Raw genomic sequence first — 72,089 nt, forward strand, 5'->3', positions numbered from 1 at the left:
ATATTAATTACTGACAGGATGTACACATATTAAAAGGAAAAAAGAATACTTTATACCATAACTTACGATGCACCGAACTAGCGGGACTTAAAAAGAATTGGCCCTGGCCTAATAGCTCAGTTGGTTAGAGTGTCTAACTGATATGCCAAGACAGTAAATTCAATCTCTGGTCACAGCACAGACAAGAATCAACAAATGAATGCCTAAGTAAGGGGCACAGCAAATCGATGCTTCTCTGTCCATGCCTGCCTCTCTCACTGGCTCTTGCTCCCCATCCCTCCTGTATCTCCCTCTAAAAAAAAAAAACCTCACACAATAAGTAAAAGAAATTGTATAGCTTTAATATCTTAATTAGTAAAGCATAATGATGAAAAATAATTTTTGTCTTAAGAAATTAGAAAGAAAATTTTAAAAAACAAGAGAAATTAGCCATAGAAAATTAATAAAACAAACCTGATGCAAACTGACATATAAAAGAAAAGTTATTTTTAAAACTAAATAAATCTGAAGTGTAGCACTTTGTAAGGCGCATAAGACAGATGAACCCTATGCAAGCCTTATGAAGGCAGGAAGAGTGAGTATAAATGGCAATATCAGGACTGAAATAGGAATCAGAAGGGTGGGAAGAGAATTACAGGCAAATAGTAGGTGAACTCTGTCATAGTACATTTGAAATTGTAGAAAAACATCAGGATTTCTTTGCAAAACCCGAGTTACCATTGTAAAATTTTTAATAGAAAATGAAGAAGCCACTTACCACTGACAAAATTTGAAAAGTTTTAGCACTTTGCCATCGACAAGGACCTAGGAACAAATGACAGTACTAAAGAGTTTTTCCCTATCTTTTAAAGAGCAGTTAATTCCAACATTGTTGGCCGTATTTTAGGCCATGTATAAAACTAAAAACTCCTCATTTAATTTATGAATATAACATACCCCACGCCTGGCAAAGGTAACACCTAAAACTAGTCTGACTCCAGAGTAGATACACAGATATCACAAATAAATATTACCAAAAAGACCCAAGAAAATATAAAAATGCATTATGCAGTGTCTGGATCAAGTCTGCAAAATGTGTTCCGTGCCAGAAACTGTTTAGCACATTCATCACAGTGACACAGTAAAGAAGAAAACCCATGTGATTGTACCAGCAGATGCTGAAAGGTACTTGATAAATACATTTCTTCTGTGACTATTAATAAAACTCTGCAGAACGGGAAACACTTCCTTGGGAAATTAATAGAATTCTCACAACATTTTGTTGCTACAGGGACTTGCATTTCATTAGATAAAATAACTGTTGCTCCTGCAACTAAAGGCACTTGATTACAAAAGACCCCGAGAGCTTTTAACTCTATTTCAATGTCACTTTAAAGTATTAAAGATGGAGCATCAAATTTATCAAACAGAGAAAGGCGAAGATTTAAATATTAAGTGCGCAGACAACCAGCAGCCGTACTGAAAGGAGAGTGAGGATGGGCATCTCGGGGTTGCCTGGGGGGAGTGTCATCCGCACGCTAAGGTTTATTTCAAGACAGTATTGTCCCCACGTAGCCAGTTACTGCTGTCCATTCTGAAAAAAAAAATACTGCAAGAAGCAAAATATTTTTAATGAAAATGTGTTTTATAACACTAATATATTGTAATACTAAATCTAGGGTGGAACAAATGCCATGGTGAGCTTTTACTATGCAAGCATGTGCCCCTGAATGGGACTAGATACACTGTGACTATAAACCAAGAAATTAAAACACACACACACACACGGGAGAAACTTGGTCCCAATTTGTTATAGTATATTCTGCTAATGAAGGAGAATAATGTCTTCCTTCATTTGTGTTTTTGTCCCTTCAAATCTAAAAAACAGAGCGGGACTATTAGTCGGTTATGCCAGTTTAAGATTTTTTTAAGCCTCCGTAGGCATTGTCAGTGGAATGTAATGGTGCTCTAATCACTAACTGTGCCCGACTCTAACTGAGGATAATTGCACACCCACTCGCTGCTGCAACATAAGTGTGTAGAGCTCTATTTATAATCACAGCATATTGGGGAATTAAGAAACTAAAAAGTGAACTCATCTGCTCTCTCATGAGACAAAAGAAAACATTGACTAAGGTATTCAGAAGATATTACAACTAACAGTATTCTGACCAATTCAAAAGGAAGTATCACCCTTTCCTATTCAAAGGAAATGCATGCTTTCTAAAAAAACTTGGTTTGTAAGGTGTAAGCTTCCAAATTCTATATGAACTGTTAGCATTATCCACCTCGGCAGGAAACCATTGACTGCTCCTAAAAATAATTGCCCAATGGCACTAATAATATATCCACGGTGTCAATGAATTTACACATGAAATTGTAAAAGCATTTTAACTTACAACTTAACTCAAAAGAACATATATAGGGAATCTTCAGTTTCTCTAATCTTCATTTCGCAATGATTCCTGGGAGGGTTTGTGCTCAGCCCAAAGAATAAGTAATAGAAACACTGTCCCTTCCCCAAAGAAATGTACTGTCTAAAGTAGGAAACAAACAAAATAATCAAAATTATATCAAGACAGGCTGAGCAGACTAAGGTTTTCAGCACTCATCTGTTAGAACTAATAAGCAATTTCAATAAAGTTGCAGGATGCAAAGTCCACATATAAAACAAAAGTTGACTTCTAGACACTAACAACAAACTATCCAAAAAAATAAATTAAGAAAGCAATCTCATTTATAACAGCATAAAAAATAACTTGGAATAAAGTTAACCAAGGACATAAAAGATCAGTGTGCTAAAAACTACTAAACACTGAGGCAAGAAAGTGAAGACAATGAAAATAAGTGGAAAAATATCCTGTTCATGGATTAGAAGAATTAATATTTTTAAGATGTCCATACCACCCACAGCAATCTACAGATTCAGTGCAATTCCATAAAAATCCAATGGCGTTTGTAATACAAATGCAAAAAAATCCTAAAATTAATGCAGAACCATAGGAAACCATAAAAAGCCAAAGCAATCTTTTTCAAGAACAACAAAGCTGGAAGCACCAGAGGCTATGGTTTCAAAACATATTGTAAAGCTATAGTAAATCAAACAATATGGTAGTAGCATAAAAACAGAACCATAGACCAATGAAATGGAATAGAGAACCCAGAAACAAACTCACACATTTATAGTCAACTCATACTATATTAGGATATGCTTACACTATAAGGTGGTTTGAGGCAAATTGTTCAATTCCTGTGAGTCAATTTTAGTTTTTGAAAAATGGAAATAATGGTGTCAGTGGTCTTAATGTTATCAAAATGAGATTATAGTGATATCAGCCTTTGTGATCATCTGTGGCTTAAAGATAGTACATATAGTACCTAATCCCCTAGCCTGGTGTTTAAGTGTTTGTTTGTAAAATGACATGCTTTACATATATTCTTAGTAGTTAGGACACAGCTTTCATTACTGTAACAGATACTCTGAGAGCATGTTACATGAAACTGCAGAAATCACATCATCTCACAAGCGCAATTTAGTAGCCTGGCCACAAGGAAGTACAAAGGAGCCTGGGAAATGTAGTCTGTACTCTGAGCTCTCAGGAACCCGACCACACATGGGAGATCATCGTAATAGAAAAAGTGGGGACCAAATATCTGGGAACAACAAACATCTCTGCTTTGTGGCACTACTTCTCACTGAATGTGGAAAATAAAGGGAGACAACAGGCTGGCACGGAGATTGAGAACTGAGCAGATGAATGGCTTCTAAAATTAAGTTTTCATGAAGATTCAATTCCCTCCTCCATTTGTTAATCAAATCTTAATGAATCTCAAACGTCTTATTAAGGACTTGGAAGAGTATAACAGAGTAGAATGTAGTGTTCCTTGGGGAGGACTTTATAGTCCAGGAGGAAGACACAAGAAACAACAAGAAAATACTTTTTACTGACAGGGGAACAAGCATCGATGTATCGCCCAGTGTATGATTAGAGTTTGGCCTGTTTCAACACCAGGTACCACCGTGCTCTGACAGGTGGATTTTAAATGAGTGGAGGTTGACACCTGCCCCGGGCCACCTGGAAAAACCCAGTCCTGCGAACAGGTGCTCTTGTTGTATTAGGGCAGGCTCCTGAGACCTGCTACCATTCCAAGGGTAACACGCACAATAGGTTCCACCTATTTTATCAGCAGAGGGGCAGGACTTTCTATAACACAATTATTCTCTCCTATTACTGGAAAAATTTAAGAGCAAAAATTAAAACATTTATGACTAAATTTCCAAATATTTTTACCGCAGGCAAACTAAATTGAATTGTTCAAGATTATATATATATATATATATATATATAGGTATATATATATTATAGATATANTTGTGTTAATTTAGCTCCTAAGACACTTTGTCAAATAGGGATGTGGGAAAAGATTACTATTTATCCAGGGATGAATGGCTCATTTAATTTGGAATGAACCTGAAATATCTAAGATCATCCAAAATAAAGAATGGCCTTTTAAAAATAAAACATGATTACACAGAGAGAAAAAACTGTAAGGTTCACAAATGCCCTACAGGACAGTGTTCTATATACTGAATATATGTAATAAATAAATTGGTGGTCCTGAGTTGAATGGAATATATCCAAATCAAAACTAACTTGACATTTAACAGGGACACTCTCCTTAAGGCAACCAACCACCAGCCACTGAGACAATTTTCTGAATTTCAGAGCAAGATGTTTCTATTGCCCAAACTTTAAAGTACAGCTACTGCAGTTCAGAACATCTTATTCATTAAGAAAAAGAAACATCTGGTTGGGGAAGCTCAAATAGTCAAAACTTTGCAAACTACCTTCTCCAGGCAGTTACCTGCTCGGTTTCCAGGGAGAGGGCTGAGGACTCGGCAGTCACACACAGCACAGGGAAAGAGTGCTCGTGTGTCAGGAAGAAGGAAAACACCTGGCATCCCATTAAATGAACGTGTACTGCCAATCGACTGTAGACCGGAAAGGTTCCCTTGTAAACACAGGAACCTTTCTAACGTGCGTTGGTTTCCGGAGACCCCCCTAAACGCACACTTTCATTGCCCTCTCTTTTTTTTTACCTACTAAAAATCATTGTGTATTGCACTAGATCATAAATATACATGCCCAGGTTTTTAAAGGTATATATTAAACATTTATTTAAAAACACCAGAAAAATATGGAATTATTATGCACAAAAGAAATACTTAATGTTCCAAATACTATATTACATTCCCAAGGTTAAAAAATAATCTTAGTATCCTTCTCCTTTATATTATTGCTCTATTTACATGAATAAATGCTATTTTTGTGCATAAATCTTTATATCCTCCTGTGAAATATCCAATTTCCATGTGTCCTTTTATTTTAGACAAAATCTTAAAAGTGTACAGTGATTTACATAAAGACAATTCTGCAACCCTCCTTGTTTCTCAGCCCTGACAGAGAATCATTCCACTTAGTGGCCACAGCTAATAACTGAGCAGTAGTAATCTTAGAGAGATGAAAAGCTCCCAGCAGGGCCGGAGGCTGGTGAGAACATCTACAGACCGGTGCGCAGAATTGCCTTCTGATGATAAACCTACAGAAGTGATTCTCGCATCATACAACCTTTATCTACAAAACTCTCTCTATCAGAACACTCACGTCATTGTAAGATGTAATTGAAGGTTTTGTGGTGTGCCTTCTTAATGATGATAAGTGGGCACAGGAGTAGTTAGAGGGGAGGGGAGGGGAGGGGAGGGGAGGGGGAAAAGAAGAACTCATGAACATGGACAACAGTGTGCTGATTGTAGAGCAAGAAGGTGGGTGAAGATGGAAGAGGGTATAAGGAGGATCAATGCTCATGAAAAAATGCAATACAAATAAATTTAAAAGAAAAGAATTTATCTAAATGAATTCCCCTCGTATTTTAGGGGATATATTGTAAAGACAAAATTGGTCATCTAAGCATTTATATCATCTATAACATTTCCCATATCTAGTCACTTTCAAAGCTGCCTTTAACAACAGTCCTTCATGAGGAGCTGGGGATCATGAGCAGTTTCTTCTTGTACTCCAGGTGTTTGTTCAACCGCTCTCTATTGAGGGTTTTTTGGGGAACATATAGAGCACATAAAAGCTCTTGCCCTCTCACCACTACCGTTCCAGTGGAACATATAAAGGAAGAATTGCATACTACCATCCAAATCCGTAACTTTTGACCCCAATTACACAGACGACTGGAAGGCAGCACGTTGTACTGAGCAGAGAATGAACTTCTGAGTTACACGCACCCGACTCAGACCTCAGCGCTGTGTGAGATTGGAGACGCCAATTCTCCACGTGGGAAAGGAAGCCATTCCTACTTCCATCTTAGGTTTCATGAGATGATTAAATAATGTGACAGGCATTAAGTTTTCTTACACAAAGTGGCTCCTCATTAAATGCACACTGGATAAATGAATGCATCTTTAGGTCTGTGTAGTTTATAGGAAAGTAAGTGTATTGTTGCTCCCCCCAAAACTAAAGAAGATAAACACAAAAATATGAGCAGATAAAAATGATCTGACAAACAAATCTTTAAAAAGCTCATACTGTTATTTATTTAGTACTTACCATGTACCTGGAACTGGGGAGAGGAATTCAATTTTATCAGCTGGCATACCTCTCAAAACCAATCAATGAATACCCTAATTTTACAAATATCAAATTAAGGCTTAGAAAGGCAATCGGGTGAGTAAGTATGAGATCTGTTTGTGTACGCTTTACTGTCCAGAACACTGACCGTGAAGTACCAAGAGATTTTTAAACATACGTGCAAGAATTTTCACAAACCCACCAGAATAAACTGCACCAAGGTTGTAACTCTGAATTATTACATTTTTGTATTCTGTATGTCCAGCTGACTTGTTGGTACACAGAGAGAGCTCAGTAAGTATTTAATAACTAAAGAAGTAAAGTTCTGTATATAAATAAATGTCCAATTCAAAGTAGTCCTTCATAGTCTTAGGAAAGTCACTTGTGTGTTTCAAGTATTAGAATACTGTTTATTTTTCAGCCTTTTTCTCTACAGTTTGTGTATATATATGTATGTATTTGCATTTGTAAAATTGGGGCATTCTCATCTTCTGACAGTGGATGTGATTTCAGAATCATTTTCTGAACCATCTGAAGATGGTCAAAACTCATTCCACACCAAAGCTGGACACTGAAGTGTGGGATGGGGCTGAGCACCGTTGTCCTGTTACTATGAAGTCACACAACAGATTCTCACTTTTGGGGAAATTCAGGTAAAAGATTTATAGCAAACACGGCTTTGCGGTTGTGCACATGGTCTCTCCTTGCACTCACCTGGATGATAGATTTGATCAATGCAAAAACACGCCGCATAAAGAGTGCAATTTCCCTCCATTTCTATTTTCACCCCATTTGCAGAAACGCATAATCAGCACATGGAGACCCACTAGCGGAATCCATCTCAATGTACCACTTTCATCCGTCATTGTGAGTTAGAACACTCTGCATTTGCAGAGTGATTTATTGTGTTAACATAGTCTACCATTAGCTAACATCACAGGAAGGTATACTGGTTATTTTCAGCCCTTTTTTTCCTCCTAAGCATTTCAAGGACACTCATATACTGTTTCTGCCACGGCATCCTAATCTTACAAAGTAAGTAATTTTATTTATGGGTTTTTGCAATTTTTTTGTAAATTGTACTCAATGTATATCATCTTTGTATTGTTTTCAGCTTCATTTTAAATTTTAAATATCATATCATCCATGTTCAGAAAAGCTACTCTGCATGGAAGTCAACACATCACACCACCCCCATACCAGAAGCAAGGAAAAAGAAAAGATGGACTAATATAGTCACATAATTCAAAAGCAAAAATTATTCACATCTCAGTGAACATCACAGGCAAAGCCCGAAGAGAGAAGACAATTAGGAAAACTGTTTGGAAATTTTCTGAGACATTGTGGGGTACAAGAGCTGCACCGGTTCAGTGATTTATGGCTTTAATGCAACAGCACAGTTACACGATAGTAACTCAAACCCGTACCTTTTGCCCCAACTAAAGGGAGGACTTGGGAAGACAAGAGGTTGGGCCAAGTAGAGTGTGGTCTTTAGAGTCAGATACACCTTGCTCAAGTCTCAGCATGTGTGTGATAGGATGAGCCAATGAGCTTCTCCGAGGTTCAGTTTCTTCCCTTGTAAAATGAAATTGGTCCTATCTATTTTGTAGATTTTAATACAATGTAAGTGATGTCATTAATACATGTAATCTCAAAAGAATATTGAAAGACTCAAACTCACAGAAGTGGAGAGTAGAAAAGGGGCCAGCAGAAACGGGGGGTGGGGGACACTGGGAAAAATAGGGATAGTTGGTAAAAAGGTAACACTTTTGCTTCTAAAATGAAAACTAAGGTCTGAGGATATAATGTATAACATGGTGCCAATACTTAATAACGCCACATTGTATAATTACAACTGGCTAAGAGAGGAGAAGTGTCATCACCAAAATTAACACTGTAAGTGTGGGGGGCAATGGATGTGATAATGAACTTGACAGAGGATCCTGGCACAATGTTTATGTACATCAAATCATCGGGTTGTACGTGTGAAATACCTTACACTTTTGTTAATGAAACCGTAGTAAAACTGGAACCACACACAGGTAAACAAATAAATAGATTCAAGTATCAGAAAGAATAATGATGGCAGGGATTAAAAAATACCCAAGATATTACAGGGAGGGATGAACTTATTATCACTAGGAACAACAGTGAATAAACTTAGTTGCCAGGATCCCATATCACGGCTGATGATTGAAAAGAGCATCCAGTTTCCTTTGGCCACCTTTATGTGGCTAATTGACAGACTTTACTCATATTATATTCCTTTCCATGAGAGAAAAGTGGGGGCCCATGGTAAAACCCCCTTAGTGCTTTCTCTTGTGTCACTAGAAATACAAAGCACAAAGCACATCTCATTAGAGAGGTACAAACCCAACCCGGGATCAGGTTGATTCCTAAACAAAGGGGTTTTAAACAGCAGTGGGCAGACTGTATTCCGTCTCAGAGCCTACACGCAACTGTGTTTGCAGAACATGCGTAAAGAAGACACCAACGTGTCTAAGAGCAATGGGTATCTAGCGGTGCTGTGCTTCACCAGGAAGGAAGAACGATTCTGGGATGGTGTCAGAAGTTTTACGTCCTATTCAGAGGTTACGCCCAAGTTCCCTGCAATGATAGCCCAGCTGGAAATGCATAGGTTGACACCCTAACCCCCGGCACCTTGCAACGAGGTAGTGTTTGGAGACAGGGTCCTTGCTGAGGCAATTCAGTGAAGATGAGCCCACCAGGGTGGGCTCTGACCCAGTGTGACTGGTGTCCTTGTAAGCAGAGGGAGATTTGGAGAACTCTATGGACAGGAGGACAGGAGGACGAGGTGCAGACATAGGGAAAACCCGGCTGCCTCCAAGACTGGGAGAAAAAAATTCCTGTTGTTGAGAGCCCTCAGGCCGTGTTGCTTTCTCACCATGGCCTTTGCAGACTAACACAATGGCTGAGCCACCTCTTAGTCCAAATGGCCATTTCTCAACAGCCACGAGGAAGGTCTGGAGCCTTAGTGGGGAACATCCCCCCATGAAAGACACGACAGGTCTTCCCTGGGGGTTAAGGGTGTGGGGAGATCTCGCAATTGTAAAAGGGAGATAGATGTAAATGTGGAAGTGCATAGAGAAACCATTTAATGACAAAACTGTGTTATGGACCTTCTTCTGTCCCTGGAGATGTGTTTTTCCTGGAAACCTCTGGAGTCTTTTGCTGTCTCCCTATTAGAAAACAGAAAGTCAGTTAACTGCATGCAGCAGCAGACTGGAGCTCATGCTCCTTCTCAACAGAAAGCTCCACACATTGTCACCGAAATTAAATGGCATGAATATATATGAGTATTTACATCTGTAATTGCCCTCCCATGCATTATTCATTGCACAAGTTTTGAGATCGGAGTGAGTCATCTGAAATATTTAATGGACTGGACCAGAACTGTGTGCCTTTGCCTTTCCCCAGCAGAACATGTATTAGGAAAAAGTGATTGTTTGATGATGTGTGCGACGTAAGCAGATCTATCTGTATTCTGCCCTTTGAAAATAGTCCTTGTGTATACATATTTTTATGTCGTATCGCTCAAGGGCTGGTGATTACCTCTTTAAAGGAACTGCTAACCATTTCAGAAAATTGTTGAATATCTGAAAGTGATTTCAGAGCGTGGAAATATTTTATACACTTTGCAAATAAAATGCATTCAGCTGGAAGGGGCCAACTTACGTTACCAGCTCTATTTTGCATGTGTTTAATACTGTAACATTTACATGGTTTAATCTTTGGCTCCTTTGGTGCAGGTACAATCACATCGATACAGCTCAGTAAGTGTCCTTCCTTAGTTCGGTGGGAGCGTTCAAGTCCGCCTCACGACATGGCATTTTCTGCCAGTGGGGAAACAGTAAGAAAATTAATGGGTCTTTTCCAATAGGTTTTCCCCTGCTTCCAGTCACACCAAGAGTTAATGAGTATAAAAAGTTCATGCGGAATCGATCCAGAAAGAAAAAAGAAAAAGGAAATGGTAAAATTGCAAGCGACGATTGCTAACAAACATAGGCTTGAAGCCAGTTTTACAGTAATACCCTAATTAGTTCATTTTGCTGACAAAGGAAAACCAGTCTAAGGGAAAACAGACGGACATGCACAGCTCACACTTCCGTGGGCTAGCACGGAAACTCGGTGGGCCACATCACACTCCTGTGAGATACGGCCTGGGGTCTAGACCACACTCATCTATCGCTTACGTTGTTTAAAAGCACACAGTTCCCGGGGTGTTTAGGAGATCCCGGTACCTTAATCTCATTTTGCTGTGGATCTAAAATTGTCAAAAAACATTGTCTTAACTAACAACAACAACAATGCAGTTCTACTTTACAAGAGACACTGTTAAGAAATAAAAAAGACAGACCACAGACTGGGAGGAAACACTTGCAAAACACACAGGTCATAAAGGGCTGGCAGCCAAACTGCACACAAAATTTTAAAACTCAACATTAAGAAAACAAGCAACCCAATTTAAAACTGGACAGGCACCTCACCAAAGAAGACAGACAGATGGCAAACAAGCCTATGAAAAGATGCTCAGTACCACATGTCATTAGAAAATCTTCCAATGAGGCAACACTGAGGCGTGGCCCCAGGCCCATTAGAATGGCCGAACTCCAGAGCACCCCCACGGCCAAGTGCGGGCGAGGCTGCGGAGCGGCAGAAACTCCCTCTCACTGCAGGTCGGGGAGCAGCATGGTGCCGCCGCTTGGGAAGACTGTTCGGCCGCGCATTTCGTTTTCGGTTCCGTTTGGAGATTGGGGCTAATGCCGGCATCACGTAACAGACCGTGAAAACTTCTACCTTTTTCTGTCATCTGGGAGACTTAACAACCTGGAGATTGACTTTCATGGAAAGTTAGGTAGAAATTTCCCTCCAAGTAAACTAAGTTGATTTCCAAAAGTACACATCGAACTGCAACACTTCTGAAATACCTTCTACGACTTTTGGCTCTGTAAGCTTCACCTATTTTATTCTACTTTTTGATCCTTTTTCTCAGAAATTATTCATTTGATCTAAAAATATGAAATTAGAACTATATTGGTATATCAAGATAAGTTTCTCTAATCTTTAAAAAGAATTACCGTATATTTGAATGAATATCCTTGTGTTTCCAAGGTCCTTAGAGGGCTCGCTGTAACAATTGAACAAAAGGCTGAAGTGAAAGAAAAAATATTAAAGGAGAAAATGTCACAAAGAATACCAAGTAAACATCCATAAGACTAATGATGATCATCACTATTCTAATAATTATAAAACCATCAAATGATCATATCAACTAACATGAATTATCAAACGGGGTTCAAATATTGGATAGCATTGGCTTTATAAGTGATACAGCAAGTTGGAAGGATATAATACACAGAAGTATAAAGATATCCTGACTTTTAACTACAAATTCGTGTGTACTAGCAGAGATTGACTTTTAGGGGACACAAAGACAGAATCACTTACTAGTCCGATTAGAGAATAAACACGCTGTCACGAGGTGGGGCACCAGGAGCGGCGGGTGAAGGAGGCCAACCTAGTACTGTGGTTGGTCACCCCCTGTTGTGCACTGACTCTCCAGGACTTATGTCTCTACTAGTTGAAGGGTTTGCACCCTCGACACCATCTCCCCCATTCTCCTCCCTCCCAGCCCCTAGTGAACATCATCTACTCTGTTTTCATAAGGTCAGGTTTTTCGTATTCCACAAGTAAGTGAGATCCAGAGTTGTCTTTCTTAAGGGGTTGTTATGCTTCCTTTAGGTTCTCACAACGCCCTGAGCTGGCTTGGGAGCTGGGCAGAACGAATAGTTGGAAGGCCACCTCGGGTTTGCCTGCGCCGGGTGAATTCAAAGTCTCCAACAGAGCTTCCTACCCATGGCTCAGCGCACTTTGGGTTAATCTCATTCCATGGACCCTGCCTACTCTTTCAAGAGGATCTGAGCAGAGCTCCCATTTTAGTTAAGAAATATTGCTCAGTGTGGCTTGGAGATAATAAACTTCACCAAGGAGCCAAGGGGTTTGATTTGTCCCTGGAAACTTGCTCTTTCAGGGTTTTGCTGCATTTTATTGGAGAGTCACTGAGTTGGTACATTTTCCCTCCAGATAAAATCTTTTTCTAAATAACCGCCCAATAATGTGCGGTTAGAGATGAGTGACAGGAGGTAATGAAAACGTTTGTGTGTTCAACCATGAGATTTTTTTTTCCTAAGGAAGAAATAAAAAACTAAATAATTCATGTAACATTACTGACTCCCACACTATTGATTAGAATTGCCACTGTCAACTGGCTGCCCCTCGGGCCACCCCAACAGGTTATTACTTACAGATTGGGGTGTTCCTTGCTTTCAGAATTCCATTTTTAAAAATAAGCATAAACAACAGGAGGAAATTTTTAGCACACCAGAGAGCTCCTTTCTTCTTGGAAATAACCATGTCTGGTTTTAATTAATCAGATGCCAAGAGCTGATCCTGAAACTTCAAATAGGATCAAAATGACTGGCAAATAATAAGACCAAAATAATTGCATAGCTCAAGAAAAAAAGTTATTAGAATGAATTTCTTCAGGATTTAAGACCAATGCCAGAGTAATTAAATATTGATCACTTTCATTGATAAAAGACTAAAATTAAATGATATATTTATTAATTGGACTATAAGAGAAGGATCTATTTTATTGTAACACCAGGCTCTGGGATAGAGAGAGAAAAAATTGAACTATGGCAAGCTATAAAAATTATTGGCCATGTAGTAACAATTAGGAGATGTTTAGTTGAATATTAAGGAATTATCTTGAACAGTTTTCTCTTCCTCTTCAGCAGGTTGAGAAAACCTGTGTCAGTGGCCAAGTCACTAATCAGCTATGCTGCCTGTCAGTGCACAACTCTGCGGTCTTACTGGGAAAAAACACTGTTTCGTCCTTCAGCACAGAAGGTCCCTGTGCCGGATACCGACAGTAGGGGGAGCCCCTTCTACTTGCCGTAACAGGCTTAGTTTTGAGAAGTTGCTTCAGTCGTGCAAGGAACCAGAACATCAACGATGTATAATTCCAGGTTTTGGGAGCTGGGTCAATGGTTGGTCAGTGTAACCTTCCCACAAGTTATTCTAAGACTGGTGACAAGCATTTTCTTACCTTCAACATTACCCCCCTAAAGGCAGGATTTCAGCAATCGGAACTGCAGGTGGATGGGAAAGAAGGCTCCAAGTCCCCCACCAACAACCACCCCAAAGGCATTATTCGACTCCAGGCCATTTAGCCTGAGGGTGGGCGCAGGGGTGGGCGGGGTGGTGGTCCGGGTTTCTTACAGTCTTCTAGAATTTCCCATACAGAGCTCCCGGCTCAAGACCGAGAGGGACCCCAGTGTCTAAATCTTTTCTCTGTGTTCTTGTTACCAGACATAGCATTTGGTGTAGAATGGGTGATGAATGCCGAGTAGTTCATTCAATTCAACTACCCACTTTATTCACAATACGGTTTTCAAATAAAGTCACTGGGACTGTGTCTTTCTTCTCATGTCCTGTCACAGGTGAAGCCAGAAGCAGACACACACACACAGCCCACACACCTGCTCTCGGTCACACCCTAATTCACTTCGAATTTACTACTGATACTATTCTGTTCTCAAAGAACAAAACGCTTTCTCAGCTGCCTCACAAATACCAGCCACCCACCTGGCCGGCTCTGCCCCACCACTCAGCAGGCCCGCTGCACGGCGGATTTGCCAAGTGCCATACAAGTTCCGTTCTCTTGGCCGCCACACTTCTGACGAGTAACCATATTGCAAGGGTACTTCTGGTTGTGTCTGCGTCTATACATCACTCAGAGGGAGAAATGAAGGACCAGGGGGGGTGTCCTTGCACAATATTAGTTTGACCGTTTTATTCAGAGTATTCGTATTTCAACCAAGTGGAAAGCTTTGGAATAAATAGTGCAATGTGAATTAAATCACTGTTCTTCACAATTTATACTCGTTATTACTCGTGTAGAACTGCCAAGCCTGGTCCAGGGGGCTCAACTTTCTGAAGCCGACTTCCTGCTGGATCAGAACTGTCAGTAACTCACTGACCCGCTGAGGACTGTTCGGATTCTGTGACATCTTCTTTCTTCTTGTGTATCACATCATGGACTCTGGGTCCCTGGGGATAGTCATGTTTCATCTTCAGCGAGAGACAAAATAAAGACCTGGGTGTGCAGAGTGCACCATGTTTGGGGGAGTTTTCAGTAAGTGCGCTTTCGGAAATAGAACAGTTATGAATCTTGTCGCCTTTAGCATCTTTAAGCATCTTTTGCATATATATACCTAGATTATAAATCAACTGATCTCAGGTGTTCAGAAGCAGTAAATGACACGATATTACACATGGTATTGACTGTTGTTCGTATAATGCAGTATAATTCACCCTTCCTCTCCTCACAAATGCCTCCCTGTGAACACTAACTCACTTAGTACCAGCAGCGCTGATTCATCACCTGCCTTAATTCTGTCCTATGACCCTGATCCGGGATGTCTTCCCCTGTTTCCAATGCTCCTTTACATTTCAACAATCATTTCAGAGCCAGTGCTCACTCCCAGAGCCCACCCGACCAATATCGCCCACCCGACCAATATCGCCCACCCAGGGGTCTGCAGGGCTGAAACAGCAGTGAGAAGACCTGGGTGTGGGTCTGCTGGGGTTGTTCCCTGCGCCCGTGACACATGACACACGTGCTATTTCACAAGGCTACACTCATTCGCAAAACAATTACATTTATTTCTCAAGCATATGATTATCCTAAAACAATTAAAAAAGGTCCCCGGCACAGGGACCTTCTGTGCTGAAGGACATAACTGCTTTTTTTCCCAGTAAGACCGCAGAGTTGTGCACTGACAGGCTGCACAGCTGATTATTAACGTGGCCACTGACATAGGTTTAATTAATAACTATATCATTTAATTTTAGTCTTTTATCAATGAAAATGATCAATATTTGGTTACTCTGGCATTGGTCTTAAATCATGAAGAAATTCATTCTAATAACTTTTTTTTAAGCTATGCAATTATTTTGGTCTCATTATTTGCCAGTCATTTTGATCCTACTTGAAATTTCATGCTAAGTGTGACATGTTGTTTTTAAATTTCTACAAGCTACTATTGCACTTGGATCCCATTCGTTATCTGTAGCAGTTAAGTATCACATTGTTTCCGGTGTGTCTCACCTTCCAGCACAGACTGCGAGCTTTGTGAGGCTTACCAATGTGCACGGTGGTTTTATCAGGTTCTGTACGGCCTGTGGGACAGTGCTGGCCACACCCCAGATTCAGCACAATTAGATCATACACAGGTGGATGGGTCCAGATAACTAAATAGACTAACAAGTGAGTGTAACTGGATGGATCTCATCTGACATTTCATCACCTCTTCCGAAGTGACTAAGGCGTGTGTGTCCCGGCTTTCTTTCTAGAACAAATCATTGGAGGAGCAGAGAGGCCAACAAAACAGGCACAGTCAGCAACGGGAATGGAACCTAGTTTTAGGATAAAGCCATGAGAAGACTGTTGAAGACCGCAGATTCTGAGTGAGCCAACCCAGGAGGCAGAGGAATCGGATGGCCTGCCTGCAATGACGCCAAGTGCCTGCCTCACTGAGCGCCACGGGGAGCCGTGGGGAAGCTGAGAGTTTCATATGAATACACTCACACACACTCACACACACACACACACATATATATGACAGTAATCAGACAATATTTAAATACTTTCCCGAAAAAATTATAATGAATGTCTGCTTATATATTTGTTATTTACCAAGTTGAATGAAAGGGATGAAACTTTCAATCTATACTCATGGCTTTTAACATGATTTTTTCATTTATTATCAATAGTAGAAGGCTTTTTAAAATTTCCATGAACCAATTTTGTTCAGACTTTTCATGTGTGTCTCTAGTATTAAGCTTTTTATTTCACACAAAGCCATTCTGCATCGAAGTTATTTGGAATACAATACATCTAAAAATCCATGTACGCTCCCGCCATTGTACATTTTATCCAGAGGTACAATGTGTGTTTCTAGCATACATGATAGTTTCAAAAACCTCATGGTGTCTATTCAAGATTATCATGACGAAACAAGAATTTACTATGATGATCATAACGAAATAAGAAGTTTCTCCCCCAACATTTATTTTGTAACTTGTCAAACTGACACAAAAGTTGCAAGAATAGTACCATTAATGATCCCAAGTGAAGAGCACTGTGATCATTTGGAATGACCAATTGGAAACATTGAGTCTATTTGCTTTTTCTGTTTGACTCTCTCAGTATACAATGAGGTCTTCACGGCGTGGTTTTTAAAAACCAGAACATAGAAGACTAAAGACAGAGCAGTCGATCAGGGATCCGGGCCAAAGCCACGTCCCTTCTCCCTTCCTCCCCGGCATCACTGCCCTGAAGCCCAGGGACTTGGGCTCCTCTCGTTTTCTTATTTTTATTCTCAGTCTGAAGTTACACAGTCCAGGTTCTCAGGGAAGAGACCGCTTTCGGTCACAGAGCTCAGTGATCTACAAAGGACTGTGCCTGATTAGAAGACAGTGGAGCAGAAATGCCCTCCTACACCGTGCTTTGGGTATTTTTATCTTCCATTTCCTCGGTACCCATTTCCTATTTGGGACCTGTTACTAGTCACATGAAATCTTATTTTACATTAGGCAGTGCAGGAAAAAGAAGCGAAATAGGGGACACACTTTTGTATTTTAAATTTCGTTTTCTGCACAAATGACTCACGAGGATGAAACCAGAAGACTGAACTTTGGCTAATCATGCCCCCCGCTGCTCCCCACACCCCTCCACCCCACCACCGTGTGTCCCCGACAGCAAAGGCTGACCTAGGTCCCCGAGCTCCTGTCCACTCTCTGGAGGAACGCTGGTAGAATGAAAAGAGGTAAATCATCCCAGCTGGACATAACCTACTTTCTTGCTCTCAAAAATAAAAACCACTTTCCCGAAGCTGGCCGGGGCCGAGGGGCCATGATGGGGCTACTGAAGCGTATCACCCCCTTGTAGCGTATTTGACCTGTGAAGGCTCACTAGGAAATCTCAGAAAATACAACTTCTCTCAAAGGCACTGGAACTTTTACTCCTAATCATCATTTAAACTGCCGCTTCACAACTAGGAGCACACATCAAGATCAACTGGGGAGGCTTGTTTTTCTCCTCGTTCTGGCTCAGTTCGTCCAAGACCAACCAGACCTGTTATGGTCTGCGCCTATTTTTATAAATTGTCTGAAGCGATCGATGCTCTTGTAATTCTGATAAGCACCACCGGTTAAGAATCCATGACTTTAACTGTAGTAATTACTAACACAGAGGCTGATGAGTTTGGACTGGCATTTGCAAAAGAGCTACTAATTTACCTTTCCATAGTATTTAAAGGATGGAGAATATCTGGTTACCTAAAATTTCCACTTTTTGATGATCTCTCACCTATCCTTATTTTAATGATTACACAGATTTTATGATCTTTAGATTCTATGTTAAATAATATGAAAATCTCCCATGTTAAAACAAAGTATTTCCAAACCTTAGGACTCTTTTCATGTTATTTATCTCTCTTGTTGCTTAATCTCTAATAAGCATTTAGACACTTTTAGAATGTGCATCTAAAATCTTCCATTAAAATAAAATACATGTTTTTGATTGTTTAAAACTCAGAAACTGTCAAATCTTAACACACTAGTGATAAATACACCAGCATATAACTATATTAAACTATTCATTTTTTCTACAGATATTTACTGAATGCATACTTCATGTCAAGGAGTTTTTAAGAAATATGGCCTTGGAAGGGTGGAGGACATGTCTCTGACAATTCAGAGCCCACATTTAGGATTTGAAGAGATAGGCAGGCAGTAAGCAATTACTATATAAAGTCATTAAATGTGCTTATAAAAAGCGCCAAGAGGGCTGGGGAGAGCTGGAGGCTGGAGGTCTAATTTAGACAGGAGGGTCAGTAAAGGTGTGAACTGTAAGGTGACGTAGAGTAGGAGTCCCGAGGACCCACAGCGTGATCCTGGTCCGAGGGAACAGCGGCCCACCTGGACCTGCTGTGCCTCCCACTCAACCCGCCCCTCCGAACTGCTGTCGCAGCTGGACCTACCTGGCAGCTGCTACCAACTCCCCAGATGCCCTCCAGGGATACCCACTGGACACGTTGAAGAGGAGGTTGTTACTGACAGGCCGCGGGGCCCACGAGGCCTGCCTGGGGCACACAGCACGGTCCTGAGGAGAGAGGGCACCCAGGGCCTGGCCTGGGGTTCTGCGTTCACCGAGATCGAGGGTGGCAGCCTCGGGTTTCACAGGCTCCCTCTTTACTGGTAAACTTAGAACATGGCAGTGGGTGGGAATTCAAAGCACGGGAAGAGAAAACTCACAAGCTGCCCATGTGATCAGTTGTTGAATCCACCAAGATCCCTGAAACCAGTGATGATCGTGATGAAGACGGGGTTACTACATCCGTGCGAAAAAACGTGAGAGTGAAAAACATCCCGTTTTCTTTACAACTTCAGTGCCACTGAACTGCTTCCTCCACCCAACTAGATTGCAGCTGGACAGAAACGCATTTTGGATTTTTTTGGTTGGAAAGGGAAGGGATGACCATTAACATGTGCACAGAGGACGGCCGTAGACTTTACATTTAAGGCCTCACAGAATCTTGGTCTCGGAAGTGAACTTAATACCACAGGGGCCCCCTGCCAGGTCCCAGCATTTCCGGGGTGGGGCCTCCAGGCCTCCCAGGGCAGCCCCTCCCATCTGAAGGCTCCTTTTGCCCAGTTCACCCCTAACCTGAAGCCCGCCCCAACCCCCGCCAACAGTACGGAACCAGCGGCAGGCGTGCTGAGTAAATCGGGCCCCTCCATATATCTGAAGAAAGCTGGCAGGTTCTGTGTTGTCCTGTCTCTCACCCTCTGAGTCCCGACCATCCCAACGATCTCACAGCAACAGTTTCATGTTGAAGAACATTCTAGAAGGGAGAAACAGAGAAGTAGAAGGCTTGCAACTGAGCATTTTCAGAAAAGACTTGGTGTCGGTGACGGGGGCCGAGGACCTGCATGAGGACTGAGACCGGGACTGCCTCTCCGTGCTGTGCTCTCCGAAGCACGCTGGAGTTGCCCCAGACGCACGCCGGAAAGATAAATTGCAAAAAAATAATTGCCACTTTTTCATTCATTGTTCAAAACACCTGTCAGTTTACAGGAGCTGGGCACAGAGGAAGGTGGGGGGCTTCTCACGGTTGGCAAGAAAGCCAAACAGTTTTCCTGTCTTCACTGAACACCCACTGATATTCCAAATCTGTGTCTAAATCACACTTACAACTAACTAACTATTCCCACACACCAATAACCTCACTGCATTCTTGCATCTGCTGGTTTATTCATCTTCATTAAAAGCCCCAAATTCAAAGAATTTTCAGACATGTTTGTGAACCTAAATATTTGCAATTAAGTCTAATTTCAACGTTAAAGAAATAACTTCATTTCCATCCAAAGAGGCTGAGCAAATTATAACACATTAGGGTTTTGCCTTCTTTACACTCTTGCTTTGGTATAAATTCAAATGGAGAAGAGGAATACATTAAACCAGGGAAATAGACACGAGTGAATTTGGGGGCCGTTTACCACGTGCCATTCACATTCTAACACGCCTCATGTGCTCCTCACTCAACCTTCAACACCCAGTGAAACGGGGCGTCTCCCCCGGATCACAAACACAGGAGCAGAGAAGCTGGGTCACCGGCCTCATGCGGGTGAGCGAGGAAGCCAGGCTTGAGGCCCCGGCACAGGGACACGGCTGGGGACTGTCGCACTCCCGTGGAATTCATACCCAGCTGAACCGGCTCCGCCACTCTCCCCACAAGCGGTCCGTCCTCACCAGCCCCTCTGTGCACGTTCGCAAGCTGCGTGGGGTCGACTTTGTGGCCGTTGCTCCTGCACCAGGGCAATTTTTGTTGAGAGGCATGCCCACGATATAACACGTGAAATATAAATTTAACATTTGTGTAAAGTTTTGTTTTTTTAATAACAGACTCACCCCATTTGAAGGTAATTTTTAAAAAATCTTGAGGTGTAAATTAGTGTCACGTTCCACAATGGCACAGTGAAAGGGAAGGGTGGCTGAGTCATGTCCAAATCGCTACTTACCAGTCAATCAAGGAGTCAAAGCTAATTACTCTAACTATAAATGCTGTAATTAGTATTTTTAAATAATCAGGGTTTAAAAAATGCAAAAGGTACCAAACCTATGAATCTCGGGTTCTTCACGTGAAGGGGATTAGATTAGAATGCCCTGTCTCTCAGGTCTGTTCACTCTATAACTGTCTCTGTAATTACAAACTCACAACTTAACCAAAGAGAAAAAGAACGCTTTGTGGAAGATTAGTCTTAGCTGTCCTCTTTGCAGAGAGAATTATTCATGTCGACAAACAACAAAAGATACACAGCGAAAATAAACGATCATGTTTTCAATTAATTTATTTTAGAAAAACGAAGGTTCACAACTGGTGCCCTAAGGCAGGGTATCAAGATTCGGCTAGTAATACAGCTTTCAGAAAACCTTTATACATTAGTCCGAAGTAGAAAATTGTTTGCCTGCTCTTGGACTCAGACTCATTCGGGAAAAAAATAGGTATTTATAAAAATAAAATGGCAAACTTAACCCCACCGGTTAACTGATAGTCTTTAACATTCTGCACAGGTTTACTTGAACAATTCCACATAAGAACGGTTGAGTGATTTTTCCCTGTCTTACCTCCGTGTCATAGTGAAGCAATGATGAAAAAATTTAAATCACATTTGCACAATCAAAACAAACAACCCCCCCCCTCCAAAATCCGCTGCACAGAAACAATACAGCTGATTGTTCACTCACACGGACTCTTCCTTCAACCTGCAGGCATCTGGCTCCTAATGTGACTACTAAATCCTATGCCTGGAAGCAGATTTGTGAAGACGATGAGAAATCCAGATCTAATCCACCTCAAAGAAGTTTCAGAAGACAGCAATATTGGGGAAATATTAAAGTACACAATAAAACAAGCAAAGAAGGTTGCAAACCACAATGGGGTGCACAGGTTGGGTTGATTAAAAACACGTACTTTCTCCCTCTGAAATACCTCTGAATATTGTCTGAGCACCACACTCAGCGAGAGCAAGCGTGGAAGACTCTGAATGTGAGACATGAGCCGGAGAACTTGATCGCAACAACCGGGGAAGGCAAAGGGTCCCCACAGACTGAAGGGTACTCCCTGTTCTGGTGTGTAATCATGGCGAGATTCATCTCCGAACCAGGGTGAGTGAGATCTGTTCTTCTGCAAGATTCCTTCACACACCTACCTTTATTTTGAAGTACTTTTTCCAGAAATAAAAAGGCAGTCCCACTAAGCTCTCATAGCACACTGAAGGGAAACATACCAGTGGGCAAAAATCTAAGTGTTTTGTGAAGAGTCTGACAATACCCTAAAGACGTGCAAAAGGCAAAATATAAATACAAAAAAGAAGAAATCAAATTGTTCACTTGCGAACCATCCGCACATTTTGTTCTTCCAACAGACACACTATGAAAACACAGGACTATGGGCAGTGGTCCAGCTGTGAAGAAGGTAACAGAGACCGAGGCATTACAACCCCACATAGACGAGAAAATTTCAGAAGGATCGCGGGACTTGTTATAACAAGCTTTAGCCTTTTCATATTTTGTCCTACTGAGCTCTTTCCTTTGATGCTTGAGAAAAGACAAAACATGCAGCTGACAGTGACGGACATGAAGCGAAAGCAGCGACCTGTTCTACCACTTCCTGCGGTCATGGGCAGCGGCTGGGCTTCAAGTTCCTTACCAGACTGTGACTCGAGTGAGGCGCCTTGCGCTGCCCAACAGGCTAGACCCCTGGGAGCGTTCCCGCGGACCTCCCAAAGTAGCCCTCCTTGCTCCGTGGGGCGGAATCTACTGCAGCAGAATCAACAGCATGTACCTCTGATTTCCATTCAAGAGCATTTCATTCTAGAATTTCGTGAAACTCCCTGCATCTGCTGATGTGACTGGTTGTTAAAAACAGTAAGGGGGTGCTCGTTCTCCCTGAGAGCAGCCGTGGCTCCATGCTAATTAAGTTCACGGACCAGGGACAGGATCCCAGGGACGGCAACCCCACAGGACCCCGGATGTGGTTTCAGTTCAGCTGTGCCCAGCACGGCACCAGAACAACCAGCAGCTGCCCGTGGGGAGCAAAGCCTGAGACAATTTCAGTGTCAGGACCACGAATTACTTCTTTTTAAAGCGAATGAACATTTTTACTTTTATTTTTTGTTTAAAGATTTTATTTGTTTACCTTTAGGGAGCGGAAGGTAGGGAGGGAGAGAGGGAGAGAAACATCAATGTGTAGTTGCCTCTTGTGCGCCCCCTACTGGAACCTGGCCTGCAACCCAGGCATGTACCCTGACTGGGAATTGAACCAGTGATGCTTTGGTTCACAGGCTGGCACTCAATCCACAAAAGCCACACCAGCCAGGGCTGAATGAACATTTTTAAAGTTTACTAAAATTCTTCATATTGAATAACTCAACTACTCAATGACTAGTCACCTAAATAAAAGCCACCTAATACAAATCCTAAACATAGGTAAAACAAAGGCCTTGAAGATAAGCTCATCTACAACAGGCATATCAAACTATTACTTACAAAGAACCACTTTTTTGCCTGACTTGGGATTGAACCGCTATCTTATTCCTTGGACAGAGAAGGTGAACAGGCTGACAAGAGCTGGGAGGGTGGAGCAGGCTGGCTGACCCCTGCAGTCAGCAACCCCGACTCTGCCAGCCGGCTGCCCGGGTGACTCACCACACACCGAGAACACAGCCGTGCCCATAACCCCACATCACAGATGCACGCCAACACTGTCCACATGTCCGCGTGCATGCGCACGCACAGATGCCTATTAGGTCACCACCAAGTTGCCGTGCCAGAAACGTAAGAGACTATGACATATATTACTTTTCACAAAGCAGCAGGGCTGTTTATCAAAAGACAGTTTTTGAAGAGACCACACGATAGAAAGCAGGGAAATCAAGTGGCTGTCCCCACCCCAGCGGGGCAGGGGTGACAAAGCCCCTCCCCTCCTGAAGTGGCTGCGGGGACGCCAGCCCAGGGCATGGTCTGAGACCCCTGCTCCAAGGGGGTCTGGTTATGTTGCAAAGATTAAACATAAGACTATTTTTTGCTAATATACAGGCCAATATGAAAATTTTACAATGCAACTAAGTATAAAGTTAAAAAGTAACATTTTCTCTCCTTTAAAAAATAAGAAAATAAAATGGCTATGCTCTATAAAACCAAATTTTTTAAATTTCATAATCTTAATTTGAGCTGTGGAAAAAGGTATTAGTTCTCCTTAAAGTGACTACATTGTAAAGACGCAATTTTCTCCATATAAATATTACCCAAAATACAAGAGGATGATGGTAGGAGGTGGAAGTCTTGCCTTTCTCTATCTAACACCTGTCTTCTCCCTGACTGACCGGCTTCCACATCCGCCCAGGACCCTCACCGCCGTCACCGAGTGTTCAGACAGAGACACGCACTGGGCCTGGTCCGGACAACATCTAACAGGTGGACTTCCGTGGGGTGCTTTTCGTGTCAGACGGCAACTCCTCTCTGCGCCAAACACCTCCACATTTAGGAAGAACTACTGCACTCCATGCAGCTGATATTAGCAGAATACAAATACCTCATTGTCCGCTGTAAAGACCATGACTAACGTCTGAGTTCAATAAATAGACTCTTCAGTGACTGAAATCCTAGTGCAGTCTCAGTCCGTCTTCTTCTCCAGCACGTCCTTGGGCCCCTGCCCGGCAGGCCCTGGCAAGAGTGCGCCCCTCGGCTCCGGCTGCTCCCTGCTCTCCTCCGCCGCTTCCCCGCCTTCAAGCTCGCTTTTGGACACCTCGTACCGTTCTTCTATGTAACCTCCGTCTGTGTCGGCTGTGTAGATGCCATAGCACATGATACTGATGACACCCAGAGGCAGGCCGAAGAGAAAGCAGCCCATGATCGGAGAGCTCCTGAATATAGACTGCAGAGAGAGGAGGACAGTCAGTTCCCGCAAACGCCCTCACGCGGGAACGGCACAGAGGGGCTGCAGCCACTCCGGCCCTCGTCCCCTGCTGCCGCCCGACCTGCCAGTGTCCATGCTTCCGCAGTAACTGCCACGTCAAAGGTCTGCTCAGAGATAGGATTTGCGTATGGTGGGTGCCTATGTGTACGCACATGTCACCAGCCAGCAGCAGTAGACAAAGGCACCAAGTGCTTTACAGCCCTTGCTAAGGACAACTGTCTCCCTCAAGGAGCCACACAGGTCTCTGCGTGATGGCTCCCATGCCCATCTGCAGGAGCCTGCTCACCTCACCGAGAAGGCTGTCGTTTACCACAATGAAGGCACACACACACTCTCTTCACACGCATTGTAACACTTTTTCCCGTGTCTGCTCAGTAGTGAAGAACTTCAACTTAGTAAAGTCCCTCATCGTACACACTGTCTCCTCGACTCCCAGAAAAGGAAGAGCCGTTTTCCTGGTTAGGTTTTCTAACCACAATGCCTTCTATAGGCCGTGACTCTAACTCCTGAGAACCACGGAGACGAGTGCAGAGGAGCACACGTCACTGTGGACTGAGAAGACAGAAGAAAGCGTCACAGAACTCAGCTGTTTGAGGCAGAGACTTAATCAAGAGTGAGAACAAGGCGGGGCGCCCCTGGGTGGCGTGAGCACGGGGAGAAGCCCCCCGAGGACAGGCAGTGTTTGAAGACCAAGGGGACCCGCTGTGGAGCGGTGTGCAGAGTGGGCTGGAGACAGGGGAGCAGAGAGGGGGCAGCCAGTGGAAGGCAGGGCGCCAGCTGGTAAGGTGCCGAGGGTCCTCCTGTGCCGGTGCCCACAGGAAAGGAAAGGGTGTCACTAATAAACCGAAGGAAGCAGGCAGAGTATCACGAGAACCAATTCTCATCGACAGGTTAGCGCTGACTCTGATGATTGCTTCTGGGCAGCAGGAACGGACATACCACAGGGTAGTGCCAGAGAGGCAACAAAAAGTTTAAGGCTCAAAGTAACTCAGTCAGGCCTCCGCTCTCACAGTAAGAAGGACTGCTAAGCACTCTCAGCAAGAAGGGTTCAGATCCAAGGCCTCAAAGGTACAGATTAGCAAAGAGACTGAAAGACACTTGGAGGAAGGCTGTGCCGTTAACTGATCCTGATTCCAGTGACTCTCCAATCGTAAGGAGATAAGTATCAGAGAAAACATTTCCACGCGATGAACATGATTTCTTACTGTAAATACAGCCTTCCTGTTACCTTGCAAAGTCAGATATTTTATCCAATCCTTCCAAATGGCAGATTTTCCCTCAGTCAGACATAAAGAACCTGCATTACCCAATAGAGTGTCAGTCACCAACCAAAATCAGACAAACTGTCCCAACTCACCACGATAGTAGATTTGGCATCAAACACCATTCTTTTCAATCTCTGCAAAATGCTATCGCCTCCTTGGGCCTTAAATATAACAAGAAAAGACAATTATATTGTTACTTTAAGCACCATTGTTTCATTTCTCTGTCATGATCTAAAACCTGCTGGCCCAGGCTGGAGGACAGATTGCACACAGCACCTGAAGGGCCAGCCGGTGTTTCTCCCGGCCCACCTGCCTCCTGCTCCCTGTGCGACTGTGCACTCTCCCCCAGGAGCCTGCCTTCCCAGTCGCTGCCTGCCCCAGCCCAGGCCTGCTCAGTGTCTGAGCTGAACGACGCTGTTCCGCTCTGGACATTGCAGGGCTATTTGCTACTGTGCATGGAACGTTTCCCTAAGGGTGAAGCTCAAAAACAAAACAAAACGAACAAACGAAAAAGCTGAAGGGTGGGCAGAGAGCAAAATTCCCCCTGACAATCCATCAGACCCCTGGCACCCAGCCCTCCCTAAAGTGTGCCCCATTCCTAGGATTTCTCAGCCATGCGAACCAGCGAGGCCTCTTTGCTGCTGGACAGTTCGCACTGGGTTTCACTGACCTACAAAAAGAAGGGCTCTCAGGCACACACACATCGTTTCCACAAATAAAAATTCCCTACTGTGTGATTTCCAAAGCGAAACAGACCCGTGTTACTCGGGGAGCCAACTTTCATAAAGTCTGCGTACAGGGGAAGGAAGTGTCCCAAAGTAACTGAATTCCACGGAGGCACAGACTCGTGTGTTCTTTACTCCTTCAACCTACTGACGTGATGCTTCACGAGCCTCTAACATGAGTGGCAACAATATGAAAATGTCGCAGTGAGATTTACAGAAAAATGGGGGAAGGTAAGACTATTGTTCATTATTCTGAGAAATAGTCTACAGGATTCAGAAGTCTCCACTGTGGCTCTGAACCTCAGTATGAAACTGGGGCCTCGTTCACAGGTTTCCTCGGATAACCGACCTGAATCCCATCGCCCGACCGCGCCCTGAGCCCCAGGATGGTCTGAGAGGCAGGACAGGCCACCCCCGGGCAGCTCTGTGGCCCCGAGCGCCCTGCACCCGACTCTGAGGCAGTCAGCAGCACCTCCCAATCCCTGCGACAACCAAGCGTGCCCCCAAATAACCATGAGCTGCCTCTGCCACAGAAGAACTAACTGTCCAGGTGTCAGAGAATGTGACACTGTCTGCAAGGTGAGCAACGTAAGGCGTGGAGAGGACACCTGCCCAGGTGGTGGCTGACTCTCCCTTCTAGAACCACAAACGAGAACTGCCTTCTCCTCCCCCACCTCCCAGCATCCTCTGAAATGCAGCGAGCAGCTTACTTGCACCGTGCCATCCAAAACGCTGCGGAAGAAGTGGACCATGTCCTCGGTGTTCTCGATCTGCCTGTCTAGTAAAAAGTACTGTTGGTTTGAGGTGTTTAGTACAACCACAGTTGGGACTTTCACTTCACTGCAAATAGAAAAACAAAGAACTCAAAATACACATTAAACACACAGATAACAAGCATTCTGACCTTTATATTGTACATAAGTAACTGTAATCACAACAAGAGAGCTACATTAATAGCTCTGCCTTTTGCCTGCGTGACAAAAATTTCAAATTTTGCATCAATTTTAAAAAGTTGCTAAACTGACATTATGTGAAGAACATTCCAACACACCCAAATGAGAGGTAGCTGAGAGGCAGCTGAGTTTTCACATTACACTGAGGGATGAAACCTGTGATGTGCACAGTGTCGGTCTCTGGGCCACACCACCCCTGGCCACGGGCGTGCTCTCATCCCCGTGGCTGTGGGGCACCCACAGCCCCCCGCACAGCCCGCCACAGAGGAACAGCGCTTGGGGGCCAGGATCTGAGTGGGGGAGCGTGGTCTCTGCTTTCACACTGCTTGTGTTCACATCGGGGGCTTTCCTGTAACTTGGTGTTTAAGCTAAATGCTTTTCACTGACACACAAATGAAAGGTTTGGGGCCACCTATCTTGCTATGGAATTAAATGAAAAGGCTCAAGTTTAAGCATGCAGCGCAGTGCCTTGCATGTAACACATGTGTGTACAATAAGCTCCACTCCAAATTCCCTGAACTCCCACGACCCCACAAGGCAGGGCGGGGCGAGAGCAGGTTCACAGTTGATCACACGGAAAATAATATAGTAAGTAGTAACAGTAAAATAAACTTGCACGCACTCACAACCACAAACCCACCTCTGCCCACCCTGTACATCACCCCCACCCTCCAGCCACCATGATGACTATAATATCACCAATGCATCATTTCATTGGAATAATCTGCTTTTTCCTTTCAGAGGCTGGTTTTGCACAATCATGAAGAGTAATGATTGAACCACCTCAAGTGTGAACCACCTACACGCCAGTTCAGTTAATTGTATGTCTATATGGAAGTGTTACATAAAAGGAGGAAAATCCACAGTGAAAACAGTTGACACCACTGACGACAACCCATAAGTGACTCTGTCCCCACGCCACACCTTTTTCCCAGGGAGGGAAACATGCCCATCTGACCCCTGACACTGGGACACAGCCCTGGGGCTTGCTCAAGGGGAAGGCAGAAGGGACCAAGCCGATGTGCCTGCAGAGCCACCCTCACCTTCCTGTGCTGTGACTGTGCAAGGACAACCTGGCCAAGAAACTATCCTCCCAAGGTCAAGGGCACTAAAGCCACATGGAGCAGTCCAGAACCTAAATGGCAGTTTGGAGCCATAGCTAGCTGTGCCCAGTGGGTCAGCCGAGCCCAAACCAGGGACAGAAAACACAAAACCCTATTGCAAGCCACTGGGCGCCCAGGGACTCCACTGCCCAGAGTTACTTACTAGGCAGTGGTAACCTAATGGGTAAGTTACTTCCATTCAAATGGTAATGAAAGATAACACCTCATTCTCTGTCCTCTTAATTATAGGCACAGAAACCATTTGCAAAATAATTTAATGGACCCCAAATTTGATAGTATACTAGTTTTGAGAAAGAATAAAAATACGGTCAGTGTTGCAATGTAATAACTTTCTATAATATGTATTTGCCGTAAGTTAAAAATATTTTAGGCATCAATACCTGTAAAATTCCACTTATCTGCCACTATTAATGTTGCCGAGTTAATAGCTTTGGGAGCAGGAAAGAGCTGAAATTGAGAACTGACTCTCTAACTTACTTGTTGGCATCCTCTGGCACAGTATTTAACTCCGCTGAGTTTCTTCTAAGAAACAGGAATTTCCTCACGTACATAAATGGAGATAGCAATAGCGCTGACACCTTACTGAGTTACTACAAAAGTGAGAAAATGTACACTGACTACTCGGTCCAGTGTGGGCTGCAATGAAGTGCTCCGTAAGGACTTCCAATTATTATTATATAACCATAACTCTATGCCTTCTCTCTCCTCTGGGAAAAAAAGTAAAACCCAAAAATATGAGTAAGAAAAAACCTAACCATCGCAAACTAAAAGGGTCTGGTAGTAGAAATTCTTGTTGTTCTCTGACCACAACTGTTGCTCAAAAGTTCGACTACGTCACAACGCACGTGAGAAATAATGTGAAGGAATGTCCACCCGCCTCTGCATGTTCTGAGTATTTTCTTGGGGGAAGCAGTTGTCCCCTGGACACAAACTGCTTTGGGGTTTTGCAAACACTGTTTAATATACTGAATATTTAACTGAATCAATATATTTCATTTAACTGAATCAATATACTGGCTTGCCTAGAAGGCCCTTATAAGAAATGGTTGTATCAAAGTCCCTGCTGTATGTGTGTGTGTGTGTGTGTGTGTGTGTAGAATATCCTATTCCAAATACATTTCTATAGAGTGTTACCCTTTATACGATTACACAGCACAGCAATTTCTCTCAGGTGTCTACAATGTCAACCACACTCCTACAGGAGTGATTTTATAGGCAGAGACATGTAAATGTTTTTCTCCTTTGTACTGAGTATTAAAAATTCATGGCCCCATTTTTCAAGTACCTTTAATAACTATACAGACTCTTTATTTTCCTTTGTCTTGATTTCTTCCCCATATATTATCCTGCACTTTGCATCTCTGGTAAACCCTCTCAAATTGGAGTAAGAGGGGTAAGCTCAATGTAAATGAAAACAAAAGGTGACACTACTTGATGATTTTAGGCTTTTAACTGAAAATTACACACGACCCTTTGAGTTTGTAAGTTTGGTTTTTTATTTCCCCACTGTGTTACTTGGAAACTGCAAGACTCTAATTTAGCCCAAGGCACTGCACTGATGCGCAAAGGCGTTCGCTACACCTGTGCTACCGAGCAAACGAGAGACCGACACAAAAAGTGAGAGATCGCTACACCTGTGCCCCTGACCGGGCCCGGACAGGGTGCCTGTCTGCAGGGAGCTTGCCCCACCGTCACATCTGGGGCCACTGGGACGTCCCCCACGCTCCTAAGAACCACTCTGCTGCCGCCTCTTGGGCTTGGTTTTGTGCTCTGCAGGAAATAACCCCCTGCATGCGTCCTTCAGCTAACTTCTCATTCTCCAGAACTTCTAATTGGTGCCTCCTCTGGCAAGCGCTTCCAGAGGCTTCCAGTTGAGTGTGCAACAGGGTGGGGTGGGAATCGCGCTGGTTCCAGAACCCCTCACACACAGACCTCTGTAGTCATAACCCTGCAGTCTCGCCCAGGGCACTACGACCATCTGAAGACAGACACTCTCACTAATTTTTTGCACCAACAGGGCCAAACACAGCACATGACATATAGTGAACACTCACTAAATGTCTGCTGAATTGAGCAGGTTCGTATTTGGAATGTATTAATTCAGCATAGGCATGGCAAAAGACCCCTCATATAAACTTTATGAAGTGACAAATCAGAACCGTACACCACAAATATTATTGATGAAACTTCCATATTTTCCCTATAGAGTTATTTTAGTCTCTTAAATCCTTCTAGGATGGCAAATAATTCTTAAATACTAAAAATTTTCTACTTAAACTTCTTCACTAAAACTGAACTTAAGGTAAAGTATGTATGAAACAAAACCACAAAGTTTATAAGTTTCTGAATATCCTCTTTTCAAAATACTATAAATTATAACTGACTTTGGACACACTTTTTTAGTATAGAACAATGTGAAAGTTACAAATACAGATTTAAACACTGAAGTGAATTATTTAACGGGAGAATGTCTATATCAGCATCCACCAAATGTCTGCTCTTTTCAGCTACCAGTCCTTCTGTCCATCTGTCAGACACAGAAATTTAAACACTGATAGAATTGATAGTGAAATCATTAGATCAGTTAGTACTTACTCCATCAGCAAGGAATTTATATATTCATTCCCATCCATATGTCCAAACTGAAAATCTCTAACCAACAACAACCACGGGGGGAAAAAAGAGAGAAAAAAAGCAATATTTAACACAAAAAAGAACTGAGCTTGGTAAGCATGTAAACATTAAACATTTGACATACAATAATGTATAAAAGTGTATATTCCTACAGGTTTTTGAGATACAAATACATCTAAGTCAAGTTAAACCAGTTCTCAGATATTGTTTACACGTATTTAAAAAGGCAGTATGAGACTCTCTAACGGAAACATGTTTTTGAGGACAGCCATGCTCTCTGAAACAGGACTACTCAGAGGATGCCTGATGTAACAGGAGAAACACAAGTATATCACCCCAATACATCACTGGAAGATTCAATAAAAAGGGAATAGTAATTAAATAATGGAACATTTATAATGACCGTTTCTTATGTCAGCAGCAAACAGAATGCTTAATTAAGCACACGGCAAAAATATCACATATTTCTATGCCCCGTCATTCTCTGAGTCCCTGTCACGAGCGTCCGGTCCACCTGGCTTGTGACTGCTCACACCACTCCATCTCAAACGCCGGAGCGGCACGCGTGCACGCCTTTGTATCACCGGCCTCGCCCCAAGCCCCACTGAGGAGCGGGCATGATGCCCATTTGCCGTGGGACGTGTGAACAAACTTCAAGTCCAGACAGTTCGTATGGAAGTGCGACACGCTGTAGTTCCCTTCAGCTCGCATCCATCTTGGAAAGTAGGAAGCACCCCTACACCCGGTTCGCCGCATGGAAACCGCAGCTGGACAAAAACGAAGGGACTGGGAGGAGTGCCGGCACCTACCTGTGGAACTGACCTCTGTAGTCCCTGGCAACCTCCTGAATAACTGACTTCAATCTGCAGAAGAAACAACATGGGAATATTTCCTGTTTCCACTTGAATCACGTGTCACAGCTACTCAATTCTAGTACCTGTTGCCTTCTCTAATGCCGCGGGACAAGGCGCCACGTTGAGTCTATGAAGCCACGCAAAGTCTGAATTAGGTGCTATTGGAAGCTTAAAACGATTTCAAGGCACTGTACCTGGTATGTTCAACTGATGTATTTTTCTCATCAATAACTGCAATAGCCACAAGCTTTCCTGAAATTAAGAATGACATGAAAATTCAATAATCCTTATTATACAAACTTGTCAATTATTACTATATATATAGCTGTGAACTGGGAATTAGTAAACATTGCTTCTACAAGTTAATTTCAACAATCTCACGTGTCATACTCAGGAAAGCAAATCAGTGAGTCACCTCTAAGTAGTAAGTTCCCTCCCAACTCTCATCCTCAAGATATAAACAATAGTGAGTATTTAATTATGCATATACAAAAACTATATTTTTTCACACAACCCACAAAATGATTCGTGGTTTGTCAGAAGCAAAACCCTAAGGACTGAGCTGATAAAAGACATTTACTACTGATTGCTATAGCTCTACGGCATGCAACAAGTGATTTTTACACTGCCGGGTCCTTCGGTGGCACGAGTCACTACTTGCCAGTAATCACACACAAAATGACTGGGAGTCACTTAGCCCTGCATAGAACATTAAGTCACATTCATCTCTGATGTCCTCGGGGCAGCCAGTGTGACCCTCAGGGTGTGTCACGGTCTAGGCCTGGGGGAACATCGGTGAAGCTCCATTGCCTGTTGGCTGTGTGACTTAACCTCAGTAAACTCAAAGCTTACAGCAGAAACGAGCACCCATTTCAAAGTTACTGGGAGAGCGGAGTGAAGACGGGCACAGAAACATGGGCACAGTTTCTGGCTCAGAGTGGGTACAGAAATGCAGGATTCGGTCAACCACCTCACAATGCCACCCCCACACCTTAACTTTCCCCCCCCAGTTCCACGCTGCTCAGTCTTTCAGTTCCACACAGTCTGGACTCACTCTTTCACCCTTCAGCTGGACTGTCCGTTCAGTCATTTCCTCTCTTGAAATGTCATTTCAGTTACTATTCAGTGCTTGGTTTCTGCTGTGCTTCTTCGATTCCCAGGGGCTTCAAGAGTGTGTTTAGTTTTGTTGCCCCGTTTATCCTTTTTCAGAATGTCTACAACACACAGAGCACCTTCCCCTAGGCCCACACAAGCAGTTCTCACAGGTGATGCTCACAACGCTGAGCCCCAAGCTGCACCCCAGCACTGGGCTGGTTCCCTGCGACACAGCCACGAGCACACAGACCCGGCTCTGCACTTGCATAGAGCAGCGCCTAGCAGGAAAGATAAGCCCACAAATATGTGTGCAGTCACATCAGAGCAGTTCTGAAGGAAGGCGACATGTTACTAAGAGTGTTAGAGTCAATGAATGTAGTTTGAGGGGTCAGTAAAAGATTTTCCTAACGCAGCACTGCTTGGTCTCAGTTGGATGCGCAAACATAAATTAGCTTTGCATTTCCACGCAGAAAAAAAGGGGAAGCAGGGAGGGACGTTGAGGCAAGGTGCACAGGTCGTTGGGGCACTGAAAAGTCAGTGAGGCTGGGGAAAGACTGAGTGGAACTGAGATGCAGGCACCAGGGCTTCTGGGAAAGACGTGAAGTGTCGGAGACACCAACACTCAGGAGTCGGAGTGGTGCTCGGATGGGAAGTGGCCAGGCTGTATGACAGCAGGGACACAGCCGGACCGGACAACTGATCAGGGTGGTCATGGTGGACACACAAAGGGAACACTGGCCGCCACAGCACCTTCGTCCCAAACGAATCTGCGACTTATCCGAGCAGAGCCAGAGCTCCCTGGTCAATGACCTCGAGGCCACGCTATCTCCTACGGTGACCACACTGGAGGCCAATGGCTGCATTCCTACACTTCCTCCCTTTTCCTGCACAGTATCCACGTGGAGTCCGATGCTGAGCCAACACACACCTCCCTCTGAGAGCACGAGCAGAGACAGAAACGCTGCCAGATACGGCACGTGCACAGGGCGGCCCCAGCAGCAGCGCCGATCTCCGTCCCGAGGGGGAGCTACAAAACCAGGGCAGGGCCCCCGGGGGCACTTCCACCTGGTGCGCTTAGTCAGATCCACGGGAGGAAACCAGGAATTGGAAATTCTATGCCCACATTTCTCCTAAAAAACACTGAGCGCCTGGTGTTCCCATTCTCTTAATTGAAACTGGTCTTCCACCCTATTCACTGTACGTTATGAACAGGAACAAATGTGACAATGACAAGTAGGACTTATTTCTCACTTGTAATTCATTTCTTAAAACTCACACGGTTAGCTTCCCCAAATTTTTGTAGTTTGCGCCCAGGAGACCATAAGGTGAGCTCCGTATAGCTTTCACTGGTGTCTACACACACTACTGTGCCCGTCTCTTTCAGCCATGTAATTGTGAGAAGCCAGGCCAGTCTGGGATCCATGTTCCCTCACAGGGTAAAGCGGGCTTTAAAGGTGGGGTGAGTCCCCCTCAGCTCCTGCTACAAAAATCAGCTTCCTGAGGATACCTTGCCGGTGGGCTGTTTGTCTGTGCCAGGCTCTCTCCTCCGCGGCTCTCGGCCCTGTCTGTCCTCCCTAGCTCAGTGTGACCCACAGACACGGGTGTGCACTCTGGTCACAGTGATGGAAATTCTCACGAGTGAGCACTGGCATTCAGGTCCACAGAAGAAACAAAATGATTACGTAGAACTTAAAATTCATTTGCTACAGAATCAGACTTAGGTGACCCATTGGGGAGAAACTCTGTCCAGTGACGGGGAGTTGTGTGTATGTTTGTACCCGTGTCTCCCAGTTCATACAAGAGGAAGCCGTCCACAGTCAGGTAATTCTGAAACCTCTCCCTGCTGATCCAAGATGACAGGTCACCATCCTCGTACTCTGGAAAACAAAAGAAAGTTGATAATTACAGTGTAAGTGCCTTCAAAATGCTTATGTGTTCTACTCCAGTAATGTGAATAAAATGCCAGGATCGTAACCTTAACCTCATCTATCCCATTGACAGGGGTGTGTTTTAAACCAACACAGCACATATAAGGTCTAAGGCACAGAACGCCTCTTCCGAGTTCGCCACACTGCCTGCCGAGTACCATTTCAGAATCGAGGAAGTAGGTACTGGATAATGTCAAGGAAGTATTGTTCATTTTGTTTGGTGCTACAACAGCATGTGGTTAAACAAAAAAAAGGCCACTTTTTAAAGAGATGGGTAACGAAGTGCACAATAATGAAATGCAACCAGGTTTTGCTTTCGATACTTCAAACAAAGAACAGAGCTAAATGAAGCAGATGCGGGTACAGCTTGGCCACAGTCTGACCTGGGCGATGGGGCAGGTATGCAGGGACTTACTACTCTAGAGTTCTGTTTACTATTAGTTATGTTAAATACAATAAAATATTTTAAAAACAGACTGAACATTTGCTTTCAAGAAAGAAGTGCTTAAGAGCGGCTACTCCTGTGGAGGAGGGAGAGGAAGGCAGGGAAGGCAGTAGTGACCGGGTGTCGCCACTACTAGGCATGTTTTATCTCTTCACATTTTTGTGTCTGAAATGTACTTTTTACAAATTAATCTCGGAATATTTTAAAGTAACACACAGAAATTGCATAAGATTCTTCTCTCAACAAGGCAAATGACCTGACCAAGAAAAGCCCCAAAAAACCCAAAACAAAAAACACTGTCAGGAAAAACTAAAGCTGCAGGGTAAGAAAAAGGGGCCAACCGTTCAACTTACTAACGGGAGCTGTACGCAGCAGTTACACTCACTAAACAGTTCGCCAACACCGGAGACCCGCAACGGGCATTTTCGTTGAAAAACTCCCACCCGAGCTAAGCTTTTGGAAGCTGAGCTCTGGAACTCACCGTCGTAAACGAAGTGAGTCCCGTCTTTGAAAACCAGCACGGCGGGCATCTCCCTCAGCGTCACGTACTGCAAAGATGAGACACGTAAGCAGTCTTATCACAGAAGGCTGTTCAACTGGTAGCTACGACTGCAGAATTACTAACGGTACCAGAGAGCTGAAAGGCCTAACAGTGAGAAGACGGTTCCGAACAGTTACAAAGAGAACCCCGAATCCCCCAAGTTCATCCAAGCACTGGGCGTGGCCTCTCTTCACACACCCACCTCACCCCGTGCCTGCTCACCTCGCAAGGACTAGGGAATAGGCTCAGAGCTGACAACAGCCCGAGCTGTTCTGGGACGTCAGGATAAGAGCACCGTGAAGAGGCCAAAAGGCAGGGCCTAAGGTGTCACTCAGCACTGGCAAGTTCCAGTCCTCCCCTGCCACTCCTGGGCTGTGCAGGGAGGCTGGCCCAGGGAGTCCGCTTCCTCCTCTGAGGACCAACGATGCTGCGCCCCAACCTCCGCAGGGAGTTAGGAGGTGGATCAGCTCACACACGTGAGAGCAGGCTGAAACTGTCAGGTGCTTTACCAACGGGAACTCACAACGGTAATTAACAATGAGGGATTCATTCGGAAGGTAGCTGCTTCTTACACACGTGTTGTAATTCTTTCAAATCAGTAAAACTACAGAAGGGAAGTCAGTATTAGAGCAAGAGAGATGTAATTTGAGTTATTACGTGAGTGTGGTAATGCTGAAAGTGTCAACAAACAAAGAAATCAGTAGATAACTAGTAAAATAACAATGAAAATAAAAAACACTGTCCTGCAAAGGCTGAAGAGGGGACAGGGCCTATCTCAAGTGACCCTGAAGGATCCGGCCACATCACTACTGAAGGACAAGTGGCACAGCACCATGAAAACAGCTGCTCTGGGGGTGGATAAGACTCCACCTTCAAGCATACAGATGACCCCAGCTCTGAGCAACGCCCCCACCAGAGCCTGAACCTCCCCTCCTCTTTCCCCGTGCTCCTGTAAACTCCAATCTTCTGGGATGGTAAACTGACTGCATGACAACTTCTCTATCCACCTTCAAATATCCCGAAGTCAGAAACTGTCCTAATTCATCTTTCTATCTCTTTATTACACCTGTTGAGGTTTTCATAAATACCAGTCATAAAGCCAAGGAAGCTTTGCGTGACCACACATTAAAATTCAGAATATGCCAAGAACATAAAATCATGGGCTTTGTCCTTAGTTAAGAGTTCCTTGTGGAAATAAAAGTCCTCCTATTATTCTGAAAGGACTATTACTCTCTCCAGCAGTCTTTAGCAGCCACATACTCAGAACTAAAAGGGAGATGACAAATATTGATATTTGCGGGAATAATTAAAGAAAGCTAAAAAATAACTGGCTGACCTGGCTGGTGTAGCTCAGTGGATTGAGCGCGGGCCTGCGAACCACACGATCGAGGTTCGATTCCTAGTCAGGGCACATGCCTGGGTTGCAGGCCAGTTCCCAACAGGGGACTCATGAGAGGCAACCATACATTGATATTTCTCTCCTTCTCTCCTTCCCTTCCCCTCTAAAGATAAATAAATAAAATCTTCTAAAAATAACTGGCTGAGAAGGCTAGTAATAAAAATAACACCTAACAACCAAGAAGTCTGCCCCAAGCAAGCACTGCCTGTGGCCACCCGCCCCGCCCCCTCTCGGGGTCCCGGGTTATGGATCGGACAAGAATGTCACTTGAGGACAAGCAAGGTGCGTGTCAGGTGGTGCTGGGCCTGGGAGGCGGCCAGCCCTCCAGCGCACCCCAAGGGAAACTGCACAGAAAGCTTTGCAGATGCGGGGGCCAGGGTAAGTCCCCCGTGCTGACACTGGTTGCCCCCTGCACTTAGCAGGCAAAGGTCTATTACAAGTTCTACTTCTAGTCCATTCTAGGCCTTCCTATCACATTAAGACATTTTAAGACATTCCGAAACAGTGGTTCATAACCCTCTGAGGCACCTGTTCTAGAATGTGACGGCAAGTGTGGCTGATCTCCCATCCCACCTCCCTGCCCATCAAAAGTAAGTGCCCATGCACAGGCTTCCCCCCTCTTCCCCCCCGGGATCAGACTGAGTAAACCCAAGTGCGTCTGAGCTAAACGGAAGTGGTCGGAGCTTCCCAAGGAGCTTAAAATCATTTCAGAGCACACAGTTATAAGACAAGCCTCTATATACACGTCAGAGGAAGCATTAAACCCATACTCTAGGTAACTGTAACCTTCTTAAAACAAAATCCTTAAACATTAAAATATGTTCAACAAAAGGTAATCAAATGTGTAGATGACATACCTTTGTAAAAAAAATTAGATTTTCATAACTTATATAGATTACAAATTAAAGCTTCCTTGATTTATTTCCCACTCCCCTTCAGCTATGGCCAAACTGCTCAGGTCCCCTTCTCAGTAAAACCTGACCGACGAGAAGTCTAGTCGACACTTCACGTCCTCACCTGCATTCTCTCAAATACCACCAGTGAGGCGCCTTCCCCCAACTCTGGAATGCTTCTCCTAAAACCACCAACCTCCACGTGGACCGACGTGGTTACTTTCCTTTGCTCGTCCAGATCACTCTGTGCGATTCTTGCCTGCTGGCCACTCCTACTGACTAGCGACTCCTTGTCACTTTCCTTGGCTGCCTCTGATCCTGGGCCCTCTTACTTTCTTACAACTCGGCATCAGTGTGGAAGGAGTTTCCTCACAGAGCCTTAACTCTAGACCCTACACCCAACTGTGTATTTGGTGGTGGTACTTGGATGCTGAATATGATGAATCGAGTTAGAACTAACAATTCCAAACTGCGGATCACACACCTCATTCACCAACTTGTTCCTTCTGCAATCGCTTCAAGCTCAAAAACCACCACCATCTTTCAGGTTTTTCGTTTGAAACCCAGGTGTTCAAACCGAAAACCTATGACTCACCCTTGAGTTTTCCTTTTTCCTCCAGATTGACAAGCTCAAATACTTCTACTTTCGAAGCACAGCAATCCTCCTAGTTCGCCCCAATTCTCTTACTCCTCTCTGAGCCCAAACTCCCTCTACTACTTCAAGAGTCTGACTCTGGATCCACTCTCACCCGAGTCCAATTCACTCTGCACAAGGCACAGTTGTGTTCTTAAAGTGAGCCTGAGGCCAAGTCCTGCAGCAGCTCCAGCGGATCCCACACCTGCCTGCGACCTGGGGGCCTCCGAGGGCCTCTGCCTGCCTGCTGGCTCCTTCGCCTGCATTAAAACCGTAGCGGCCGACTGCTGTCCCCTCCAATGCCCAGGAGTGCTCTTGTCCTGGGCATCTGCACTCTGTTCCCTGTTTGCAGTTCGCTATGGCCACAGACCTATACATGCTTCTTCATGTCACCGGAGTCCCAGTTCAAACGTTTTCTTCCCAGGTGGACAGTTCCTGACCGATACATCTACATGTCCCTACAATGGCCTTGCTCTTCTGTTTTTCACAGCAATTTTGATAGCCTGCCTACAGCTTCCTTTCCCAAGGACCGCCCTCTCAGTCCAAAGACCCAGTGAAGGACCTGGCCCGCAACACTAAAGTGAAGCCCAGGCCTCCAGCCCAGAGAGGGGGCTCCTCCCCGAAGGGTCTGATGACCAGCCACCCCCGGGACCTGCGAAGCGCAGGGCGCATGATTAGAGGACAGGAAGTGGCTGGTTCTCTACAGAGACTCTCAAGTAAATCCACTACTTAAAAATCTATGAAGGGTATAAATATCACCTCTCACTACTGCTATGATTGTAAAGAGAAAAAAAGAAGTACTAATGTAATAATAACAACAATAATAATAATCCCTAAATGCTACCAATCTAGTGATAACTGCTTATTAACAAGAAGCAATCTGGTATCAGTAGAACACACTAATATGTTTACTGTTTCCATATATACCACAGTTAATAAAATTTATGGATAAAGTCAAGTACTTTAAAAATTAAAGTTATTAAAATCTAATTTTAAATATTACCTCAGGAACCACATCCTCTGAGGCAGAAAAGAAGTATGTATACACAATTAATTCTGAAGCAGCATCTATGTATTTCTCCTGTGAAAACACAAACAAAAGGTGGTACCTTTAAAATCAAAATTCACTCCTCATTAAACAATCAGGGCAAGGTCAAAGCATTCACTATGTAGTACCAATACAATCTGCTACCCTAAGTCCCTTTATGTGAAAAGATGAACTAAACTGTTTGCGTGGCAAAGACCATTGTAACAAGGTGCCTCCACACTCCTCCAAATAGTTTACTAAATGTAACAAAAGTTCAAGTCATATTTATCATCGTAACTTAATAACCATAGGAAGAGAAGCATGTGCATACACACAGATAATACACACATAAAGCAATTTAAGACAACCATGTTTTTGCCTTTAAAAAATTTATACTCAAAATGCAGTTTGTAGTCTCAAAGGTCCCAAATACTAAATGTTTAAGCAGATCAGCAGCAGAAGAAACACCAAGGCAGGCAACAGATGCCCACTCTACGTTCACTTTTGTTTCAGGAAGGCAAATACCACGAAGGACATATGAGACAGTATTTGTATTATGAAAATACTTCGACTGAACTAAAGTATTTCCAACAAGAGTGAAATAAGTTTGAGGTCCTAGTGAAGTTTTGCTCATACAGAACATTAAATTGTAATACATCTGTCATTTTGAATTAAAAAAACCATTTGATACCTTCAAGGGTGACTCTCCACCTATATAGACAAAAAACACACGATGTCTCTTCTGCACATGTTCAAACATCTGCTGACTTGGAAGCGGCCGAATTAGAGCTCTGTTCAAAAACACACAAACAGAAAATGAACTTGTATTTGAACTAAAGACAGACAACATCAATCCTATTAATATGACAGCCTATTACATCTCAAGTTACAAAGTTTAAATGCTGTATTAACTGCATCTAAGCGCATCACCCAACCCACATAAATAAAACTATACTACATGGCCATGCCTACCCCCAAATACAGCACCCACGTGCAATCCATCAGCTTAACAATGAGGTTGAAAATGCACCCCTTTAAAGAGTACCAACTTAGCTAATATTTTGAGAGGTGAGAACATTCATTTAGCATCCTCAGCCAAAACAAAACAATCCACATGAGAATTGTCTTTTTTTCCCCCAAAAGATCATTCACACAAACACACTGTGAAATACTATCCCAGGAGTCTATGATACTGTATTAAGAATATTTACATCTTATGCTGCCCATTTAAATGCTATATAGTTTTAAAATACCTTATTGAGGTTAAAACCTAAATTTTTCATAAGTATGTTATTCTTTTCAGGAAAAATAGGATGGAAAATGGCAGTCAGAACAGTACATAAGAAACTCAGAAACAGAAGACAAAATAGTACAAAGACTTTATTATATAAGCATATTTCAAACCAGCAAGACTGAGAAGTAAATTACATCAGTTATTACAAAACATACCACTTACCAATTATTAAAAAATTAAACAAAGAAGCAGTCTTCTTTTAAATGTAACCTATGTTATCAGATTTTTGACTCCACCACGTTTGCAAAAAGAAGGAGACCCATTTCGCAAAGGCAACTGTATCTCAGAACGCACAACTCTTCCTGAGGTTGCATCATTCCCCTCCAGTTCCCGCTTTGCTTCGCTGAGTAACTAACTGGTAAGTGATGCAACCCCAGAACTGACTCCTGCAATGTCACTGTGGTGGAGTGGTTACATCAGGAGAAGCCCTTCTTAAGCTTAAACTACAGCTCATTAAAAATGGCCAAAACAGAGACTAATCTAAATCACAGGGGAATAAAGTACAACCTACTAGCAATCCCCTTATAGAATATAAAGTTACCGCAAAATGTATTAATTTGCAAAGCAGAGACAACGAAATATGCCGTCAATGTAAAAATGCAGACGCTTTGTAAACTTTAATACACAAAGATAATTCTTAATTCTGCGCCTTACCCTCAAATAACCTAAGCCAGACAGCACCATGCCACCCAGCAAATCCATCCCACTATTTCAATCTACCTCAAAGCCATTTCAAGCTACCCCTGTATCCTGTCAAGCTCATAAGTGCCTGTACTTGCAAACTCAATATAGGTTAAGCTAGCTTGATTTTTATTCTCTGCAAAAAGTTGCACATAATCCCCTTAATAATTATGAACACCAACTTTCTGCATACCCCAGCGAGATGTAGATTAAGAAGCAAAATCCCTGCACTCCAACCAACAGGAAATGCTTATGGAAGTGCATGGGTTCCAACAGGCAAAAGTGTGGTGACGGCTCACCGCTGGCAGAAAGCAGTGGGCGAGCGATCGGGGCGAGCGTTCAGCCCCATCTAAAAATCACTCTCCTTTAGCACAGGCCCGGGATCCAAAGCCCAGGTCTACTCAGAACAATAATGTCCAGGGGTTTCTGCTTAAAACTCTAAAGTCAGGTAACAATAAAAACAAACTGATGTACACCTGGTAGTACAAAAGCAAAATTATAACAAAATAAAGATTATGATCTAAAAAGTGGTTAGATGTAATCAAATTTTGAAACGGTATTAGAAACTGGGGACCCAGTCTCCCATGCAGGACAGAGATTCAACTGCGAGGATGACAAGCCCAAAACCAAGTCACGGGGCCCCCACCCCTTCACAGGATCTCTTTACACGTGCCGCACAGCGATGTATCTTCTCTTGCAAATACAGAAACAGGTTTTGTTCAGGCTAAATCCTTTAACAATGATCTGTAAAAATTTCAAATATCAGTATCATACGACAAGGCCTTTCCCAGTAACAACTTACCCAGACACTCTGTGAGCAAACTCAATAATATCATCTTTAGTCCGTGGCCCTCTGTAATTATACGCCAAGTCCCCCTTTAATCTTAGAAAGAAAGAACAAAGAAAGAGCTTGGATTATTTCAACTGTTTCACTATTTAATGCTAATCATTACTGTTACATAAAATTACAGTATATAAATGGTAAATTCAGTGATTCAGAGGAAATAGTATAACCAAATAATACAGAGCAGACAACTGGTGTCAGGGGGATCAGTGACTCAAAATATTAAGAAAAAGACTGTATTTTATTAAAATTACATGACATAATTTGCCCAGTATTTGGTAGTTGCATTTTATCTATTGCTTGTAAATAATAAATAATCTACACATTCGTGGTCAAGAACCAGTCAAAGCATTATAATTCTCACTCTTGTCTTTTAAAAGGCAATTAAAAGGTCAAAGAATGAAACTATTTGGTAATGGCAAAACAAATTTTAAGCACTACAACGATCATCATGATTTGATAGATGCTCCAGTAATACAGGGTAAAATACATAAAAACACTTTTCTAGAAATTAGATAACTTTCTAAAAGTCTACCAATGAATATGTGTCCAACTGAAATTTTAAAAAAAAAACTATGAAAGCAAAGCAGAACATCTATAAGTAAATAAAGAATGGAAAGGATGGTTCACTCAAATAAGAAAGTAAAGGCGGGTCGGTAAACATTTAAAAAGTGGGGGAAGGTAGGAGGTCAGCACAAAACCCAAGAAATAAAAAATTACTTTATTATAAAAATAAATTTCAAAATAATTTACCTTCCCACATTATCAAATAAAGATATGGATCAAACGCCCAAGAAAATTCAGCAAAATGATGCTTATAAATATTAAGCCCTTTAGAATTATCACACCATTTCTTCCAACTTGCACACGATGTTAGACTTGATTAACACCTACAGATTAGAATTAACATCCATGAATCGGATTCTCTGTTTCTTTCACCTCTGAAGAAACGTCTATCACAATGACGGAAAAGTGCATGTGCCCGGAAGACAGGATGCCCACGACCGGGCGACATGCGGACTCCGGAGCTCCTCCGGGGGGAGGAGGCGGGGACTGATGACTGACAGTACCCAGACCTCGCCCGCACTGAGCCCACGCAGCCACACGCGTGCGCACTCGCGGTGGGGACACACTCACGCCCACAGAGAAAAGCAGGAGGAGGCGGTCCCCCTCCGGGGAGCCGCGCGGCACCCAGAAAAGGGCTGCTGAGCCCGCATCTCCAGTCCTCCCAGGCAGCTACCGGGACGTAGGGCAGTGAAAAGCGGGCAGAGTGAACTAATGAAAACCCACATATAAACACACAGCACTCAACTTACAGCTTAATTGTTGGATAACCTCGAACTCCAAACTCTGAAGCAATGCCTTGATAAGAAAAAGAATAAATAATTCTAAATTTTTTTAAAATGAGGAACTAGGTAATAAATGAACCTTTTTACTTAGAAATATATAGATATATTTACACATACTTATACAGATATACTGTGTTAAGTCTAAAAAGAATATAAACACACAAAAAGAAAAAAAGACATTCTCACACAAAATAATTACTTAATAAATCTAATTTATAGCCTGCATAAAATATGACAAGAAGTGTCAAAGTTTAAATTTTGTCTCTAAAGTACTTATTTTAAAAATAATTTAAAAAAATATGTATGTATAAACACAGGCATAAATAAAGTTTCACTTCTCATTTGACTTCATTTCCAGCCCAAATATTTCTTTAAAAAAACAGAAGGGGGAGGGGCCCGCCCTTCCTTTAATGTTTCTGAGTCTTAAAAGAACCACATTTTAATCCTGAAAACATAAGTTGCATCTGTAAAATTATTAAACTTCTATAATCAATATATGAACTAAAAGCAACTTCGTCCACAGGTTTTAGAAGTTTCTGCTTCTGTCATGACCTGGAAATCAGTTCAACTGACAAAAAGATTATTCTGAAATTGTCACATTAAAATGAGATAGTTGCTACAGTGGCATCTTTTTAAGGAGAATAAATAGTAACAAAACAAGCTAACAAGAATTGAACTTCAAGAATTACAGAAATCACAACAGCAAAGGAATCTTATATTACTTGATAGATCCAAGGCAACTGGGACAAGAAAATGAAATATTCTCACTTTCTAGACTATATATAATATATTTATACAACTATCCCAGTATCCGTAAAGCACGCTGTATTTACTGACATGATCTCTCCACTGGTTACTTTTCTTCTAGTTGCACGGTATTTTCTTAGCACCACCAGGTATGAGGAGACCGCTTCCCCACGTGGGTTCTGGTTTACCAGACCCCTTAGTGACGTTACGCTTTGACTTCAAATCAATCCCGCCAACACACGAGAATAACGACAAGGCCAACTGGTGGCAAAACAGCATCCCAAACCCCTTGGACTTCCTCTGTCAGCTCCAGAGCATCCCTCTCAAACGTGGAGGGGTCAGAAAGTGGGTTCCAGGAGAGGCAGCACAGACAACTGGGGGACAAAGCAGGGGACTCAGGTCCTGAAGATCCAGGTCCTGCCTCTGAACTGCGGCGTGACCTCAGACCGACTGCTGCCCTAACGCAGCACCTGTGCCCATCTCACGTTCAGGATTTTCTGCACTAAAGTGTATTCTAACTGAAGACTGCTGTTCCAGACTGCCTTCTTCAAAGGACAAACACAGAACGATTCAGGGAAACTACGTGGGTCAAGTTCGTTCTTCATTTCTCCCGTCCCAAACTCAGGAGGCTGGTAAACGCAAGCCCTCATTCCCTCCAACCAGAACTCACTAGAAACTGCCACGGGTGAAGACTAATGTAATTCAGTGGACAGAGGGGAGAGCCCACTACAACCCCTTATATAAGTTGGCGTGAAATTTATTTATACACAAATCAAATGAAAAACTGAAACATGCAATCCATGAGAAAACACACTGGTGACATTTTATAGTTTGATGCTGTTTCCCAGATTAGGCTACGGAGAGGCGTTCGACCCCATCACTCCATCTCTGGGGCCTCACATGTCGATATCCAGAGGACGGTGATGGATGCTGCCACCCTCTCTGCAGTCCCCTGGCTCCCTGGACATTAGCCTCCATTCCTAACAGAATTTCAAGTGCAGTGACTCCTAAAACTGCACACTTAGGTTTCCCGAGAGGAAAATGGGGGCATCACAAAAACAAGCACACAAACAAAGCACGAATTACAGGCGCGTAAGGACCCAGGCCAGGGTTCCGGCTTCTCCATTCACTGCCTGTGCAGCTCTGCAGAATTCTTCACCTCTCTGACCACTGCCCCTCCGAAGACAGCCCTCCTCTGGTCGGGCTGTGGGTGGGACTCGGACATGAGTCCCTGGAAAAAGAGCCCCTCAGAGAAGCTAGCGCACAGAGACCCTCAGACGCCAGTGCGTTTCCTGTCTCTTCCTGACCCTGGTCGCAGTAATTATCTCCTGGCAATCCTATGTACCGATGACATTCATTAGAAGAAGCACATGTAGAGTATCTTCTAAGTGGCTTTACGAGACATCCAACTACATGCTGAAACAATTCTGTGGGGGAAAATGTTAATGTTGTTTTTCAAATAATACTATACTTAGGTAGATTTGGTAACCTTTTTAGGATCAAGTGTTGCTTAGGTAGCAGGGCTGAGACTGCAACTTAAGTCTGAGTTTATAATTTTGTTCCATTTTCATTAGAGAATAGTTTGTAATGAAATCTAAGGTTGACTCCTTTATAAATTGAAGAACCCATTTGTAACCTGAATAACTTCCCCTGAAGTTTTGTCACTTAAAATGCTCATAAGTGGAGGTGAGACATGAAGCCCTGTTTCACTGTTTTCTCTTCGACGTGGTAACACCTGGAAGAGACAGAGGCGGGTCACGGTGGTCTCGGATTCAGGCCCAATTCCGCCTCCAACTTTGCTGTTCGAAACCACTCACAGTCATTTCACTGCTAAGGACCTGCTGCTGCTGCACCTGTACAATGGGAGGGAGGAGGAGGAGGGAGCTGAGCTCAATCTGAAGTCCTCTTCAGCTCAGATACACGACTTTTCGCAGTCCTTAGGGCCACTCCGTGTCTGATATAAATGGGAATACCGTGGTGGGGGGGAGGCTTGTCCTGCGGGAGTTGCTCCGCAAGGTCAGGTGACACACTGGGTTGCCACCACTTGGGGGAGCAACGGAGCTACTGGTGTCCAGTGGGTAGAGGCCAGGGATGCTGCTGAACGTCCTACAATGCACAGGAGCTCCTTCTGCCCCCGAAGAAAAGATCATCTGGCTCAAAATACCCACAGAGCCACGTGTGAGCAACCCTAGGGTACAATCACTGACCACAGGGGCTTGTAATCCGTGGACAAGGAATCAGAGCAAAAACGTTATTGGCCCAATGCCATTGCAAGTTTATACATCAAAGGGAGGTAAAATATGATCTTTACCTATGTCACACTTGAGGAATACATAGAATTTCAGTGGATTCATAATAAAAATCAATACATCATTACAGCTAACATCATAGCTACTTTAAATTCCAAACAAAAATTTTAACACTCAATTTTGAAGGGGTATGTACAAAGAGAGAAGCTAAAATACGTATGTGAATTTACAATGGACACTATACAACTTTTAAATGTTATCTGCTTATAGGATTACTAGTTTAAACCAGGCACCAAGACATTTGGGGCACAAGTGCAAACTCACAGGGCGGAACGGATCGTGGCAGCTCCCCCGCTCTGGTTCAAGGTCTAGCAGAGATTCCCCGCACCGCGAGCAACTGCAGACACTCCCGCACAGGACAGCGCTGCTCCCCCCAGACACCGCTTCTCCCCCCAGACACCGAGGGGCTTCCTGCACTTGATCACTGAATAACCATCCCTCCCTGAGCCAAAGTCCTCAAGGAGCTATTCATCGAAATGATACCTCGCCTTAATTGGTGATTCTCCAACTTAAGCTGGGGCAGCAAAATCACCTGAAGTCCACGTACAAACACAGATTCTGAGCACCCAGCATCGGAAATTTTCGTGGTAGGACTGCTGTGGGCCCCTGGAACACGAATCTACATGAGCACCCCAAGTAATCCGAATGCAGGCAGCATGCAGACGGCACCCCGAGAAATGCTGATTCTGAGACCGCCCGAGAAGCAGCCCACGGGGACAGAGATGCCATCAAACAGCCACCCCTTTGGTGCCTTACAGTTAGATACGAAGCATGCTGGCAGCCGGCTTGAAAAAAAAAGTTCAATTTCTTTACCTTTCTGATTCCAAGTTTTACTAATCTGCCTGCACTGGAGCTGCCTTGAAGTATTTCAAGAGACTTTAAAAATTATATGCCAAAAATCTATTTGTAATCTCTAAACAATCATTCTTGAATACTTCGACTTTTTTTAGGTACTAACAAGATAAATTTCTTTTTCTCCATAGCACATTAAATGTCTCTTTGATGCTGTAATAAAATGAAAAATCCGTCACTGACACCAAACACTCAGTAATACCAGGCAAGTTACATAGGTTTATCAGTTATCGTCTGTCAGTCCCCACTAGAATGCAAATTCCGCGAGAGTAGAGACGTCTGTCTGTTCTGCTCACTAACGCATCACCAATGCCTAGGCCATCTTGGGGTCCATCCTGGAATATGCCGAGCACTCATTACACACCTGCTGAATGAATGCTTGCTCCACAGCGTTCAACGCAAGACCGACTTGTCAATACGCTCTGTTTGTGTGCCTCCAGCAGCCTCAGGATTTGCACACAAGCCCCGCTGTGCAGGCTGGAGACAGCTGGCTGGGAGGGGTGGAGGCTCAGCAGCCCACATCCCAAGACGACAGAGCAGAAGGTGAGCAGCTCTGAGCACAGGGCAGTCCTCGGCAATCAGCAGTGCCCCCTCCGCCTGTTCCTGACGCTGGAGGTGTGCTTCAGGTAGCGTGCTCAGTTTCTGTTTCGTCCAGTGCCACCGCTATAGAGGTTATTTCCTCCCATTAATTCAGTATAATGTATAACATAATGGTAAGTGTACAAAAAAATCAAATCTGTAACAATTATACTATCAGAGGCAAAAAATGTAAATCTCGTAGTGGGTCACAAATATGAAATGCCCCACCATAAAGTAAAGCTACAAACTGTACATGAATTCTTAAGATCTATAAGAATATTGTTTTTTTGTCACAGCATTTAAAATACTTTCTTCTCTAAGCTACTCAGAAAAAAGTCTTTGTTATTTTTCTCCAATCATAGTGCCACTTAATAAATACTGAAAAAACCAAGGAATCCGATAGTATACATTTTGACAGATGTACACTGTTAATTATCACTGTAGCACCACATGAGTAGTTCGCCATCGCGATTTTTGCTGATTTACAGGAACTGTGTTTCTTACTGCCTTTGTGTTCCCATGTTCCTTCGCACATTACTTTCTCACTCCACGGAACGATTCAAGAGACCACAAGAGCATAGAGGGGTTTAAGGTTTTACTGCACTTGTTGGTTGGTTCCTCCTTCTCCCTCGACTAGACTAGAGGGGTTTGCGTTGGTCCGTATTCAGTTGCTACAGACCAGAGCAAGGCGTGACGAGCAGTAGCGACTAAATGTTGACTGAATGAATGAATGACTATATGCATGAACGTATGAATGTGCATGTGCAATCAACATAAATGCAAAGACACAGTTAACTTACTTTGGGGAACAGCAGGTCAAAGGAGCAATTTCTTAAACTCTGCTTAAAGCTTCTTTCAAGAAACACCAACTCAAGCATATTACTCTGTCTCTCTCTACAGCAATTCCTGCCATGGATCTCTTCTCCCCGAGTTTCAACAACTCGCTTGTGGAACTCTGCATTCCATCTCTAACACTGTGTCTGCCCTCTAGTTCCTGCTCCCATACATCAATAAAGCAAAATATGTACCGCAAATTCAAACCAGCTGCTACCGCAAAAATCAGACAAAATTAAATTGTGTACTTTTCTCTACATAAGCAGCGGTGGTGTAGTTCACTAGCTATGCTCAGAATCTGACACTGTTATTTCCAACTATCCTTCTTCCTATCACAGAGGTAACCTATTGCGTCTGCGATTTCACCCGTGACTGTGTCTGAGACCTCCCGAGTCCTCCTCTCTCCACTGCCAGCCACCCAAGTCTGGGCTCCCCGCACCCCCCTCCCAGATGCATCCACAGTCACCCTGATTCTTCTGTCCCTCCTCTCTCCTCTTCTTTCCATTCGGAGTGTAGCAAGTCACTGGCCTTCTCAAAAATGTGTAACGGCTCTTAACTGACAACCAATAAAGTCCAAAACACTTTGTCCCACCTGAGGGGCCCTTAAAATCTGTCATTACCCCCGAGCACCTTACAATGCATTAGCCGTTGTGGTAAGGGTTTTGCATATGAAATATCAATACCATCCTCCCAGTCAAGAGGATTAAAATTCTTCCATTTGCAGGCAAGACAACTAAGAGACTGAGCACTTCCAGAAGCTATAAAAACAGGACATGGCCGAGATGGGATGAAAACATAGGTCTGTCTTGTTCCAAAACTGTGTCTAGAGTACAGTGCCGATTTTCTAAAATAACTCCCACTTTCTTCATTAATCAAAGGGAAAGGAAACATACATTTATTGAATACTACAAGAGGCTTTACAGATACCACGTCGTTGAAATCTCCAAGTAACCACGAGAGAGGAGCTACAGCAGAAACCCAGCGGTGCAGTATGGATGCTGGGCCTGCTGAGGAACCTTCTGGTCGAACTCAGACTCTCTGAAGCCACGCTCTTTCCAAACTGCTATGGTAACTTATCTTTCTCCCCACCTGATTTTACCTTTTTTGAAATCTTTAAAACGGGCATTGGTGGCCTTTTTCTGTAAAGGGTCACAGATGTTTTAGGGGGGTGCAGTCTCTGTTACGACTCACTCGGCCACGGGGACATGAAACCAGCCACAAACAGGCCGGCAAGGCTCTGTTCCAACGAAGCTCCACTTACAAGACCAGGCAGTGGCCAGATTTTGTTCACGGGCTGCAGCTGGCCAACCCCTTCTTTAAGTCTATTCTCTGGCACGTTCTTAATAAGCTCACTGCCAACAGCTCTGGTTTTGCTCTAATATTCCCCCTCGTCTCAATACCCTCCTCATCCTCACCTGCACGTATCCTAACTGAACTTGCCCTTCACCTTCCCATCTACACCCCGACCCTGCCACCTTGGATGACTCAAACAACAAACTCTCAGGCTTCATTCCCACGGCAACACCAAAGGTTCACTGCTCAAACTCCCACAGTTGCCCCGGGCCCCTAATGAACTCCAGGGGCTCAAAACAGAAACGAGGGCTCACACATCGCTGCATATCGCACATGCAATGGTCAATTCATTTAATTCTTAAAGCACAGTCTTAAATTAAGATACCTTTACTTTTTGTGACCAAAAATATGTATGCATTTCTTCCTCCTACCTTGAACACTGCTTTGCATACCATAAACATTTTCATTAGGAGAACAGGTGAGAGATGAGCTGAGCGAATGCTTACTCGAGTAGGAAGTGGCGTCCATCTTCCCAACTTTAACAGGAGAACCCATGCTTTTCATCTCAACACCAACTTCATTCCAAACCGGTTCCAGCTTTTTACAATGACCACACCATGGTGCATAAAACTTGTTGAAACAAAAACAAAAACAACCACTAAAACTCTGTGCTACCGTGAATACCAATCTTAATTTTTAAAGAATCTATTTGACAAAGCGATGTGATAATAAACTGTATTAGACAAAAAAAACCTCTAAATGTAATTTTCAAATTGGTTAACACAGTGACAAACACACACCTAGATAGGTTAACTCCCGACATACACCTCAATGCTGACACTACGTTAGGGTATTTTAAATAACTACCAATACATCTTTAAAATAGACATATGATTTACAGTAACAGCATCTTAGTTTCCAAGTGGTGTGTCCATGGTACACATAAAGTAAGACCACCAAACACCATACACACACTTTATTTCTACCTATCCAGTTCTCCTGTAAATATTCCAATGCAGCAGGTGTCTTTGCTACATCAGGCGTAACCCCTGGGGAGCACGGGAGGCCAGTAAGATGGCTGGTTCAGCAGAGGGGAAGGACAGGCCAGTTACACTGAAACCACGGGTCTCCCTTCTCTGCCATCACCGCCGCCAGGGGTGGCACCGGGTGTGAGGTGGAACGGTGTGGCAAACTGCGTGCTGCACCTCCACGACACAGGACTTAACTACTTGTTAACACTACACTGTGGACATGTTCAAGCACACACGAGACAGAGAGAGTTTCACCGTGGGCCTGGCCTTGCCGTCTACAGTCTGGCCTCGCCAAGTGTCAGCTCTGTGCCCCTGTTACCCTATCTCTCCTGCTGCTGCTCTACTTAGTGACTGAGGCACGGAAACACACCCACACCGTAAGGGTTAATATGGTCCAAACTTGACAGTGAGGAAAGGAAGGCGAAAATATGGCTTTCTTCCCTAGTAAGATGAAATACGATGTTGAGTGTCAGATGACTGATTATGGACACCGTCCCTTGGACGACATGACGAAACTGAGAGTGAATGCTGTAGAAAATCAGACCACAATCCCCCTCAGACAGAACCCACTAGTTGACCTCACTGGAACTTCATCAAAACCAGGTTCCTTCCCAGGAACATGAGGCCCTGGGGTTTATTTTAATATAAAACACAGAAAGTACTCCCTAAGAAACCAGAATTGAGTAGTATACCTAATACTAAATGCACGTACTTGGGGAGGAAGATAGAAAAATAACACTCAAAATGGTTGGGGTGGTTACCTAGTACAAAAGAATGACATACTCACATCTACAAGCCAAATGTCATCTTTTCGGCTGTCTTTAAACCTAAAAAAAACAAGAAAATAAATCTATGTATGTTTCCACTTCACCACTGAATAGTAGAGGTGGGGATAATCAATCGATAAGTACAGGATTGTGGAAGAAATCCTTCCAATAAACATTTAGGCACAAGTTTTACTCAGAGGCCTCTCTGTCTTGCCCACAACACACCTAGTAAAAGTAAACAGAGAGCTGGTAACACAGTGCAGCGGTACGTGCCAGAAACAAACACACGCCTCGCTCGGTGCCTGCCCCTCCGCTCCACTTCCGCCTGGCGTTACCGTGGGCACAGCAGGCCTGAGGCTGCCATCCTCGGAAAACTCCACTTGTCTTTGGCTGTCCTTGGTTGGCATTTGGAAACTTGGATTTCAGCGGATAAAGGGCAACTCATTGGTCTCACAGTGAGCAAACAAGGCAGTTTGGTTAGAACATTTCCTTCTGGCCCTTTCTGACCCCCACCCAAAGAGAAAAAAGGGACAGGGATTATCGGCCTATTCAGCTACTGATAGGAACCCCACGAGAATGTCCCATCACGCTGCCGAGCAGGGGCAGCTCCGGCACCTACAGTGTGGCACAAATGGCAAGGCCCCCAGCGGGGGTCTCCCAGCTCCATGAAAGGCCTGGTGAGAGCCCCTCCACCTCTGGGGATGGGCGCCGTGGAGCCGCCTTTGGCCCAGTGGGGTCCTAGGCACAGAGACCTCCTGGGCCCGCCTGGCTCAGGGACGGCTCCTCCTGCTTGAGTGGAATGGAATTGGGTGAGGCCTCCACCACCATGACAGAGACTGTCCTGCACCAACCACGGAGGGGGACCTTATGCCACGCAGAAGGCCGCAGGATTGTCTGCCCCACTGTCCCCCCACCTCCTTCCCCTCGCTTATAAGTGCCACCGTGTTGTCACTGACTTGTGGGGCTGTGGCTAACAGCTTGGCCACTGGCCGGTGTGGCATGTGAACAGAACCCCCTGTGAACAAAAGACACTTACATGGAGACTGTTTCCGCCCCTAATGAGAGTTTCTGTGCCACAGGGATGCTCACCAGAAAGGCCCCTATGCTGACAAAGGGAAACGTAACCAAGGAGCACACGAGGCTTGTCAGCTCAACTCGGAAATCAACTGTCCTTTGCCCCGGAGCAGGCAGGGGCACAAGTGACAGCCTGCTGGGTGCACGTGAGGATGGAGAGGCAGGTACATCCTGGACCGGGCTGGCACGCACGAGCCAGCCTGAGGACACCGTTCTGCCCGTCAGAGCCTGAGGTCAGTGGACCAGGGCCTTCACACGAGAGGACAGGTCACACCCCTCTCGATGCGGGGCCAGCCCTGCCAGAGTCGGGGTCCACAGAGCACCTGTCTGAGGAAGGCGAGAGTTGGGGGTGTCTCTGCCTGCTCATCCCCTTCCTCCTGCCCAGGCCAAGTCACGGCTGTCAGGCCGCTCTAAAGGAGGTCTACAGTGACGTTTAAAGAAATGACCGCCCTGTGAACAACGGCTCCCCCCAGAATCAGTTTCTGTAAACAATCGATGAGTGTACCCCAACTGGCCTGGCTGGTAAAGTGCCCTACAGGACCCTCAGGCCTTCTGCTTTCCCAAAACAGCACTGTGTCCAAATAACCGGCCGCTATACCAATGTCACTGTGTGGGGCTCAAAATGAATGTAACAACTGAGGCTTGACTCACTGCTATGATGCCAACCAAAAGGCAGAAACAAAAAAACAGAAACAAAAGAAAAAAAGGGCACCAGCTCCCCAAGTTCCATTTCCCCAGGTGGAACTGTACCAGGAAGGGGTCGGGGGACCAGCACAGACCCAGGGGGTTCCTCTCACTGCTGAGGACCACCAACCCCAAGGCTTCTGCTTCTGCCTCTGCCTCTCAAGGCCCCGTGGGCAGAGGGAGGGGCAGGAGTGGGAAGGCACCCAGTGCACATGGTGGAAAGTGACTCAGCCAACCAAGCCTTCCATGATGAGGTCTCTGCAGAGATGCTGAGGAAATGCCTACGGTGGGGCCCCCCAAACCCATAAAGGCAAGTGGGTTGGGCATGCAGATGAATATCCAAGTAGGGCAGGCGTGCGTGGGGAGGGCAAGTTTATGACCACAACTCCCTCCAGAGACTGCAGGGCACTGGCTGTACAGAATCTGGTGAGGGGAGGGCAGCTGGCCCCTGGAGGCCTGGGAGGGGGGCGGGGAGGGAAGGCTTGGAATTGCCTGAAAGATCACAGATCGGGTTTCCACCTGGAGCAGGACTCCTCACCCACTACAAGCAAAGCCTTGTGATTAACGCTGTGGTACTACAAAGAACAAAATAACGAGAAAAAACACACACAGTATGGTCCCAAACTCCAGCACTGCTAAGGGAGATTAAAGAAGAAAAAACATAACAAGTACAGGTAAAATAATAAAATGGAACATAAGTTGAGTGCTACATTTTGGGGTTTTTTTAATCTTAGAACAGTGCCATTTGAGAACAACCCAGTTTTGTACATATATAGCACTGGCAACTAGCCCGAGAACCAAACTAGTACTATGTAAGTTACTGGCTCGATTATTAAAAGATTAAATTCATACAAGTACCCAAAAGAAAACACCATTTAAAAAATATGTATACTCACGATTCATCCAAATCTTCTACAAATCCTTTACAGAGAGCCACACCAAGCAAAAAGACTGAAAGAAAAAGACACAACATACAATAAATGCTGATCTTTCATCTGACTTGTATACTATTGCTCAGTCACCTATCCTGTTATTTTTTACAACCTACGAAAACACTTCATCGTTGAGCCATCCCAGAGCACAAGTGATGCACAGCACAAACAGTTCATTTGGTTAGTAAATATTTACTCTGCACGCAGCCATACCATTACAGGCAAGGTAACGCTGGTGAATCAGAGGTTCTTTTTAAACATGCTTTCACTTTCATGCTATTTTCCCTTTTGAGCATTCCATCTTTGGGGAATAGAGACAGGAATCGCGCTATGTTTCCCCAACACCAATGATCTCCTGGGTATTAACTCCGAATGCCATTCCAAATACTGTTAGTTTTCATCCCAAATTTATGGATAGAAAGAACGCTGAGCTCCACCCTTAATCCATATGAGGGAACCGAGTCTAGCATGTCTTGGGAACTGAGTAAAGGCAGCCCAGAAAGAACCAGGGGCTCGGGGGCTAAGAACAGGCCCATGCGGTCCCGGAGACCTGAGCCTGCCCTGCCCCTTCCCGGGCCACCCCTCTCTTCGGCCCCTTCTTGGAAAAGGACAGGACTCGGAACCTAAAGCCAAAGCAGGGGTGGCAACGAGCTGGGAAGGTCGCATCCTTCATGCCTATCAGTGCAGCCAGCGCCCCGGAAAACTTCCAGCCACCGACAATCAGAATCGAACAGCCGCGCCCTTCGCGCATGTGGGGCTAGTCTCGGGCAACCCGCATGGGGCAGCAGCCACGGTCGGGGGCATCTCAGCGGCCCCCCTCGCATCGCTACCGCCAGGCCTGTACCTAAGGTGCACAGCCGCAGGGCGACCCCGCGTGTCTGAGCGGCCATGGTCGCTACAGGAGAGCAGGAGAGCAGGAGAGCAGGAGAGCTGCAAGTCCAGAGAGAGACACAAGTTGCCGCCGCCAGCGATCCCGGAAGAGGAACAGAGTGAGGATGGGAAGCTCGGCGCAGGGGGGGGGGGGGGNGCCACGGTCGGGGGCATCTCAGCGGCCCCCCTCGCATCGCTACCGCCAGGCCTGTACCTAAGGTGCACAGCCGCAGGGCGACCCCGCGTGTCTGAGCGGCCATGGTCGCTGCAGGAGAGCAGGAGAGCAGGAGAGCTGCAAGTCCAGAGAGAGACACAAGTTGCCGCCGCCAGCGCTCCCGGAAGAGGAACAGAGTGAGGATGGGAAGCTCGGCGCAGGGGGGGGGGGGGGGGGGGGGGGGCAGGCTGGCCACGGGTGTGCTCCCCAAACCCCGCCGGCCTCCGCCTCCGAGCATGCGCGGAAGTAGAGCGCAGGCGCAGATTGGGGGCGCACGCGCAGTCACGCCTTCAAAGCGTTAGCCTTCTCGGGGCCCCGGGGAGCGTGGGAATGGAGCGTGAGGTCGCTGTCGGGTGCAGGCAGAAGAGAGTGGGTGGCTTGGAGGCGTTTCCGGGAAGTTCAATTCCCGCTAAATTTGAAAAAAGGGGTAGATTTCTACCACGTAGCTTGAGGCTGGACTCGGCTAATGCCAAGGCATTCCCTTGCTGCTTTCATGCAGTGGGTGATCAAATTCTTAAAGAGGTGTTAGCAGTGGTTAGAAAGGCTAGGAAAGGTTAGGTGGCTGCGGGACCCTGCATATACTATTTCAGCGGTGGTTTTGGAATCGTCTTTGAACCATTTTGCAAAATGGGAGAGCTGTCTTTCCGTAGAAAGCTGCATTAATGCATTGTTTTGCCCATTAAAGCAGTCCCTGTTAAATTTTTTTTTTGTCTTGAAAACAAAAAACGAAATGGATCGTTGGATATATTTTTGATGATTTGTTCCTCTATGTTTTCTTGTAGAAATAAGTAAAGCACTTCTACAAAATATTAAAATGGGTATTTTTCTACCCAATGAAAATGATTTATAAAAGCAATAAAAAGTTGTATATGATTGTTAGAGCCGCAAACTCTATGCCTAATTCAGATGAGATCAGTTTTATTGAAAGTGTGCTGTGAGAACACAAATGTGTGGATTGTTAATGTCGGCTGATTCACCTTAGGTTCAAAGTTCCAACAGGCAGAAATCTCATAAACATTGCTATTCCCAATGACAAGAAGGTTAAATTATAATCTGATTGAAAGTAAGCCCTAGGTTTCCTCCCTTTTATGTACATAGCATGACATCCAATGCAGACCTTCAGATTCAAATATATTTTAAGTGAGTATCTGGTTTATTCTATAAACTTGATATGCACAAATATTTAGTCCTCTTCAAAGTTCTCAAATTAGGAAATACAGATGAGGGTCCAGGGGCTCAGGAGGTAATTAACTGAAGAGCTAAAAAGGATGGGCCCTCTATTGAAACAAAGTCTCAGACTCCAGAGGTGGTGTGTCTATCTGTCCTCCTTTCCATTCTTTATTTTTTGAACATCACTTTTATTTCTGATTTAGGTGAAAGATAAAACACAACAGGTCAGATTGTTCTCAAGCTAAGAACATGGCTTTTTCTTGAAAAATTAACAAATACAAAAAAACAGCTATAAAGTTATATACTAAACCAAGTAAAACACCAGGATAAACTATATGTGAAAAATGAACGAACTGCCTAAACCTTGCCCTTTCAATAATGATGTAATTCAAGTTTCAAACCATCCTAACTCTCCTTCCCATCTCTGAATTTCTGTAGCACACTTTGTGTGATTCATAGCTCACCTCATTGTACTGTTTATATTGCTTTTATAAAGACAGTCACTGATTATATCTCAAGCTACACCGTGACTGCCCCGAGGAGAGAGACTTCACAGTATCCATTACTACTATGTAACAGGCACCCAGCACAGGCTAGTTGGCATTTACGTTTTGGCCAACACTTCCCTGATCCAGTTGGAGTGAAAAGGATGATGTACACTGGTGGCAGGATTCAGAATTGAGGAGAGTAAGATACAAATTACAAAACAGAGTCAACGTGTATTAGGCTGCTGCCCAGAAAACAAGGGCCAATATAGCTTTGATGTGGTACTACTAAAACTACAATGTTACCAGGCTATAGTATTATTCTCAGCAGCACAATATTTAAATGAAAGGAAAAGCCCCAAACACACACACACACACACACTTTATTGCAAGCAAAGTTTATATACCAACTGTTAACTACTATTCTATTTCATGTCATCAAGATGTGTAGATGATAGACAGTCCAAACCAGCATGCTGAAGTTGTGATCATTCAATCAAAAGCAATCCTGACATTGCATTCTTGCACCTTGTGAGGATGATCTGGAAAACCCGTGCTACCCCTTCCACCTTCCTGCGCATCATGCCTGAATTCTTGCCATCTACATAGAAAGTTCATGTGAGCCTACCGAATTCCGCAGGTCAGCTTCAGCAGGTCTGTTGTGCCAGCAAGGCTTTCAAATATATCCAGGTGCTCAATAATGTCATGGAGGGCCTGGGCTATTGGTTTCAGCTGAGCATCTGTGTTTTCTGATACTTTGTAAGTCCTCGCACACTCCTCATCTACATCAGATAAACAGACCCACTCTGGCTCTTCACAGACTCCTCAAAAGGGGTCAACAGATCTTCTAGTTCCTTCTGCTGCAACAGGACAAAATCCAGTTCTTCTTCCAGCCTTTTCTGGCTCAGTTTCATTTTCTCCGCTTCACCATGAGAAACAGTAACCTTCTCTCCCTTCTCAACTAGTGGGCAGTCCCAGGCACTGGCTGGGGACAAATCGGACATGTATCAGCTTCTACCTTCAATAAGCAGGGCACGCATATTCCATCTCACATGGTAAAAGTAAAGGAAAATCGTATAGCTAGTATATCATAATATAAATTGCAACAGATTGAAAATAGTGTGTTTTATCAGTATGTTATCTGACCATACACAGGTTGTCTATAGCAAAAGATAAAACTATGCCTGGATTGGGAACTTTAAAAATGCACTCATTAGTAATATCTTTGTAAATAATAATAATTGAAACTAAAATATTCATAGAACTAAATAAGGAAGAAAATGTGTCTATTGAAACTGCAAGAACAGCAAAATCTGCATTGGAGAAATTTATCGCATTCAGAGAAATTTATAGACATAAATGCTTTTTTAACTTTAGGGCAAAAAAGAATGTTAGTGATCTAAAATTTCTCCTTAAGAAGAGAAGTAACAAGGGGGGAAGATAAACAGGACCGTTCATTTATTGTGCCAGAAACTATGCCCTGTACTGAAAACCTAGCGTTGGCCACCACAGACCCAGAGCAGTTCACTTCCTAGAGGGTGAGAAGAGTTTTCACCTACAAGGTATACGTATGCTCAGGCAGTGATCTAAATGCTTTACATGCATTAACTCGTTTACAGAGAGAGAAGAACAAGGTACGAGAAAGAGTCAAAGAAGTCCCAAAGCGTGTCTCTTCGTCCAACCAATAATATGGACAAATTTGCGTTAGAGTGAATTCGGAACTAGAGTGAGAACATGTGAGGGAGGATGAAGGAGTGAGAAGACATCTGAAACATCCAGAAATCAGGACACCTTCCAAGAGGCAGGCTGAATCATCCGTCAGGCCCAGAGAAGTGGAAGCCAGCTTCGTTTTGGACTAGCTCCAGTGAGTCACTTCTGCACCTACTCCATCCCCCCTCTCTGCATGCCAACCCCAGAAGGGTAAAGCCCCAGTTGGCGAGCTGGGGAAGGCAGAAGGAGAGAAGATAAAGCAGGACCCTTCTCCGAATGCAAGCTTCCAGCCAAGAAAGAATAAACTCCAGGGAGGGAGCAGGAAGATTTTCCTCTGGGAGAAAATGGGAAGTAGACTTTCCATTTCCTCTGGGAAGTAGACTTTCCATTTCCTCCGGGAAGTCTCCTTCAGAATTTTGATTAAGACTAGACCCCTCTGTGCCTATTATCAGACTGTGTTTGCAACTTAACGTTTGTCGGCTTGTCAGGGTTTTTATACAGGGTCGTGGGGGCGGGGAACTCCACTCTGAGAAACATTTAATTAATAAAAGGAGGACAACCAGGTATATTTTATGTGGATACTATTGCTTATTCAGCATATTAATTGCATTAATAATATTAGGACCAAAAGAAGGGCATAAATATAGACAACAGAGGTGAAAAAAATAACACCATCAGAGCATATGTGAAAAATTAAGTGAAATAAAAATGTTCTAAATATATAACTTACCATGACTGGCTCAAGAGCTACAAAAGCAATATTTAGATAGCATTTAAGGAAACTGGATCAGAAGTTTGAAATTGTCTCATAAACAAAATGTGTTATCCAGCTTTTTTATGAAATAAAAATCTGTTACAAACTCTTCCAGTGAATAGAAAAATATGAAACAACATCCTATTTGCTCAATAAGCTAGTATAAACTTGTTAACAAAACCAGAGGAGGCATGCATGAAAAAGGAATATACAGGTCAATTTATTCATAAACAAAAGTGAAAAAAATTTCAAATGAAACATTATCAAACCAGATACAGTAGTGAATCAAAAAAGACATTTTTTTTTTCCAGAAAAGCAGGCATGATTTAACATTAGAGGGAAGACTGATGTAAGTTTTTCAGAGTGAGAGATAAGTGATGAAAGATATGTAATCATTTAAATAAATGTGATAAACGAAGTTGAGATTCAGACTTCTGGCCAAGATAGAGGCGTACGTAGACACACTGTGCCTCCTCCCACAATGAAAAGAAGGACAACAACAAATTTAAAAACAAAAACAACCAGAACTGCCAGAAAATCGAACTGTATGAAGTCCAACAACCAAGGAGTTAAAGAAGAAACACACTCACCCAGACCAGTAGGAGGGGTGGAGACAGGCAGCAGGGCAGAGAAGATGAGGCAGAGGCCGAGAACTGGGGGGTCCCACATTCTCCTGCAGATAAACCGGGAGGAACAACTGGGGAGCAAGACAGACCCATAACCTGGGGCTCCGGCAGGGAAATAAAGTCTCAAACCTCTGACTGAAAACACCTGTAAGGGTTGAACCAGCAGGAGAAACTCCCAGCCTCACAGGAGAGTTCATTGGAGAGACCCACAGGGTCCTAGAATATACATAAACTCACCCCTGGGAACCAGCACCAGAAGGGCCCAGTTTGCTTGTGGGAATCAGGGAAAGTGACTAAAAACTGGCAGAGAGCAGAGCAAGGGGCACTGTCCCCTCTCTGACCCCGCCCCCACATACAGTGTCACAACCCAGCCACTGAGTTGCCTCACCCTGCTGAACACCCAAGGCTCTGCCCATCCCTACTTAACAGGGGCACTGAGACAAAAAGAAAAAATGGCCCAAATGAAAGAACAGATCAAAGCTCCAGAAAAAATACAACTGACAAAGAGATAGCCAACCTATCAGATGCACAGTTCAAAATACTGGTAATCAGGATGCACATAGAAATGGTTCAGTATGGTCACAAAATAGAGGAAAAAGTGAAGGCTACACTAAGCGAAATAAAGCAAAATATACAGGAAGCCAACAGTGATGGGAAGGAAACTGGGACTGAAATCAATGTTTTGGTTTGGCAGAAGGAAGAAAGAAACATTCAATGAGAACAGAATGAAGAAACAAGAATGAAAAAAAAAAATGAGGACAGGCTTAGGAATCTCCAGGACAACTTTAAACCTTTAAACCAAATCATAGATGTGCCAGAAGAAGAAGAGGAAGAACAACAAATTGAAAACTTTTTCGAAAAAACAATGAAGGAGAACTTCCCCAATCTGGCAAAGGAAATTGACTTCCAGGAAATCCAGGAAGCTCAGAGAATCCCAAAGAAGTTGGACCCAAGGAGGAACATACCAAGGCACATAATAATTACTTTATCCAAGATCAAAGATAAGGAGAGAATCTTAAAAGCAGAAAGAGAAAAGGAGAGAGTCACCTACAAAGGAGTTCCCATTAGACTATCAGCTGATTTCTGAAAAGAAACCTTACAGGCAAGAAAGGGCTGGAAAGAAGTACTGGAAGTCATTAAAGGCAAGGACCTACATCCAAGATGACTCTATCCAGCAAGGCTCTCATTTAGAATGGAAGGGCAGATAAAGTGCTTCCCAGATAAGGTCAAGTAAAAGGAGTTCACCATCACCAAGCCCTTATTATATGAAATGTTAAAGGGACTTACCTAAGAAAAAGAAGATAAAAAATATGAACAGTAGAATGACAACAAACTCACAGTTATTAAGTACTGAACCTAAAAAAATAAAATAAACAAAAATAAACTAAGCAAACAACGAGAATAGGAACAGAATCACAGAAATGGAGATCACAAAGAGGGTTATCAGCAGAAGAGTGGGAGGGGAAAGGGAGGAAAAAGGTACAGAGAATGAGTAGCATAAGTGGTAGATAGAGAATAGGGGGGTAAGAATATTGTGGGAAATGGAGAAGCCAAAGAACTTATATGTACGACCCATAGACTTGAACTAAAGGGGGGGAATGTGGGTGGGAGGGGTGTGCAGGGTGGAGAGAAATAAGGGGTGGGGAATGGGACAACTGTAATAGCATAATCAATACAATGTATTTTTTTAAAAAGTTGATACATGTCCTCTCCCAATCCTAACAGTAAACCAGCAGTAGTAGGACAATTCTTCCTCGGGGTGTATGAGCAGGTTCATTTCCAGCAGCCCTGGAATGAGCCTGAGCGGTTTTGCTAAACTCCCCACATCTCACTAAGTTCTGGTCCCGATGCCTGAGATGGGCAGGTTAATAACGTCGCTTTTGTAACCATGGATCCGAGGAGTTTTGGGATGGTTTTTAACAGCTCATCAGCATTGTTTGTCAGTAAGAGTGAACTTGATCGTTTGAATGTGCTCTTAGTGAGATGTCGGAGATCTGGCCTGTTTAGGCTGCTCTGTAGGGGGAATAAGCCTGTGACCAGAAAGATATTAAATCCCAGCCAGATGTGTGGACTCCATAGTTCTGGGCGTTCTATGCACATGCAGGTGGTTGCTGATATGAAAGGGAAAGTGGCTATAGCCATGAGCTACACAGAATACACAGGTGGGAGCTTACGCCAGGCCTCCCCAGGTGCCTGATGCAAGACAGCCTTGGACATGACCCAAATCCCACTTCAATACTGTTGTTACATGGTTCCCTTTTCCTCTAACAAACTGTAGGTTTGTGTTGCTGTTTGGGGCCCTAATAGTCTTCCTTAGCAACTGAACCCTGTTTTAGTACAGTTGGCATTAGGGGTAAGCTTGCTTAGAAGACGTCTGACTCAGGCCCTAATACAAATATGACTTAGGCATTATTGAGAGAGAAAAGGATGATTCTGATAAAGGCAATGCACATGAACTGTTGAGGCAGAGGTGCTGGCCAGGCACTGCTTGATTTGAAGTGGTGCAGGCTTCGAAATCAGTTACCATTAAGACTTCCCACTGCAGCATGGGAACACTAGAACCTGAATGCAGGGGCGAGCAAAATTGGAAAACGAACGCAGACTGATGGCAGGTGGGTAAGTCGATTTCTCCTTGCTACCTTCAACAACAGCAAGTCAACATGCAGAATCTCGTTCAGTTAAACTTCATCCTCTCTGGCTGGCAAATGGGGTCCCAAGCAAAGGTAACGGCAGTAGAACCCTGGATGGGTCAGCCAAACCTGCAAACGAGACGCACTGCAGCTAATGGTTCCAGTGGGTCAGGATGAGGACAGAGGACAGGGGCCAGTGAGGGACCGGTCAGTGAGGATGCAGAGGCACTTGGCAGGTTGTCTCCAGCACCTTCCAAGGACCCTTGTGAAAATGGTTGCTGAGGATTTTGGACCCAGGGGCAGTATCTCCGTTTGATTGTAAAGGTGGTTAATGTGTGCGCGCGCTCATGCTCAGCTCCAAAGCTCCTTCGGCTGCTCTCTGTGGGGATATACTTCAAGAAGTCCCTGCTGCCGGGATGGGAGGAAGACAGGCAGCATTCTTACCAGGATGGAGTGATGGTTCTGCCCTTCCCTTGTGATGTATTGTAAAGGTATCTATGGAGGCCATTGCCGGGGGTCCTGGACAGCCTGGCCGACAATGAACTTGCCCCTGTGGGATGCTCCTCGCTCCAACACTGTGGACACCACATGTGATTCTCCTCTCAGGTCCTGAAAAGTTGTAAAAGAGGCTGTTTCTGATCTTTTCTCCCAGCTTCCTCCTCTGAGACTTCAAGATGATACAAAGGTTAGGGTTTTACAGAAGAAAGGAAATCGAAACGAAGAAAGGGCAAGAATCTGGGACCTAGTGGTGTGGACGGCTTTAGACGGGTAATTTTAAATAGCATTTAAACGGAGGAAATGGGCAGAGTGCCTGGCGAATCCTTGGGAGAATGTTGAAAGCAACCAAGGAGACATGCCGTCTCTTCTGAAAAGTCCCAACACAGAAAAACACCAAAGCAGATGTGGTTTGCCCAAGACTGGAGCAATTTCAGACAGAAAAAAGCTCTCCTGAGCCTACGACATTGCGTTCTAATGTCCTTACTTTTAATACGAAGGCAAGATAGCAAATTTCTAGTATTGGAGCTCAAAACCACAGAAATCTGTTAGCTTCTATCTTTAGAATTCACCGCCCACTGGCAGTCCTCTCGGAAGAGCGAGGGTGTGGAAGACGGGGTCTTCTGACCTGGCCCCCGTGGGAGAACCAAGCCCCCCACTAGTGCAGGGGAGAAAAGACCTACAGATCTCAGGTCCGCTCCCTGCGGTAGCACTGCTCGTAGCCTGCTGAGGAGCACTTTGGGGGTGATAGCGTTCATTTGGGGGGGAACCAGGAGATGCTACTGTAGAAGGAATAAAAACTGAAGTCTGTTGTTGACCGCTCTGCCTGGTTTCAGGAAATGTAACTCTAACCGCTGTGGCTAAGGATGAGGGAGCAAGGACCTCTGGAGTGGGAGTCGTGGGAGACAAAGCTTGTCTCTGGTAGCAAATGCTGCCTCAGTTTCCTCCCTGCCCCCAAAGCATGGTCAGAAGTCCTTGACCCATAAGACCCCTCAGAGGAGGGGCAACCTAGGCCAGACACGATCACTTGGGAGGCCATCATGGAAGGGCTCAGGGGGCTGCAACAAAGAGCAATGGACTCTTGCCCTCTGGCTTTGACATAGCCCGAGTCCCCATGTTCTCTGGGAGAAGCGCTTCCTGGCTCTAATCCCTTTAAGCCTGAATACCTGTTGGGGAGAGGTGCAGCTCCTTGCCTTGCTAGAGTGTGTCCCAGGGAAAAACCGGGCATGACAAAGTCTTCGTGATAAACCTGTGAAATCTGCTGTGCTAAGAGTGCTTTCTTTCATATGTTAAGGGTTTGAGCAGGAAACCCTAAAACTCCCTTCCTGACAGACACTGACTCAAACTAAGCCCTTAGATTTCTTTGAAACATTATTTACTGTTTGATCTTTGCTGCCCTGTATTCCTGTGTATTACAACCCAATAAAAGCCCTTGGAGGAAGGGGCTCAACGCCTTTTTCCCCTGAGAAACTGTCCACTGCTCAAGGCCTTTTTCCCCTGGGAAACTGGCCACCTCTCTTCCCCAAGCAGATCATGTGTAAGTCATGTTTACTCTCATCCGTGGCACACGGGGGGACTTGCAAGGAAAGTCGCACCCACAGAAGTCTTCTTAAAGGTTGAAATACATGATTTTAAAAAGTATAGTTTGGGGATGTCTCTTTTACCTGAATGCATAATTCGTATGGCTACAATGACTGGCTAAAAATTGCTTCCTCCGCTGGGTAAAAGGAGAGAAACAACCTGTAGATCTGCCCTAAATCTGGTACTAATTGGACAGAAATAATGAGTTAGCAAAAGCCTATGGAAATAGTTACTGTAAAATACTGTCGTGGGCCCACGGCAGCAAAAATTATGGCCCTAATTAAGGATGTGCCAGATTCAGGAGCGCAGCGCTCACACACGCTGCAATCCTGCTGGCCAGCGGGACTGATGGCCGGTGGAGGCTGCCCTTGGGCTGCGGGGGACTCCGTGAGCAGTAGCCCTAATTCTTGCCCAGACCAATCAACCGCAGGATCTCAACAAGCTGAAGGGATCGATTTCTGCAGCTAACCTCACTTCTGCCTTCTTTTCAATATTAGTTTTGAGGAAGAGTCCACAACAATGTGAGTTCATGTGGAATGGTTTCCAAAATACACTGGCCTCAGGGATATTTGAACTCCCCTGCATATCATCGCAATTCATGCAGGCAGGTCTTGTGAGTAACACGCCGTGCAATGTTCCAGTTCACTGTATCCAAGACAGCAGGATTACTTCTGAAACCGAGAATCAGGCCAGAAGCAGCTTTACTATAATCATGGATCACGTGACTGCCTGAGGGTGGGTAATGATTGCTGAAAAAATATGCAGGACCTTGTGCAGAGTATAAGATTGGGGAGGGTCATATGGGTTGGAGTGTCTCATGATGTCCTGCAGACCAGGAGGAATAAAATGTTCTTGCTCCCTGTGCCACAGACTGAACAAGAGACCTATTGCCTAACAGGCTAATTTGGATTTTGGAGAATTCACACCCTCATGTAAGGATGCTATTTGGCCCAATCCATCCAAATAACCTGCAAAAGCTTATATTTGAGTGGAAGCCTGAACGACAAGCCCACGTGGTACTGCAGAGGCTGAACCCACGCTACCCCATTTGGACTATGTCACGTCACGGTTATGGACTGAGGTGTGTCTCCTCAAATTCGCATGTTGAAAACCCGTGTCCTCATGTGACGATATTTGGGCATGGGGCCTCTGAGCAGCCTCATTCATTTACATCAATGCACACGAAAGAACGGTCGTCTTCTGCGGGTATTGTCATGTCCATAGGGTTGGGAAACACGAGGATACACAGAAAGGATGGATAACATATCAACGTCATTGATAAGGGAAAACAAGATAGAAGAATTTTCTTTACTATCGGGAACTACATAAGAAGTTTATTATTACCACACCAATTAAATATTGCACTAAAAGTTCTGGTTTGGGTAGTAAAAAAAAAGAAAAAGGAGAGTGTAAAGATGGGGAGAAAAGGGAACGATCATTAATTACAGATGAGACTATCTATACTGAAATTTTTAAAAAAATTCATGCAAATCATTAGCACTAAACATTTTTACCAAAGTGGGGAAGCATAGTAGGTATAAGGTCATTATGCAAAAATTAATTGTATTTTTTTAAAATAACAATGAATAGGAAACATGTTAAAAACTTATATTAACAAGAATGTTGCCTGATAATTAACTAAGAGTATGTGATACCATATGGATTATCAACATTATTTAAATGAACTAGAAAAGACATTAAATAAATGGAGAAGTTAAACATGTTAGTGGATAGAAAAGTCAACGCCCCACAGGTATCTGTTATCTCCCAGCTCAGCTATAAAGTCAGTGACATTCACTGAAAATCTTAAGTTTTACTGAGGACTCAGACACAGTGATTTCAAAACTCATACAGAAGATCCAACATCCAAGAACATCCAAGACATTCATGCAGCTAAAAATGAGGCAAGAGAACTTATTCTGCTAGATATGAACACTTGAAGCCACAGAAAAGAGGGTGATACCCTATTGGGGTAGGGGCAGATGAATTAACCAACGGAATAGAGCAGACAGCTGAGGCTCATGAATAAAACCCAACACGTGACAGAGATGACCCTGGAGTAAAGACCATTGCGGTGAGACAATATCTATAAAGACAATTATTAGACTCCAAATCTGACACCACTGACCAACACCAATCCCAATGAGAAAAAAAGACAAATGAACAGGCAAAGAGTAAAATCTTTAGAAGACTATATAATGCTATATTTGATACTTTGGTGAAGAATTTCTTAAACATAAAAATTGTTCATCAAAAGGAAAAATACCAATACATTTGTTGAAACACATCACAGAGGAAGTGCAGTAAAACGATGAGCACCAGAACTGGAGCTGTTATGTGCAACATACACAGATAACACACACACCGTTAGTACGACATACATAGTTAAACAAATCAATAAGGAAGAGTAGAGAGCACACAGCATTACAATGAACGAAGTACATGGGATGAGTGAGCATTTTGCAGAAGAGGAAGTATCAGACAATAAGCAAAGATGCTCCACTTCATTTCAATGAAGTGTTATCTTCTGTGTTAAATCCAAAATAAGACTGCATTGACTTCCCACTTGACTTTTATTGTGTGTCAGATTGTGGAGCATTGGGAATTCTCACTGTCGATGTAAAATTTATATTTATAAATATAGTCCACCTAAGTTTCTCTCAGATGTTTTAATACTAAATATAAAATGTAAGATTTAATATAAACAAATTCCTTGATTATGTATTTTAGAGGAGATTCAAGGCCATCATTACAGAGGCCAAATCCTCTTACCCATCATAAAGATACATTTACAAAAATGCTAAGGCTCTATTTTCTTTTGCATAAGAATATCTATATTTACTTCTAAGTTTCCTTAGGGTTGACGGGGACTAACCCAAGGATAAGAATCGAGTGGTATTCCTGTCACTTAGGTTATTCACTTCTAGAGAGTTAGACCAGAAGAATAGGATATAAAGGAACTTGGATTCTTGTCGTGACCCTGATGAAACACTTTGAACCTCATTTTAGTTGTTATGCCAGCTTTTTCATAATTTCAGTGGAGGAGTGGCTCACATGATAATGCTGTCTGCTTATTCAATCGGCAGCCTCTGTGGGACACGGAGCTGATCAGAACAGTCAGAGCTATCAGTGTCTTCTTCCCCAAACATTAAAGACTTTTAAACATCTTGTACTCATTTATATTCTTAACAGCGGGCAAATCTTTCTGATTTTAATGATAGCAGACTGATTATGGATATCACATAGCTGACGGAACATCACACGCAGGAGGCCATCACTGAGTCAGAAAGTCTTGTAAGTGATGTATTAAATATTCACGAGATTCTGTGTTGTTCATCGAGATGATAAATGGGCCAACAAAGCCAAGAAGATGAGCAATAAGATCCAGTAGGAATACAGTTTGCTCTCTTGACTTCCTTTGGTGTATTTAAGTTAATATTTATCTTTTTGTGTGTATCATGGACTCAGTGGATGCCGCGGTCCAGCCGCAGCCCATCTAAGGGTCCTCAGGTGAGAGTAGGCGTCGGCGCTGGGTAACAGGCAACTACACAGCTCAAAGGCAGGTGAAGCACTGTTCCGTTTATTGCAAGTACAAGCTGATTTTTTATATTTTCATTTTTGGCATAGGTTAACATTTACAGGTGTACAGCATGATCAGTTAAGCAGAAAAAATCAATACAAAGATAACCAGGAAAATATGAAAGTTCCCATAGTTTCAGTTATGATAAACAAAAGTTATTTTGACCAGGAAAACCATTAATCAGACAATTTGAAATAGTTCTATATTTATAGTTTAAATGTCTTATTGTTTAATAAAGTTCTCAGAAATAGTCATTGGCAACAGGTACGCTTAGACCGAGCAGAGGTTAGGAAATACACTATAAGCCTTTGTAATATCTAACTTAGCTATCTATCTTGCTGTCTAAAATGTTTTTTGTATACTGAGGACTCTGACTCCTTGGTAGTTGTTTCTAAGTGCTTAGTTTGTAATAGCTAACCAGCTTCTTCTGTTTTTATGCCTGTCTAATTCTAATTGATATATATTCCTATTCAAGATAAAGGAGGGGCTGTTACTCCAACAAGTCTTTAACAATCAGGGGCTATTTTCTAAAGGGGTTTTTGCTATTCTATGAGGCAGTTCTGTGGGAATACATATTTTTCCCTGAACTGTTCTTTCTTGGGTGGCTTTCACAAGAACAAATAAGTAAAGTACGATGCCTTAATTCAGCCAGGGTGATATTGCTTAGGACTTGAGCCAACTGTTGTTTTTTCTCTGAGAGTGGTCATTAATTCTAGGAGATTCCAAATTATCAGAAGTGTAAAGGTTAGAATACTAAGAAACAGTAAGAATAAAAGCAACACCAAATATCCATTAATGCCACGTCCGTCCTTCTGGAAAACGCTTCTGTGAAGCCGTCATCTCCAAGTCGTGACTGTGTCAACCGACATGGTTAGATAATGCTTCTGTGAAGCCTTTGTCCCCAAGCCGTGACTGTGTCAGCTGACCTGGTTAGCACTGGATGCGGCATCCCCAAGCCGTGACTGTGTCAGCCGACCTGGTTAGCATCGGACGTGGCAAGTGGAGTAGATTTCACATATTTCAATGTAGCGCAGCCATTATTCCACTTCCGGTGCTCACATTGTCATGACCAAATCTTTATGATTAGGTGCCTGTGTCCCTAAGATTTGATCTCCCTACACCTCAAATGAAACCTCGGCTTCAGATAAGGAATGTCTGTGTTCTCTTTTCCCTTCTTCCTTTCAAGTCATCCTTCCGAAAAACCCTGGTTCCTTTTCAGAAAATTGATTTTAGGAACTATTATTTGGGCTTTACATTTACATTATCAGTCAGGTCCCACCTGAGATGCCACGCCTCCGGGCCATTTCAGTGGGCAGAAAGAAAACAATTAATTTAATCAAGGATTCCACATCTCTGTAGGCACATACTTGTTAGATAAATCATCTCTGTATCAGCATTGACTCAGGTGTATATCGTGTGTCAAATTCATTTGGAAAGAAGCTCTTCAAACAGGCATCTGTGCCTACGACTGCAATGCTGAAATCCCTGAACACCGCTTCCCCTTTAATGAAAGTTAAGACAACTGTATGAGTCAGTGTAGTCCAAGCTGATTTTGAAATAAACAAGTTTTTTCAGATAACACTGTGATTCTATCTCGTGTCGATAGTGTGCAATTTTCCAGATTCAAGGTTTAGAATCTACCAAATATTTCCTATTTGCCTTTCAGACAAATATAATCTGTCAGTCCTGACTTTGGTATTCTAAGATTGCTCTGAGGAATTTTCTGCATGCACTTTGATACATATCCAGGTTATTCAGATAATAGAGCTCAGAGAGCGGACGAGTTGTCTGAGAGATATTTCCACTTTCGGGGAAGGAGTCTTGAGCCTCTCTCATGCGGGCCAGAGTTTATTGAAGTGCAGGCTTTCATGTGAGTACCTGTGTATTTTAAGTACTTCTCGTACTTCTAGGGCTCACCCCATAGAGGGCTCTTGAACTAGTCATCACACCTTGGGGTCTTTCTCCCCTAAGTGGGTGTCTGGCCTTTCCTGAGGGCTTTACACAGGAATGTCTCCTGGTTCTCTTTCCTTTGTGACTCACCTGACCTCGGGCACCATGATCTCATCCCCTCAGGCCTGAAGTTCTCCAGGGGTCTCTTAAATGTTCCCGGATGTCCAGGCTCACAGGACTGTCAATAGTTTGGTGGAGGGAGAAATTTTCCTCTTCCCTTCTAGGATCTTCTGGCTGGTTAATACTGAAACCAACATGAGACACATTAGCCAGAGAAAATATCTGAATTTAATTGACAAATGCATATGAGAATCCCACATACCTGAGAGAGACAGAGGCAGGGATTTAAAATGAGGCAAAGGCGGCATCCTGAGGTCGGGGCGTGGTCAGGCCCCTCGGGGCCTCGGAGGAAGGAAGGCCATTTACAGGACGGTAAGAAGAGCAGATGTTCGGTCAATGGATGATTGTCCTGCCATGTAGAGAGGCCAT

General features: G+C 43.9%; 1 protein-coding gene across 3 annotated transcripts; it reads right to left on the reverse strand.

Moving 5' to 3' along the window:
- Positions 1–23,098: 23,098 nt before the first annotated feature.
- TMX3 (thioredoxin related transmembrane protein 3) lies at positions 23,099–56,789 on the reverse strand. Of its 3 annotated transcripts, none has more exons than XM_037035628.1 (16): positions 56,620–56,789; positions 55,500–55,554; positions 52,866–52,905; positions 51,554–51,677; positions 44,401–44,446; positions 43,043–43,123; positions 40,957–41,056; positions 40,242–40,319; positions 36,253–36,319; positions 35,177–35,275; positions 32,498–32,555; positions 32,259–32,312; positions 31,411–31,467; positions 27,449–27,578; positions 26,106–26,174; positions 23,099–24,706 (listed from the first exon to the last, which is right to left on the reverse strand). In XM_037035628.1, the coding sequence occupies exons 1-16, from the start codon at positions 56,663–56,665 to the stop codon at positions 24,446–24,448; spliced, it is 1,365 nt and encodes a 454-aa protein (XP_036891523.1). In that variant the 5' UTR covers positions 56,666–56,789; the 3' UTR covers positions 23,099–24,445. The 3 variants fall into 3 exon arrangements, with proteins under 3 accessions (XP_036891523.1, XP_036891517.1, XP_036891533.1); XM_037035622.1 differs by lacking the exon at positions 56,620–56,789 and adding an exon at positions 56,380–56,491; XM_037035638.1 differs by lacking the exons at positions 23,099–24,706; positions 26,106–26,174; positions 27,449–27,578; positions 31,411–31,467; positions 56,620–56,789 and adding an exon at positions 56,380–56,534 and having other exon boundaries at positions 32,255–32,312; positions 35,197–35,275.
- Between the last annotated feature and the right edge of the window lie 15,300 nt (positions 56,790–72,089).

This window comes from Sturnira hondurensis, unplaced genomic scaffold (assembly GCF_014824575.4).
Source record: "Sturnira hondurensis isolate 20B ecotype Veracruz unplaced genomic scaffold, ASM1482457v3 Scaffold0001872, whole genome shotgun sequence".
Classification (NCBI taxonomy): Eukaryota; Metazoa; Chordata; class Mammalia; order Chiroptera; family Phyllostomidae; genus Sturnira; species Sturnira hondurensis.

Excerpts from the sequence above, each read along its gene's own strand:
- TMX3 (XM_037035628.1), bottom strand. The coding sequence starts at position 56,665 with ATGGCCGCTCAGACACGCGGGGTCGCCCTGCGGCTGTGCACCTTAG. Across the intron at positions 44,447-51,553 it reads GGACGCCACTTCCTACTCGA|GCATTGCTTCAGAGTTTGGA; the intron begins GTAAGCATTCGC and ends TTTCTTATCAAG. Across the intron at positions 24,707-26,105 it reads ATGCCAAATCTACTATCGTG|TCTATATTCAGGAGCTCTCC; the intron begins GTGAGTTGGGAC and ends CTCTCTCTGCAG.